Source organism: Artibeus jamaicensis, unplaced genomic scaffold (assembly GCF_021234435.1).
Source record: "Artibeus jamaicensis isolate MK-2021 breed Jamaican fruit bat unplaced genomic scaffold, CSHL_Jam_final scaffold_660, whole genome shotgun sequence".
In the NCBI taxonomy this organism is placed as follows: domain Eukaryota; kingdom Metazoa; phylum Chordata; class Mammalia; order Chiroptera; family Phyllostomidae; genus Artibeus; species Artibeus jamaicensis.
This window is the reverse complement of record NW_026522052.1, coordinates 8331359-8403447: the sequence shown is the minus strand read 5'-3', so window position 1 is coordinate 8403447 and position 72089 is coordinate 8331359.

The following is a 72089-nucleotide window of genomic DNA, read 5'->3' as shown; positions in this document are numbered from 1 at the left end:
CGCCTTATTCACCTCTATCAACCATCAGTTTGTTCCGCGTATCCATGAATCTGTTTCCATTTTGCTTTGCTTGTTAATTTGTGTTGTCCTTCAGATTCCACATATAAGTAAAATCATATGGTGTTTGTCTTTCTCTGTCTGACTCATTTCACTCAGCACGATACCCTCTAGGACAATCCAGGTTGTCACAAATGGCAAAATTTTACAACTGCACAATATTCAGTTTATCTGCATGTATATATATATACATATATTAGCTAATTCTTCTTTATTTATTCATCTGTTGGTTGACACTTAGGTTGCTTCCATATCTTAGCTATTATGAATAATTCTGCAATAAACATGAGGGTGCATATATTTATTGATAAAATGCTTTTTATTTCTTCGTAAAAATGCCCAGAAGTGGAATTGCTAAGCCACATCACAGTTCTATTTTTAATTTTTTGAGGACTTTCCACGCTATTTTCCATAGTGATAGTGCACAAAATTCACTTTCACCACATCCTGGACAACTCCTGTTATTTGTCGTGTTTTTGATAATAGCCATTCTGATGGATGTGGGTTTGATTCTCATTGTGATTTGAGTTGCTTTACCCTGATGATGGGTAATATTGAGCATCTTTTCATTGGTCTGCTAGTCATTTGTTTGTCTCCTTTCCAAAACTGTCTATTGATAAACTCTGCCCATTTTTCAATCAGATTATTTGGTATTTTGATGTTGAGTTTTATTTATTTATGTACTTTGCATACTAACCCCATATTAGTTATATCATTTGCAAATATCTTTTTCCATTTAGTAAATTGCCTTTTTGTTTTGTTAATGACTTTTTTCACTGTGCAAAAACTTTTTAGTTAGTTTAATATAGTCCTACTTGTTTATTTTTTTCTGTAGCCCTTGACTGAGAAGCTATAAACAAAAAGCACGGCTAAAACCAATGTCAAAGACTTTACTGCCTATATTTATTCTAGGTGTTTGATGGTTTTAGGATTAAAGTCATTAATCCATTTGAGTTTATTTATGTGTTTATTTGTTTATTTATTAATACATTTATTTAAAAGACTGTTTTTCACCATTGCAGATTCCTGCCATTTTTGTTGTAGATTAATTGACCATATAAGCATGAGTTAATTTTTGGATTTTGCATTTAGTTCCACTGATTTATGTGTCTGCTTTTTTGTACCAGCACCATATTTTTTTATTATTATAGTTTTGTAGTATAGTTTGAAATCAGGAAGTGTGGCACCTATAAATCTGTTCTATTTTCTCAAGATTGTTTTGGCCATTCAAGGTCTTTGTTGTTGCAAAAAATTTTTAGGGAGCGTTTCTAGTTTTGTAAAAAGTGCCAGTGGCTTTTGCAAATAATTGCATTATTTATAGATTGCTTTGGTATTATGAACATTTTAACAATATCAATTCTTCCAGTCCGTATAATGGTATATCTTTCCATTCATTTTTATAATTCTTAATTTCTTTCATCAGTAATCTTTCAGAATATAGGACTTTCACCTCCTTGGTTAAATTTTTCCTTGGTATTTTGTTTGATGCAATTGCAAATGGGATTGTTTTCTTATTTTTTCTGATAGTTTAATATTAGTGTATAGAAACTCGATGGGTTGTAGAATATTAATTTAATATCCTGCAACTTTATGGATTTATTTATTAGTTGTGATAGTTTATTGTGGAGCCTTTGGGTTTTCTATATACAATATTATGTCAAATACAAATAATGACAGTTTTATCTCTTTCTTTCCAATATAAATGCCTTTTATTTATTTTTCTTGGCTTATTGCCTTGGCTGTTTTCCAACACAATATTAAATAAAACTTATTACAATGAACATCTTTGTCTTGTTCTTGATCTTAGAATAAAAGCTTTTATCTTTTCATCATTGAGTATGATGTGACTTGTGGGTTTGTCTTCTATGGTTCTTATTATGTTGTGCTATACCCTCTTTATTGAGAGTTTGTGTCATAAATGATGTTGAATTATGTCAAATGCTTCTTCTACATCTATTCAGATGATCATATAATTTTTATCTTTTGTTTTGTTAATTTGGTATATCATGTTAACTGAATTGCAGGCATTCAACATCCTTTTATCCTTAGAATAACTTTTCTAGGTTCCTCTAATTTAAATAAAGTCAGGGGTAATACTATTTAATATATAGATCTAGATCTTATATAACTCCTCATATCTATGCTATAGGCTAAATATGTACAATGGCACTATGAAATAATGGAACAAGTACTGAATTTTGAGCAGGAATTTCTGGGTTCTCTGCAGCTTTCATTTATATTAAACTATAGTATCTCAAAGATGAAAATGAGGCAACTAATACATATTCCAAAAATCTTCTGTGGTGAAATAAGATAAATTAAGGAGTTGATAAAGTAAGGATAATTATAGAATCATTTTATGAATAATTTCCAGAAAATATTAGAACATTTTATAAAACCTAATTTGTTCTCCTGTTGTTAAATGTATAGTGAGGCTGGCAGAAATTTTTGTGTGAAGTCAAATGATATTTTTCATGACATTTTTGTTAGTTATCCCTATGCATCCATCAATCATATAAAACTAAGATACTTCTAACTGGACATTCCTGACTCATTCATACACTTGGGATCCAAATACATGTTTGGTTACATCATGGATTCTTATGAGGATTTTGAAGCCATTGCAAAAAAAAATTTATCACGGGGAAATGAGTCAGGCAACACAGGTCATTCAGAAGCCAGATAGGAGAATAAGAAGGTGACATATTTAAAGTAATAATACGGTAGATTTGGGTAAGTTTCACCACCCTCAGCTACCCTCACATTCTCTGTGTGCATTGGGGAATGAAAAGCTGTTTATGTAAACAGTGTAGGTAGGTATCAGAGCTCAAGCAAACTTACTGAGGAGCCCCTCTAGGAAGGCAAAGTTGTTTCCACACTTGACAAAGAAATGTGAGCAATGCTGGACTGAAACGGCAGCCACAGTGAGTGACAAGGAGAGACTCAGAGCACTCTGGGTAGTAGCCACCAAACAGCCATAGTGAGGGCAGAGGCTCACTGGATCAGCCCATTCCTACAGTGTTCCTAGAGCCTCACAGGAGCTGACCCTACAGCAACAGCCTGGGCAATGTTGGGGCTGGGATGAACAGCAGGCCACGGAGAGATCAACAGTCCAGAGGTCAGTGGCAGCAATGACCAGCAGTAGCTTATGAGAAATAGACAACTGTTGTACTAGACTGTCATAGGCAACAGGAGCAGCTTCACCAGTGGCCAATACAATGTCCACAGAATCGCTCTGAGCAGAGTGACAAAAGGCACAGCAACTCAAGGCAAGATTTACAATAAAAAAACTGGAGCAGGGCAGGATACTGGGTCTCATCCTAGAGAGAAATAATTTGAGAGAATAATGAGACATCTTAGAAGACTATCAGAAATATCATCAGGACAGAGCCTCTAAAAACAAGGATTCATGGGTTCAGGTGATGTAATATCACATGCAAATAAAATTAGCCTGACCAACATATATTGAGAACCTCTTATGTATAGTCACTGTGTAAATGAATTCAGGTAAAGAAAATTCCTTTAGAAAGTCATGTGAAATGTTTATTATCTATCCTCTCATAGAATGAGAGCTCCCTGAGTTCTGTGACTTTATCTGTCTTCTGTACTGCTTTATCCCAGTGCCTGGAACCGTACCCAGTACAGAATGAGTACTCAATATATACTTCCAAAATTAATGACTGAGATATGGACAAAATCGCAAAGTAATATGGTTTAAAACACAGGCAGAGGAAATAAAAAGAATAATACTTATTGAGAAAATGGAGGGTGTGAAAGAGGCTTTCCAAAGGAGATAATAAATCAATTAAAAAATAGTCAGGAGATTAAAAATTGGAGAATTTTATGCTGAGGGAATAATATTTACTGAGGTATGTATTTAAGGGGTTACTGGAGCAATCATCTAAAATCTTCCTGGTTGAAGAACTAGTAGTAATTGCTTTTATAACCCATGACATAATGACAACCAACAGAAGTTCTTGAGTAACTGTGCATTTGGTGACAATTTGCTGGATGAGGAAAGCCCACTAAGTCTATTGGTGGAATTGATTTGTTGATCCAGAGTATTGGTTCCAATTCTTCCCATTTCCTGGAAGAATCCATGTGCATAGAAAGAAAAATGCTTTTTACCGGATCACTGAAAATTGGTTGTTGGCTTGGAAGGAATACTAAGCTCTCTAGTCTTCTGTTCTTGAGTCTTCAGGCTTCAGTTAAACACTCTTGTGCATCATACTACGTGTATGCTTTTCCAAATTCTAGATGAAATTATGCCAAACTGTCCTTCCAAGAAGGCTTGTCTCCTTTTAAAGTATTTGAGGACATTCATCAATGTCTCTTATAAGATACCATGATTGATGTGGAACATCCTTTTTCATCTTTTTTGATGGAACACAGGCTTATTTGTTCTAAGAAGCAAGTTAATACAGACCAGATCTCATGTCAGAACATAGAGGTTAACACCAACCAAAGGAAAAGCTCACTATTAACTAATTTAATTGCCAGATTTATACTATTACTGGGGAATTTGACATGAGTTTATTTGATTTAAGAGGTAGTTGGACCCCAGAGAGATCCTAAGGTAAAATTTTGGAATTAGGTTGTTAGTATGGCTTCTCTAGTTTATCCTTTTCCTTGTGTTATTTATAGACCTTATCTTTAGATCTTAGATTTAGCTTTACTGTCTCTCAACTTCCAGATTTGTAAATTGGGAATAGACAAGCCTTTGTTATAACCAATCCTGAGAAAATGACACCGGAGCCAAGACTTGTTACTAAAAGTTGAATTGTGAAGATAACACCTAATATTTTTCAGGTTCGTTTTCATATTAATGGAAGTTATTCATGATTAATGGAAGTAAGAGAAGACAGAGATTCTGAATTTACTGCTTTAAAACTGGGGGTAGAACTATGCATACAGCAGTGCTGTGGATCAGAACATGACCCAATTTGGGCGCTTGCTGAGACCGAAGGCTGGGACTGTGTGTGTCACGTAGGTGATGGTCTGTAATCCTCCTTTTCCTGTTTCCCAGATATAGACAGTGACATCTGTCCGTGGAATTGTTACTCATAGCGATACCACACAATGTGAGAAGATTAACTAGAATTGTCTCAGGCAGCAGTGGCTCATGGGTACATGAGGATACCCACCAACAAGAATTAAAATTTCCTATCATCATCTACAGAAGACCACAGTCTCTTCAGTCCATGGTCCCCAGCACAAGAAAGGCTTTTCTTAGTATTACTTGGAGGCTTTCTGGGTATTTCTGACCTCCTCACAGAGAGCCCTCTGGCGTTTTTCCACTCGGGTCTTCTCAGCGGCATATTGATTTAGGTGGTTCCTCTGGCACCAGAATAATGTTTAAGAAGATTAGGCCCACCCATGTATGTGTGTTTTAAGGGGTCAGATCAGATAAATTAGAAACTGATGATGAAGAGCTTATAATTGTGTTTCTGTATCTGTGGGAGAATTCACTTATATTTTATATCTATAGGATGTGCTATTAAGTACTTTACGGTAGTACTAGCTATCTCTCCCTGGTAAGGTTACATAGAGTGTCAGAAAGATGAACTTTTGCCAATTGCAAGGAGGGCAATCATGGGTAGGAACTATGTCAGACAGGTGTATATTTTTTATTTGAAGGTGAGAGCCTAAGGAAAGCCTGTTTGACCTAGAATCTAGGTCCTAGATGCTGCTGCTCCTGGTTCTCTGCGCACTCATGGGCACATGCGAAGCCCACGCAGAGACCTGCAGGAGAACACTGTGCCAGGCAAGTCACAAGAAAGTTTTCCGCCCCAGAAAGAAACCCTGTCTCATTACTTCACAGGTTGTCCTTGTTGAATGCAATCCTCTGTGACCTATCCCACTCTTTTCATTTTCATTCCCTCCAGTATCTAGATCTCTAGCCTATTCCTCCCCCTCGAGGGGTTAAATAGCCTTCTGAAAGCCCCTAAGATGGAAAAAAGTCTTCAGTGGCAAAGGTGAGAACCTTGCTCCATAAACTTTTATGAGGACTCACATCCCAGGAGTCCAGGCTGACAAACAAGCTGTAAAACAGGAAAGGCACCTGCGTCCAGCTGGGCCTCCCCGCCCTGCCCTACGTCACCTCCCCGGCCCTGCTGCAGATTTCCAATCAGGCCCCAACCACAGAGAATGCTCCTTGGGTCTCCAAGAAGAAAATGAAAGTGTTACACAGAGGTTAAAAGAGCAGGAATGAAAGAGCTGCGAGGTATTTAGTGGTGGAGCCAGTATGTGTGCACCCTAAGGGGAGGGAGGAGGCAGGGGTACTGAGTGGGGGTAATAATGAAGTCTGCTGGGTTCATTTATCTCTGTCCTGATTATCTCTGAAGTATCTCTAATTTATCCCTGTCACATTATTCTGATGAAAACTCAAATCACTGCCACCACTTTCCCTGAACCCAAAATCAAATCCAAAGAGAACAAGTGAATGATTGGCATTCCTGTTTTTCTTGTTTGAATTATTTTAATATAACCCACACTAATTTTGCCATTAACAGTTATTATTGCTAGTAGATTTTAAAATACCTTACTAAATTCTTATTGTCCATTTAAGGGGGGAAATGGCAATATGCCTCTTTCTAAGACGAGGAGCAAGCCTCCAGCAAGAGCTGCTTAAACCTAATTTATACTTTTGCAGGGCAACTGAGGTTCCAAGCCTTCTTCAAGCCATCACAGAAAAGAGACTCTTACCTATACAAGTTGGAAGATGATCTTTGTGCTCTTACAACTTTATTTCGTGGAAGCGTTGGCTTTTACAAGACACCCTCTACTTTGCACTCTGTCTTCTATTTCTCAGCTCCATTCCTCCTTTTCCCAGGGCTCACGTCTACTTCTCCCCCACATGCCAGTGTGAAGGTACACTAGGAAAGACTATAACCCAGATAATAACCGTGGGCTGCATAGTATTCAATTATGACTTCTCTTATTTCTCTATGGATTACTTAGGACTCTGTCTTGGCTGCTGTTTGGTTCTTCGGGCAATCATTACAGGCAAGAGGGCAAAATGGCAATGCATTAAAATTTTTTAATAAAAATAGAAATGAAAGATAATCCCTGTAGCTTCATTTCCAAAAGAGGGTAGAGGGGTGAAGTTTTAATAGCCAATAAAAGCTCAATAGTCAGGAAACTAATGGCTTGATTGTAGGTGATGGCATGATCCACATCCCTGGAAAGTAATCGAGTAGCTTCTACATTGGTAAGGACTCCCAGCAATGAAAAAAGAAGGTATGATTCCCCTAACGATCCATTAAAAACTTTTTTCCCCTAAATTAGTGAAGCCCTTTCCACATTCCTGACAGGAAACAGGAGGGTGAAATGACACCAGGAAAATTAAATTATAATAAGCGAGAGAAAATGTCTGCAAAATTAGAAATTTGTATTCTTTATCTCTTTTAGTCGTGTTCCTATTGTGTGGCCTGGGAAAAATTAGACTCTTCCTATTTAGCATTGACACTGTTAGGAAGGTATGGTAAGACACTAGAAAATGTTTAATTATTCTCTTCACTATCACTCTCCTTTCTATACTCTATTTACTTATGGACTCTCATTCTTCTTGCTACTGCTTTGCTTTTCTTTATCCTGAGTTGTCTTCCTCTGCAGACTAGGAAATCAAAGATGCCCTTCCTTCCACTACCTCCCACTGCTGGTAGAAAAATTCACCTTATGGACTGCATGGGAAGGTCAGGTTGATAAAGATTGAATCAAACTAAGAAAAAAATAGTTAAGGCCAACACTCTAAATAAATATCCATAAATGTGAAGTCTTATGTACAGGTCACAAATTAATTACACCAGTAAAAAAAAACAGAAAAAAAAAATGGCTCATTAGCAAGAGGTGAAATGGATGGGGCAATGTTATTTGGTGTTAAATATAAATGACTCATCAGTATGATGTGTCTTACATGAGGTTGAATTGGACCTAGAATAAGGGGGACAGAAATCTCACTTTGCTCCATGCCCGAGGACTTGCTACACATTGTGGACATCACACCCCAGGGAGACTGGCAGAGAGGAGGTCTCATAGAAGGGAGAGTAGAATGGATACCTTAAAATAGGTATTCTTACCTGACAATGAAAACACATAAGTTGGGGAAGGTGAGAAACAGCCAGAAACTATATAAGTCCTCTTTTAGGTTCCTATTAGTTCTTGGGTTGTAAAATGACAAAAATGTTACTACTCTAAAAGTAGAACTAAAGCTATGAATGGACAATTCTTAATTATTTTATTTTACTTTTTAATTTAATTTAATTTAATTTAATTTAATTTAATTTAATTTAATTTAATTTTATTTTATTTTATTTTATTTTATTTTATTTTATTTTATTTTATTTTATTTTCATTCCTCACCTGAGGACATGTCACTGACTTTGAGAGAGAGAGAACAACATTAATTGAGAAACATCGATCTGTTGCCTCCCATATGCTCCCTGACCGGGGATCAAACCCACACAAATTCTTAATTTTAAAATACTATCTTTTAAACCACTGCAATCCTCAAAAATCTGTAAGTATAAGAAGTAAGATTTTGCCCATTTTTTCCCTCTGTGTCCTGAGGGAGATGGGTTCACATCTTTAAAACTCGGTTTTTTCCATTGTGGAAGGGAGACTCAATAGCCAATCTTTTTTGTTTTTTGGATATCCTGCTTTGTGAAATATTTTTAAATGAGCAAAATGGCATGTATATGCTGGGAATCAATTATCACTGGCCTCTGCCCTGTAGTGGTCACTGCAGAAAACAGTGGAAGGCCCCGACTCATTGATTGCTCCACAGCAGAGGCTGGGAAGGTGGGAAGTAATAAGAAGGTGCCCCACGCTCTTCAGGCACAGTGGTGCTTTTCAATTATTTATGCAGTTTAATCCCATTGAAAAAGCACATTCTCCAAAGAACACCCCCAGGTCCACTGCAAGCTGGAGCTGGAGAAAGTAATATGAGGGAAATGAGAGCCAGGGCTGTGCTTCAGAGAGCCTGTCTGACCTTCCCAGAGACCCTTGGTATTAAAACAGGCAGTTTGCTTAGTTAATAATAACTATGCTGTGGACTTGTCATCTTCAAAGAACTTTAATTAATCCTTATAACACCCTAGTGGGCTGAAGAAGGTAAGTGTTATTATCTCTACTTCGTATGAAGCAAATGCAAGCAAAAACAGAGGAGGGAAATGGTCTGCCCGAGATAGCAAGTGTAAAGTTAAATTTAGCGCTAAGCAATACCTTAGGCCACAAGCCTTCTTACAGCGAAGTCCCCTTGGTATTGTATTTGGGGCAGAACACATGGGGGCTGATGTTAAGAGCTACTGAGGGGCCAGGCACAGAGTGCAGTCTGACCAAAATGTCTTACCTAAGACATAAGGAGGAAAGGATGAAGCGTGAAATTGGAGAGAAATTGATCTGGGACAGAGAATATGGTAGAAAAGGAAAAGAAAGGGAGAAAATGAGACCCTCCTGTTTTCCTCTGAGCACACAAAGTTATTAACCCCTGATTCAGTGAGATCCTAGACTAAAATAAAACAAATAAAATAAAATCCTATTATAACTTCCAAGCCTTAAGTGCTATATAAACAGACTCAGGAAGAAATTGAGGCATTGGGCTATATGAAAACATGGCCGTTATGATGTCTCTGAATGGCAGATGAGGGGCTGGGGACCAATGTGGGCTGATTTTTATTTTGCCTTCTAACTCACAAAATTCTTCTATTATCTACCTAACAATGTCTGCCTCTGTGATTTCAGCCAATGGAGTTTATAATATTCATTATATGTAGCTTTGCAAACTATATTTTATTTCCTCTTTCTTTTTAAATTGAATTTATTGGCATAATATTGGTTAATAAAATGATATGTTTTGGGTATATAACTTTATAATGTGTCATCTGCATATTCCATTGTGTGTTCACCATCCAAACCTTAGTCCCCTTCTGTCAGCATGTATTTGACCCCTTTGCCCTCTTTATTCTCCCCCTTCCCTGTTCCCTCTCTGCTAAGCACATATTATTGCTTATCTATTTCATTATGTTTTCTTTATTTGTTGCTTTTTGGTTTTTTATCTCCCTTATGAGTAAAATCAAATGTTTCTTGTCCTATCCCATCTGACTTGTCTTGTTTAGCATGATACTTTCAAGAGTCATTCATGTTGTTGCAAGTGGTAATATTTCTTTTCTTTTTTCTTTATGGCTAAGTAGTATTTCATTGTATAAATGTACCACATCTTCTTTGTTCAATCATTGGTCAAGGGACACTTAGGTCATTTCCATGTCTTGACATTATGAATAATGCTGTGATAAACATAGGACTATATATACATCTTTATGAATAAGTATTTTCAAAATGTTTAGGTAAATACCCAGAAGAGAGATTGCTGGGTCTTATGGTAATTTTATTGCTAATTTTTTAGGAGGCTTCATCCTGTTTCCCATCAAAGATTCACAGATTGACATTTCCACTAGAAATGTATGAGGATTCCCTTTTCTCCACATTCTCTCCTGCACTTGTCATTTCTTGCCTTATTGATAATAACCATTGTAACGTGGTATGAGGTGGAACCTCACTGTGATTTTGATTTGCATTTCCCTTATAGCTAGTGAAGTTGTTCATCTTTTCATGTCTGTTGAGCATGTGTATGTCTTCTTGGGAAGACTATCTATTCAGGTCTTCTGCCCATTTTTTAATTGGGTTGTTTGTTGTTGTTGAGTTGTATGAGTTCTGTATATATTTTAGAGATTAGCCCCTCATTGGAGGTGTTATTAGCAAGTATCTTCTCCCATTTGATTGGGAGAAGATGCCATTTTGCTTTGTTTTGTTTTGTTTTGATGGTTTCTTTTGCTATGCAGAATCTGTTTAGTTTGACAATCAATAAAGAAATACCAGGCTTAAATGATACATTAGATCAAATGGACATAATATTTAGAGTTTTCCATCCCCAAATGACCAAATGTACCTTTTTCTCAAGTGCACATGGAGAATTTTCAAGAATAGACCATATGTGGAGGCACAAAACTATTATCAATAAATTTAAGAAGATGAAAATCACATCACAATAAGCATATTTTCTGATCACAATGCTATAAAACTGATAATTAACTATAAGAAGAAAGCTAAAAAAACCCCTCATAAATATGTGGAGATTAAGCAACATGCTACTGAACAAACCATTGGACCAAAGAAGAAATAAGAGAAGAGAAGGCACATAGAGACAAATGAAAATGACAATAAAATATATCAAAATTTTGGAATGCAGCAAAAGCAGTACTAAGAGGAAGTTTATAGCAGTACAGGCCTACCTCAAAAAACAAGAAAAATCTCAAACAATCTAACAATAAACTCTTAAAAACTAGGAATTAAAGAACAAACCAAGCCAAAAGTCAGTAGAAAGAATAAAATAATAAAAGTTAGAGAAAATTAAATGCAATGGAGAAGAAAAAAACAATAAAGAAAAATTTATGAAACAAAGAACTGGTTTTTTAAGAAGAAATAAAATTGACAAACCTCTGGCTAGACTCACTAAGTAAAAAAGAAAAAAAATGTTCAAATAAATAAAATCAGAAAAGAAAGAGAAGTTACAAATAGATACCACAAAAATGCAAAGTATTATATAAGAATACTATGAAGGCAATATGCCACCATAGTCATTAACCTAAAAGAAACAGATAAATTCTTAGAAATACATAAATTTTTAGACTGAAACATGAATGATTAGAAAACCTAAATAGACTAATGAATTGTGAGAGAAACAATAATGAAAAGCCTTTCCCCAAATAAAAGTCCACTTGGTTACTAGATGGCTTCACTGATGAATTCTACCGAACACTAGAAGATTTAATACCTCTCTTTTTCAAACTTGTTCAAAACAGTTGAGAGAGAGGAACTACTGCCTAATTCATTGTCCAAGGCTGACATTACCATAATACCAAACCAAGCAAGGACAACACACAAAAAAGAAAACTACAAGCCGATATCTCTGAGAACATACATAGAATAATCCTAAACAAAATACTAGCAAACTGGATAACATAATACATTGAAAAGATAATACATCATAATCAAGTGGATTATGGATCAAGTGGATTAGGATTTATTCTAGGAAGATGAGGATGGTTCTGCATATTCAAATCAAGTCATGTGACTTACCATAACAACAACATAAAAGGTAAAACCATATGATTATATCAGTGGATGCAGAAAAGTTATTTGACAAGATATAATATCCACTTATGATTAAAAACTTCAGTGATATAGGTATAGAAGGAAAGTACCTCAACATAATAAAGGCTGTATATAAAAACTCTCAACTAATATCAAACTCAATGGTGAAAAACTGAAGCTTTTCTTCTAAGATCAAGGACAAGACAAGGATGCTCACTTTCACCACTGTTAGTTTGCTTTTTCTTAGAAGGACTAAGTTAAAGACTCATTTAGCTGGCTTGCTGATAGTGAACATCACTCACAAGATTCTATAGTCATAAGGTTAGAGCTTAGAGGACCCTAAAAAACATCTCATCTAAAATCCTTTTTTCTAGCTGAGAACATAGAAGGCCAGAAAGGAGATATGACCCTTTCAAAGTCACCAAAGCACTAAGTAAATACAGAAAAACTGGAAACCAAGTATTTTGTCTTCTGTGATCACTCTTACTAAGGAATATTCTTATGTATGTACTCATAATATTTCCATTAAGAATCTGTACAGTGGAAATCTTTGAAGGAGCTACTAAACATGTCAAACACATAAAATTGATGGCGGACCATAAGGGAAAGAGAGACAGAGAGATGACTGAAACTCACCCTTTCCCTGTAGTTCAGTGGTTCTGCTTGAAAGAGCTTCAGTTGACAAAGCTAAGGCTTGCTTTCTGGGTTGGTTAACACAGTGAAAAAGGAGAAAGGAGCGTGTACATTCTTTGGCATTGTGTTTAAGCTTCCAAAAGTATCTAATTCAATAAGGTCAACAAGTGTTCCATTGAAAGCTGAGAAAGTAGAGCTGTGGGTATATTTCCCTAGCCATTTCTCTAAAACAGAATAATGCATGTTGGAAGAATCAAGTAATCATCTTGTTCCTTTTGCATTTCTAAAAATAATACATTTAAAATGCAAAATAAAAGTATCGGGGAGCACCAATAATATACCAAAGAAGAAATTGAAAACAGGCCCTGAAATGAGACTCGGGATACACCCAGAGGCTCCATACACTGACATAAAATGTCCCTGGCTTATCAGAGATAATTCGATATGTGTGTGTTGGAAAGGAAGGCATAAGGAGAGCGTGAGGGGAAAATGGTGATAAGTTTATATTAGGACATGTCTCATAAGTTTATATTATAAAATACAATTTTAGATTAGGATGAGACAGGCTTATTTATTATAAATGCTGAGAAGAATAGCAACAGAGGCAGAAAAGAAGAAAGTAAAGACTGTAGTCACCATGAGAAATGGAGATAGGAGCAGAATTTGAAAGGATGTGTGTGTGTTGTGTTTTGTATTTGAGTTAATGGCTTTTTGTTAGTTTGGGGAAAAAAGGGAGCTGGAAGAAGGATTTTGTCTGAATTAGCTGGTGGTTTCTCACATGTTTGCTTTCAAATGAGTCATCAGCCACTGCCTCTGCAAATGAGCACACTAAGTGGAAATCATTTCTCTTCTTTTCAACCATCATATGAAATGGACACCTTCAAAGGCAGGTCATGTCTCAGGAGCAATAAACATCGGAAGACAACAGAATCAGTTCCTTCCCCTCCAACTGAGTAGCCCATGGGAGAGTAATATGGCCCTTCTGTTGTAATGCAAAATGTTTGTAGATAACATAGGGGATTTTTGCCCATGTAATCCTCATCAGAATCCTTTTTCCTTTCAAACACAGTATGTTTCCTGTAGTTGATAAGTCCAATGAAAGAAAGATAGTGATGAAGGCTTTGATAATTCCCCAGACATATGTCCTCTCTGTGCTCTAGACTCATCATCTCATAAACACCTCTTTAGGAAGCTGCAGATTTCTAAGACAAAATCGATATTGCTACCTTCCCCAAACACACATTCCTTTCTGTAAAAAAAAAATTATAGTGAATCATACATTTTTTAAGTCAATAAGTTTGGACTGAATGAAAGAAAAGAATATTTCTCCTAGGGTTTGGCTTCTTATTTTATATTTGCTGTGGCAGAATGCTTCATTTTGGACTGAGCATTTATTCATTTCCTCATGTTCACTGTGTTAGGAAAGCCATTGTCCAACAGCCATCCCACCTCCTGTGCACACCCACACTCCCAATAGTTGAAACAATTCAATTTACCCTTCAAATGTTAGCCCTCCTTAATGCCCCTAACAGATTGAATTGCTTCCATTTCTGCTTCCTACAATAATTTGTTGATAAAAGTGCCATTAATGTCAATTAAGTAAGGAAATAAATGGATGAATGAGCATAACTCTCAGGCTCTGCTGTGAGAGTGATGACTTTGGAATAAAAAAAAAATCTTAGAGTTAAGCCCTGCCTTCCCCACATGGTAGATCTTGGATCCTTGGAGTCTGAGATCCCTCATCTGTTCAATGGGAATAACAGTACTGACCCTACAGGATAGTTGTGAGATGTAGGTACCACGTGTAGAATGTGCTCAGCACAGTACACTGGAAAGGGCTCAATAAATGTTACCTATTATTAGCTTACTGTATTATAGTTAATTGTGCATGCAATTTTATCTTATAGGCAATGAGGAGCCATTAAAGCTTAATAAGAAGGGAAGTGACATTAAAAAGGTATTTTAGAATCTGGACTAGAAAATGAGGAGGGAAATGAAGAGCTGAAAGGTGATGTAGAGGAGAAATAAGACAATCAAACCATACACTTGGATACATCAAGACCAGATGTCACCCTGGTGGACTGAGTGAAAACACACAGCAATAGACATAGGCCGTTCTGGAATCCTTGACCCCTCCCTATAAGTCTCCTTGCCTAGTGACTGCCCCTTGTGGTGCATGTATTTTCTATTCCACTTCCTATATCTGAGCACAGGGCTTAATATCATTGCCTACATTACACTAAGATCGCTCCATTCTCTTAGGTCTCACAAAAGCAGTGAACCTAGTAACAAAGTAACCTGCTCCTCACATTTCTCCTGAATTTTACTTCAGTACTTGTAGCACTCACAAGCACATACAAAATACAAGAATGAGGTTCTCTGGGTATACACTCTATGGTACTGTCCTTTTTGATCAAATTCTTTTCATAGGGACAAAGAGAATAGATGTGAATAGGGATTGCTGTTATGAAATGGAAAGCTGAATAGCAGAAATTAAAATAAAGAGGAATTACAGTTGGTTTATGGGGCATGCCCTGAATTTCAGGATGGACATGTAATGGGGGAAGTTATACAGAACAGTTCTTAGAATCTTCTTCCCTGATATGTGAAAAATAGGAGAGACAGTGTCTCACAGGTAACTTGGAGCAGTGTTAGGTAACTAGGTTTCACATTACTAGAACATTTTGAAGGGCCCTTGGCATTCCTGGTCTCCTGTGCCTTCCAATGTGTGCCTAAAAATAGAAGCTACACTTCTAGTGGGAAAGAAAAGCCTATCCAGCACCCCTCTAGTCCCAGCAAGGACTCTCAGAATCCAGGGAGATAGCAGGACTTGCAGGTTTTTCATCACTGATGGTGTGCTGATGCTACTTCAATAACATCAGCACCCCCAAGACTCCATTACTCCGCTTCCAGGATCTCTGTGACCTTAGTTGGCAACAGGATGTAGATCGCAGGGAGCTGAAGTAACCCAATAAAAGAGGCATCATAGCCATTTCAGGAGAGTAAAAACCATTTAACCCCCAATGCAATGCCTGCAACATCTGTTTGAGAAAGAAAGAAATTGGTTTTAACTTATGTTGCCTGGGCCTCAGAGAGAAATAAAAAGGCAAAGTGGAAAGGCAAAATTGTTGAGCCTTTCTTGGGTCTACCTTTTAGCAGTTTGGGACTCCAGACACAAGAAGCACTGGCGCGGTGTAAATCTAATCACACTTAGACACACCCCTGTAGTAAATAGAAAGAAGAAAGACATTACAGGGTTATAAGCTTCCTGGAGATGAAAGCAGGGAAGAAGAAACCAGTGAAGAGTTACGAAGTTAGCTGACCTGCTGGTAAACAGAGAAGAGTCACAGAGGTGAGTGTGGCCTCGACAAGCCCATTGTGTAGCTGGTATTAACAGGAGCTTCTCTGACAAAGTCTGTAAGGCTGGAGGTGGCTTGTGGGGCTGCCAGAGCTTAGCAGAGAGTACTAGGCTTAATCTGCCTTTTCTTGCCACCTGCAAATGACTATAAAGAAGTCACTAGAGATGGCTGTCAGGACCTGCCCTACTCCTTGTCCCCATGAAGTTCATTTCTGTCCTGTTACAGCCATTTGATCTCCATAGGCAGGGTGCAATGTCATCCTGACATCTTAGACTAACCCTGTTCTTAGTGAAGGGTGCAGGAGCTCAGGACTCTGCTTCCAGGTGGTCTGACTGCTGAGTGACTCTGACCTTGTACTGCGGGTCTAGAAGTCTGATCCCAGTGTAGTTCTGGAAAAAGGAAAGGATCAGAGTATTGAATTATATTATAGAACAGAATAATTATATTATCATTCTCAGAATAGCCTATTATGATAATATATAATATATTGTACATATATGATACATTTAGAACATGATATACATATAAAATTATAAGCACAACTAATCTGAGAACTAGACTAGGATACAAACACACACACTCAAGTAGAAGTTTATGTCTTACTCAAATAAATTTCAAAACAAGTAACTCGTTCACCCGGTGGTTTCCAGGATCCAGAATCTATCTATTTTAAGGCTCCACCACCTACTATATGGTTCCCCAAGTCTCCATGTTCACCTGTATTAATTCAGCAGAAGGTAGACAAGCATAGAGAATTGTTGGGGGGGGGGGAGGTTTATGGGCCAGGCCCAGGTGAGCCTTCTTAGCCTAAACTTGAGGCCCTCTGTCCTTCAGTGTCTCTGCCCAGCTTTAGGTGGCTGCTGTACCCAGTCCCACATGCAATTTTTATTCCTTTGCTAACCACATTTGAAAGATATTTTTGGATTAGAACCTGAGCCAGATGAGAGAGGCCTTGACAGATTGCCATAACTCCCCGTCCTGTGGAATGTTCTGCCATGGTAAATAGCAAGCATTGTAACACAAATGTTCTCAGTTTAAGTAACAGCTGGGAGGCCCCTCTCTCTGCATGGAGTTAAAAAGAAAGTTTCCTCATCCTTAATTTTCTGATGCATTCAAAACTCCTCTGATTGTACAAAGACAAGAAGCAATGCTTCCAAATAAAATTCCAAATAGGCCAAGCTTTTAATTACATGTATTAAAACTATTACTACTGATGTTACTTGTATAACATATTTTCTTTGCAAAGCACTCTTTAAACACTTGTGCCTAAATAAAAGAATGAATTAGCAACCACTAATTACAAAGTCAAGGAGTGGAAATTAGTTGAACTGGGACTTCAGCCTGAGGTTAGAAGACCCAATATTTGGGGGGTGTTTTTCCCTAACATTGACACTGTCTCTTCGGGTTTTGTAATCCCCTTACCTGAAAACAGAGGGCTGTAAAAACTCAGCGAATACGGAAAGGATCAGATTTTGTTTGAACATTAAGAATAGTTCACATTAAGGGCCTGTTACATATTCATAGTTGCAAAGTGTACAGATAAAAAATATGACTTTTGAAATTTTATTCTGTGATCATTTCTGAATCCATATGTACTCATTAAATGCCATTGAATACATTTTTAATAATGAGAAGGAATTTGACAAACGACCTGTCTTGGCTGAACAAAGAGATTTAATGCAGCAGACCTCACACAGCAGGGAAAATACCTGGAGAGTGTTAAAATCCCATTTGCTAAAGTATATTGTATTATGTTCAACCTGTCCATTTTAAGACTGGTTGCTTATAATAGTCATTGTGATGGCACTGTACAGTTCTATCTTAGTAACCAAAAGGGCAATTTATCTCAAGTCTGCAAAATAAATAGGTTTAATGCTAGTTTTGAGTGCACACATGTCCTAATAATGCCCTTGCAGGAAGCAAAAACCATCCTTACAGTCACTGTAAGCTCAGCCATAGAGCAAGAGTTCAACATTTTTTTCCTTGTCTTTGTAATCTCTTTATTCTCCAAAGACTGAGATCAATAGAGAAGGTAAGAAATAACCTTCATATAAATTAGTTAAAGAGAGAGAGAAAAAGGAACCTCTATTAATGATCCAGAAAACAAAGAAGAAAATCATTATTTATTGAGTTGTCTCACACCAGGCACCGTGCTAGGACGTTTATATCAGGTCATTTAAATTTGGGGATGGTCAAACAGAGTTAAGCTTATGTAGGCGACTCATTGGGTTCATTTTTGAATTATTATTTTTGAAAATCTTTGCCAGGTCTATCACCTTCCATTAGTCATTAGCTCAAGTCCAGAACTCTTCATGCCTATGCTTTCTAGCTAATGATTACCTAAGGAAGAGGGGGCTTGATCTCCTGTTTGGAAGGTTTGGGAACTGCTAAATATTTCAGAGTGCCTCACTGTCACCCAGACAACTGCAGCACACCCATCTCCTTTGCAAGCCCTGTAAGTTGATACTGCCTACCTGGGAAACCAACTAGTTTCCAGGCCAGGAGAGGCTTAAAAGTGATGACAAAATGGATGTCTCAGAGCCCATGCAGGCTTCTTGCCAGAGTAAAGCACAGATGCTATATGCTCTTATCTCTAGGATTTAGGACGACCATTTCTGTGCAATGGGTATGAAAGCTGATTGGCAAAGTTTCTGATTTTGGATGGCTGACTGGATTGTTTTTGCTGTGCTGACAAAATGGCTCTGTATTACCTGGACCCCTGACCATTGATTTCTCAGAACGAAGGGAGAGAGTCTTCACAGCCCACACCCCCAAAGTGTGCAAAATAAATAAAGTCACAATGTGGTTCAAATTCCAAAACAACCACCTGTTTCAATTGTTTGATGTTCCAATTATCATCACTGATGCTGAGCTCCATTCATGTGACTAACCATGATTTATCTGCACAGATCTCTGTATTTCCACCTATTTTTTCTTTTCCAAAGCAGATGAAAACACATGTTTTTCGGAAATTTAAAGTTTATTTTTAGTAAATAGCATAATTGAAAATTGGTAAAACACTGAAGACACTGTGATAAAGACGATGAATATAAAAAAATAGGATCCTAATCATAGTCAAATGCTTAGAGATTATGTAGTTAGTGCAGTTTACAGTATAAGTTAAAAATTCATAGCAAGATATGTTAGGTGACTTTTCTGAAGTCGCACAGCAGAGGATACCAGACTTGGGCATTCTTAATTTTCTAACAGAAACCTGAGGATATTTCTGTGCCACCTCTCAAAAAGAGATTACATATTTCCAAATGTCCCTGTCCCCACTTCTTTCTGCAACAAAACAAAACAAGTCCTATATGTTAGTGGCTTCTATGCCTTTCTGGTTACTTTCTCTTTCTGTCTTATTTTACTATAACCCTGGAGGCTTTTTTCTTTCTCCTCAGAACACAACACCTGTAATTGCTCTATAATATAATTCAGGACTCTGATCCTTTTTCCAGTACTCGTGTACACTCTTTTTCAGCCATCAAATCCCTGCTATCTGATGTTCCACCTTAGAAACTTCTATACCAAGTGTTCCTTTCTCTGACCTTCTCCTCTTTTTAACTCAGTTACTCTAAAGCTTACTTTACTATAGTTCACATCACATCTGATCTTCAATTCACTAACACTACCAGCTTTTCACCAACTCCAAACTTCCTCCTCTCTTCACTTTCCCCTTTGCCCATCTTAGATTTCATGGTCCGTCATTACATACAGTCCTGACACACAAACACCATCTAACATACCCCAGTGACAAAACTGCTTAGAACCAACAACTCTCCCTTTTCTGTGCAGCCAAATGTAGCAAGAGAAGTGATATGATCAGGGCAACTAGGTTAAATTTAAAGTAATAATCACAAAGCTATAATGGGCACTAAACGTGCCCTAGACACCCTACTTATGTAGATATTTTAATTGCTTATTCTCTAAAACATGCTCTCTTTTGGCCTCCCTCTTATCCCACAGTGCACACATTCTATCAGTTGCTAACCTTACCTAATATTTCACTGAACTAAGGGAGACCAGCAAATAAGGAAATCCTTTATCTTTCTTCCACCAAACCGTCAATCAACCATTCTGTCCTCTCTTTTGTTACAAGAGAGGAATTTCTTACCTCTTATTAAAGGCAAATTTCTCCCAAATGCCCATCACTTTTCACCACTTCAAGTTTTCTTTTTCCTCAGTGATCCTTTTCTTTATTCATTTACTCACCCAACAAGTCTATATATTAGTTTACATGAAATAGAAAAATGTCTTTGGTTTCACGAACATCGTTAAAAGGAATCTGTATTTTATTTCAAATGTGAATTTGAATAGGATCGTGGCATAATGTGATTAACATTTTAAAAGATAGTGAGGCCATTGTCGAACTGTAGGGAGAGTCAGGGGATAATGGCCCTTGATACCTGTTGCAGCAGAGTAGGAAAGAGGAGAATGGAGGCTGGGACTATAATGTCAATAGTTGATGTGGTAGAAATGGGTCAAATGCGAGATATACATTTTAAACTAAAACTAGAATGACTTGCTGACCATGTGAATGTAGGGCTATGAGGGAGAGAAAGAACTATGAAGGATACCTGGTTCTGGGCCAGAGAAACTGGGTGGATAATGGCACTTTGGTCACAGAGATGAGATGATAGGGAAGGAACAGGTTTTTGTTGAGAGCAAGAATAAGGAATCAAAAACCTGTTTTTGTCTACGTTAAGTTTGGGGTGTCACTTGGATAACTATGTGGGATGTAGAGACCAGATGTAGAATGTGGAGGTGCGAGTACCTGTGTCTCCACTTGTGGGGATGGTTAGAGTCGGAAACAGAACTGTCAGATGTCTCGGTGTTCGGATGATAGTCGAAGTTAGAGGTCTGGAGGGGACCAGTCAGGGTAAAAACTCTCTAATCACATGGTCTCAGCCAATTTTCTGAACTTCCTCAACTATTGTTCATTTTAAATGAATAGTGAAATATTTCAAATGTACAGAAAATAATAAAATAGCTTTCAAATAACCACTATCAAGATTTAAATAAGGATCTTAACATATTTGCCATATTTATTCAGATGTCTTTATTTTTGTTTTAGGAATTAAAGTATTACGGAAATAGCTAAAGGTCTGAACTGCTATTTCTTCTCCCCTTTCATCTCTACAGGTAACCATTTTCCTGAAACTGTTATCCTTCCCATGAAAAATTTTAAAATTAGGTTTTCTGTATCCATATAGATCCACAAATTTGTAAAGACTTTACCATGTTTAAAAATTTAGATAGCCAGTCTAATACCTTGTATTATTTGACAATTCTCATTTCACACAAAGTTTTTTAATTTATTCATGTTAATGTAGATTAATTATATTTTACTCACTATATATTGTTGTAGACCTCTCTGCCTAGTTTCAAGAATTGTAACTACCCCCCATGGCTAGGGATGAGTGAGCCACAAGAGACAAAGCTTGTCTCTGGTAGCAAATGCTGCCTCAGTTTCCTCCCTGCCCCCAAAGCATGGTCGGAAGCAAGAATAGGTAAGACCCCTGAGAGGAGGGGCAACCTAAGCCAGACTCAATCACTTGGGAGGCCATTATGGAAGGACTCGGGGGGCTGCAACAAAGAGCAAGCAATAAACCCTTGCCCCCCAGCTATGTGATATAGCCTGAGTCCCCATGTCCTCTGGGAGAAGTGCTTCCTGGCTCTAATTCACTTTAGCCTCAAAACCTGATGGGGAGGGGTGCAGCTCCTTGCCTTGCTAGAGAAGATCCCAGGGGAAAATCTGGTCACAAAGAATTCCTAAAAATCCTGTGACACCTGCTCTACTAAGAGTGTTTTCATTCCTATGTTAAGGGTCTGAGCAGGAAACCCAAAAGTTTCTCCAAAATGGCCTTCCTGACAGACACTGACTCAGACTAAGCCCTCAGATATCTTTAAAATGTTATCTACTGTTTTATCCTTGCTTCCTTGTATTCCTGTGTATTACAACCCAATAAAAGCCCCTAAAAAAGGGGGCTCAAGGCCTTTTTCCTCTGAGAAACTGGCCACCTCTCCTTGCAAAGCAGATCGTGTCTTAGTAGTGTTTATTTTCATCAGTAGCAGACTGGGGGACTTGAAGGAAAAGTTGCCCCCATTATTATGTATTATAATACATAATACAGCATTGCTTAAATATATTCATCTCACCCATTCCCCAGGAATGGAAACTTAGACTCTCTCCCCCGAATCTCTCTTTCGAGGGGCTTCCGTGAACTCCCTTACAGATGTCATCTGTGTATGCAGACACATTTCTCCAGGGTTATTCTAAGAAATAAAGTAGCTGAGTCATAAAGATAGGCATCATCTCTCTTTTTTTTTTAAGTATTGCCAAATTGATTCTTGTGGGGGCAAATTTTCCTGCAAGTCCCCCCCCCCCCGTCCACCACAGATGAAAGTAAACACTACCAAGACATGATCTGCTTGGAGAGGAGAGGTGTTGGATCCCTCAAAAGGGAAGGGCCTCGAGCCCCTTCCTCCAGGGGCTTTTATTGAGTTGTAATACACAGGAATACAGGGAAGCAAGGATAAAACGGTAGATAACATTTTAAAGATATCTGAGGGCTTAGTCTGAGTCAGAGTCTGTCAGGAAGGGGGTTTTGCAGAAACTTTAGTGTTTCCTGCTTGGACCCTTAACATATGAATGAAAACACTCTTAGAAAGCAGGTTTCGCAGGTTTTTGAGGAATTCTTTGTGACCAGATTTTTTCCCAGGTCTGCTCTAGCAAGGCAAGGAGCTGCACCACTCCCCATCAGGTTTTCAGGCTTAAGTGGATTAGAGCCAGGAAGCACTTCTCCCAGAGGACATGGGGACTCAGGCTATGTCACATAGCTGGGGGGCACAGGTCTATGGCTCGCTCTTTGTTGCAGGCCCCCGAGTCCTTCCATGATGGCCTCCCAAGTGACCAAGTCTAGCTTAGGTTGCCCCTCCTCTCAGGGGTCTTACCCATCTCTGACTTCCGACCATGCTTTGGGGGCAGGGAGGAAACTGAGGCAGCATTTGCTACCAGAGACAAACTTTGTCTCCTGTGGCTCACATTACAGAGGTCGTTCATTCATCCTTAGCCTTGGGGGGTAGAGTTACAATTCCTGAAAGCAGGCAGAGCAGTCCACAACAGATTCTAAAGAGGTTTTTCTAATTTACAGAGTCACCTTAAATGTATGGGCATTCCTACCTCCTCACATCTCCAGTAGTGCTGGTGTTTTTGGTTTGTTTAGTTGTTTCCAATCTGTTACACGTGAGAAGGTAATTCAGCGTTGTCCTTTTCCCCGTTCTCAGTGTACTCTAGTTTTCAATCTTGTCACTCCATTAAATGTGCTGCTTCTATTCATCAAGGATCTCCACACTGTGGCATCGAATAGATATCCTTTGTCTTCATCTGACTCTGCAACAGCACACTCGGTCCATCATCCCCTGTTTGAAGCATTGTCCGCTCAAGCATCTTGACAGCTCACATTTGCCCTACTTTCCTGACAGCTACTTTTTAGTCTCTTTTTCTACTATTTTCCAGAGAACTGTTCCTTAAGACTCAGCTTTAGCCTCTAATAATTTTTTGTCATTTCTTTCTAGATAATATATTATTTTCCATGACTTTAAATACCAATTTTATGATGGTGCCTACCAATTATATTGCTCTACATCTCTGTGCTTCTAACTTCTCACTTGATATTTCTACTTTTTAATTTACATATTTATTTATTTCAATTAAATTTATTCATTTCAATTACATTTATTGGGGTAACACTGATTGATAATATTATATGAGTTTCAGGTCTACACTTTTATAATACATCATCTGTGCATATTGCATTGTTTGCTTACCCTCAATAAACCTCAACCTCTGTTAAAATGGCTATTATCAATAAACTAAAAAATAACAACTATTGGATAATATGTAGAGAAAAGAACCCTTGTGCACTGCTGGTGGGAATGGAAATTAGTACATTCACTATGGAAAACAGTATGGCATTTCTCAAAAGTTACTACTACAGCTACCACGAGACCCTCTTCTGGGTATCTGCCCCCAAAATTTGCGAACACTCATTTATAAAGATACATGGACCCCTTTGCTCATTGTGGCATTATTCAAAATAAAAAAGGCATGGAAACAGTCTGAGTGTCCTTTGACTGGTAACTGGTTAAAGCAGTCGTACATGTATGTGTACAACGGAACACTGCTCAGCCATAGAATGATGAAATATTACCATCTGCAACAACATGGATGGATCTTGAGAGCATCATGCTAAGTGAAATAGTCAGATGGAAAAAGACAAGAAGTATTTGCCTTCACTCATATATGGGATATAAAACAAAAAGTGACAAATGAACAAATTAAAAATAAGCGAACTCATTGACACAGACACCAGTATGGTGGTTACCAGAGGAGGTAGAGGAGGATCAAGGGAATATTTCTACTTCTATGTATCAAAAGCACCTCCAGCTCAACATTTGAAAGTGGAATCCTTTATTTCTATCACCCAGATTTCCCCCCGAATGCCCCTCTTTCAGTAAATAGCCCATCATCACCAATACATTACTAATTCTAAAGCCTATGCATCAAGTTCCAAACTTCTTCTCTCAACCTTCCCATCTAATTTAGAACTTGGATATTCCGTGTTTTCCTCTGGAATGTATTTTGGATTTCTCCACTTCTCTCTTTGGTCCCTGCCACCACTCTAATCAATTTTACCACAATCTTTAAAATTATATTCTGAAATGATTTCCTCTATTCAGCTCAGTAGCAGGCAAAGTGAGGTTGTAAGACTGAAACCGATTTATGACTCTTTCCTCCTTATATTTGCCCATTGACTTCCTCTTTCATCTACTGCACTGGGACTAAATCTAAAACCATTACTGTGGCCTGGATTCCTCTTCCAGCTTCTCCACGTGGCTCCCAGCACTTTCCCTCTTTCTCCCTGTGTTTCTCTCAGGCTGCTCTTCCAGGGGCTCCTCAAAGATGCCCTTTTCTGCCAAGAACCCACGACTATTAGTCTTCTCTTCAACCAAGATATTACTCACACAACTTCTCGTTTTTCAGAACTCAGTTTCCATGCAACTTCCTCAAAGAGACCTAGCTGGATCATGGCATCTAGGGAACACTTCTTGTTATTATTAAGCATACTACCTTAGTCTTTGAAAGCTGTGTTGAATAACGTGTTAATGTTTTATTTGGGAAGTGCCAGACCAAGGCTATGAGAGTAAACGGAAATGTGAAGCAGGGAAGGATGGGGAGCTGGCACAGGGGTATATGTTGTGGACCAGCCATGGCTTCCCAGCTCTGAACAGAGAGATACAGCTACAATGCCAGCCTGCCTGAACACACAGGCATCTTTGAACTGGTTGATCATCAAAACCGTGCATCAGAATGGAAAAAAGCAGAAGGAATGTCTGCTCTGTCTCCCACCCTGCCCTCTGACAGGGGAGTTAATCTGCATTTCTAGCCTATGCCATGGAGCTCCTTGGCATCAGGTCAGGAAGCAAGGCCTAGTATAGAAAGTAATCAGGATTTTATATAAGTAAATTTTCATACATCTATATGTGTAAACTTTTACAATTTATCGTGAAGTATATCATACATAAAATATTGATATGTTTGCATGTATACATATATACATACACACATACATGTATATAAACATGCTGTTTAAGAAAAGAAATAAAATATACATTTCTGTACTCACAATACAGTTTAAAAAATAAAACATGACTTGTGAAGCAAGTCTTCTCTTCCTCACTACATGTCTTTTGATATTTATAATGCACATCTTTTTATATTTAAATATTTAATCCATCTGCAAGTAATTTTTCTATATGATGTGAGGAAGGGAGGAATATTTTGCTCTTTGAGAATATACAAGAGTTTCTTTTTCCTAAGAATATGCAACAGTTATACAATAAGCAGTTTCCTCAGACATAAATAGACATTCCTTTCTCATTTATGTGCAACCCCAACTCCCTCCATAGCAGAACTCCATATGTGTGTGGCTCTTCTAGGCCCTTCACTCTGTTCTGCTAGTTCCCTTGTCTAAGCTTTTATTAATCTTTCACTATCTTAATTTCAATAGTTTTCAAATAAGTCTTGATATCTCTTGGGAAAAGTTTCTGGCTTGGTTCTTGTGTTTCAGAAATGCCTTAGCAATTCTAGACTCTACTTCTGTCTATACTAATTTTACATTCAGCTTGTCCAATTTCATGAAAATAATTTTGTTGGGATTTTTGAAATTGGAATTGTATGTTGAGGAAATCAGATATTACTATCTTCTACTGTAAACAATATATGTCTCTCCAATTATTTAAGTCTTTTTAAATGTCTTTCAATTTTATACTTGTGTAAGAATTTCCACAGAAATCTTATACATCTATTGAAAAAAATTTCTCTAAGAAATCCTATTTTATGTTTCCATTGGCAATAGCCTCCCTTTTTTACCCACGAACATTCCATGTTCTAACTTTTGACTTTCAATCATTGATCTTACATTAGCCAACACTGATAAACTTTGTAATAACTTAAATAAATCTACCTACAGATTATTTTCACTCTTCTGATTAGATTGTCGTATCATTTAAGAGAAAAAAATGATAGTTCTGTTTCTTCCATTTTGATGATTTATGCTTCTTTTTACTTTGTACCGACCAGACTCTCTGTTATAATGTTCTTCGGATATACTGATTGTTATTTTTTATTTTTGAAGAGATTACTGTTCTCTTACCAATTTTTAATATTTAGATTTACATTCTGAATTCCCCAAAGTGATTGATGTCCTTAGTTAAGAATGAAAAGCAGAGCCAAAGAGGCGCTGCCTTTGCCCTGTGGTGGAGGTACAGCTTTGCCATTTGGACTTCACCCCACCTTGCTCCTACCACCTCACTCTCATTTACTGAAGCTACCGCTGAGTTTGAAGCCTGTACAGCTTCTGTTATGAGAACAATTATCTCAGCTTCAGCCCTGTACCCTGTCATTTCCAGCCAAACAAACTGTGAAAGTAAGGGGTGGAGAGGGTGTTTGGGGGAAGGCCAGTTCCCTTATCCACCCACAAATTGAGAAGAAGAAGGGTTAAATTCTTTCAAGCAGTACAATTGTCTCTAGAATAAGGAATACTTATTGAAAGGAAAGCAGACATTCAAAGGAGGAAAGGAGGCAGGGAAAAAGAAATGAAAACTCAGGAAGCAATTATTTACTAAATCATTTGTTTTTATAACTGTTTACTTTCAATCACAATTATTTTAAAATTCCATTTAGAAAATATATACACTTTCGTTTTTTCCCACACCTCCTTCCATATACCTATTTCTATTCATCTCCACTCACACAACATAGGAAGACCCGGCTATACTCCACCGTAGAACCAGAGGAATTGCCATCTGCCAGGCCAAGAGCAATCAAGGGCACTCCCAGAACCCACCTTGGCCCTGAGAATAAATAACCCCACATAAATCAAGGACTTTTTTCAGCCTTTTCAATGATTAAATGTTCTCTCTATGTAAATTTTCAAGTAACTAAAGCTTAAGGCTTAATAATTTAAATATACCATCTATATCATCACTTTTGATGGAAATGTTTCTAAAATGTATTGCAACCTTATTTTTCTTACTAAACAGAATATTGTAGACAAAAGTTAATCTTTTTTGATGACTCAAGGCCATTGGCACAGCTCAAAAATAGCGATGCCCTCAGGGGGGTGGAAGTACTAAGGGTGGTATGGCCAACACTTACTGTCCACAGGCTGCTAGGCATTTCCATTTAGTGTCTGTTCTGTCTCCTGTCTTTCTGGCACCTGTCACTTTCCAGTGCGCTGGCTTCTAACAGCCCCCTGCTCTGCGGCTTCTAATTTGTTACCCGCTGCAGCCTTGGAAGAACTGGCGGTTGCCATGGGAAACTAGGCGACTGAGGTTATAAAATCAGTAACCTGAATATCCCTGGCTCTGGCCTAAAGAGGGTTTTATGTTTTGCCTCCAGAACAGGAAAGAGTATAAGCATTGGACAACTCTCTTCCTTGAGGCTGAGAGGCTTGGTTAGGGTACTTAGGGCATTGTTCTCTTGAAAGTATAGCAAAAGGAAGGAAACTCTATCAGAAAATCTTGTCTATCTTTGACCCACTTGTTCGGGAGAATAAATAGGGATTCTTTCTTGTATGAAGTGTTGATGAAGGTTTCACATATCTTTTACACAGAGATTGTCCTATGGTCAGGGCCCATATTAAGTATAATCAGGAAAACAGGACCATACTCTATCAGGGTTCTAAAAACCAGTCTAGTTGACTCCAGGGCCTGGTCAGAAACCTTCTGCCAGAAAAAGCCATTCTCTTATAGTTGTCTGTGGGTCACCCACCTTGAAGAAAATAACTGATTCTTTTCACAGTTATTTGCTCTTGTTGTAGATACTTGGAAGCATTAAGATAAAGCTAAGAATTGAACTTCTTAAAAATTGTGGAGGGCATTTCAGCAGATTTTGGGGATGGCAAATAATCTCAAAGATACCATTCTTTGATTAATTTTTATAAATATCTATATGCTGCCTATAACCTTTCCATGTTAGTGTAAGAATTGTTCTTAAATTAATTTGAAGGTCTGCAAAATATGAACTCTAAAAGACTGGCAAAAGAATCCAAATATTATATAATACATAGTATTTGATCATTGGATTATTTTTTTCTTTCTCATTCTTTTGACCTCTTTCTGCCTTTGCCTCTTTCTCTCTTCTTTACTTGGGCACAGAATAATAACAGGAACCCAGTTATCACAATCTATATGCTAGAGCAGAAAAAGACAGAAACCTAATTAATTAGGCATTCCTTGACCTTAAGTACAAAATATGGAGAAAAATGACAGCCAGATGACTCAATCTGTGTTAATGCTAAGATGATGCAAATCTCTTCAACTAAGGTGTAACTAGACCTTGAGAAAAGGAGCAGCATGAGACTGAGGTAAACATCAAGTGGCGTTTCTCCAGCAGAAATAAATGTGCCCCATAGGTGATGGGAACCAAGTGAGTGTAGCATAATCCTCATTACTGGCTGCTACTTCTACTGCTGGTTAAAATGGAAAGCCGATTCTGAGGTGCCCTTTATTGAAGACTGAGGACGTTTAGGGTACTCACCAGAGAGAATTATCATCCAGAGAAACACTGAGCAGTACGGTTCTTGGATTTTTCCTAAGGGTTTCCTCCACCACCTGATTTAGGGGCGGCAGTTCAATCTCCAAGACCCACCTTCTAATGTCTATAAAATTTGACAACCTTGGTTACCATCTTCCATTTTTCCTTTAATTTCAGGTGACACCCTTTTTCACCATCCTGCTCTGTAACCTCGTTGGCTCACTTTTATGGACCTTATCAATAGAATTCCTTTCCCTTTGGCTTCTTGGTGATTTTAGCTAATTTCAGAGACTCCCAGGAAATGAAAAGGTGAGAGGAGAATGAAATCAGGGTATTTGTTTACTCTTTTCCCTTCATTCTGTTCCACCCCAAATTGTCTCTTGCCTTTGGCTGGAAGTCTTCTCTGTATGGCTGGTTCCCCTCAGGGGTCAGGACCTGTTCCTCTTCTGGCCTATTTGGCCACTGTGGTAGGAGCTCTTAGCTAATGCCCACTCTGGGAGATTCACCTTACTCCTCTGATTTCCCACATTCCTTTCCCCACCATTGTAAAGAGTCTCTTATTAAAACTATTTTATCTCCTCTTTGAGTATGTCATTTATTTCTGTTAAGACACTTGAACATCTGGCAAAGGTGGAAGAATAAAAAGGGCAGATTCATAAGGGGAAGAAGATGGAGTCCAGGGATATATACTCATGGAAATCTCTCTGGTACAAAAAATCCTAATTACCCCACCACGAAAAATATGATGTAGGACTATCCCTTTGCAAAAATAGAAACAAAAGTTGTAATGTCTCCAATAAAGGATAGCACAATGAAAAGGATATTTGAACTAAAGTCAGAAGATCTAGAACCAAGCCAAAACTTCCTTTTTACTGCTGCATATATTTTGGAAAGGCACTTAAGGTCCTTGAGCTATTCTCCCCTATGACATTGTTTGGTCTGAGGATCAATCAAATGAGATAATAATAAGGAAGCACTTTATAAACTGAGGCACTGTATAAGTAATAGTTGTTATTATTGTTATTCCTTTTGATTCCCCACTTGCTCACATTCTTTTTATAGCACTTCATAAATTATATTATTCAGTTCCTACTTTTGATAGTTTTTTAAAAGGTCTTAAATCTATATGAATTTGAGAAATACTAAATATTATAGTCCACATAAAAAGTCATAATACATCCTAATATGCTAAAGACTCTGATAATCATGATATTAAGAAACCTTGTTTTACTTAGTTTAATTTATCAATTCCCCAAATGATGTGCCAAGAAGCCCTTATTACCTGCAACTTATATGATCATTTTGGAAGAACTAGTATTTCATGGAACGTGCCTGGTAAATGCAAGGATTTCTCTATACACCCAGGATTCTTGGTGCCTTGCTACTCCAGACTGACCTCTATAGGAGCACATGTGAAATACATTCAATCCCTCAAAGCTAAAGGCATCAATTAATCCAATGAGACACAACAATTTTTTTAAAGAACAAAATATATTTTAAAAATCACATAGATGTTGTAGACACACGAACTTAATTGATTTAACAAGATAGTGGTGATTTTTTTCTCCAAAACTTCAAAAGGAAGTTAAGGACCTCCACAACTCTTTATAATCATAAGTAACCAGAATGCAGCTTGAAGGGTGGATAAGGATGTCATGTGGCATATGTAAAACTGGTTGGAGCATGTACAATTTCCAGGGCATTATGCAGAGTGCAAACTTCAACACAATTTTTTTTTCTAGCAAAGAAGTGCAAATGAGTGGGTGTAATATCAACATAGATTTAATGTTGATCCACTTTTCATTCATTTTCAAAGGAAGTGTGCATAAACTCCAGTACTTTAGGATAACAAACTGTTAGCTATATATCTCTCATTTCATTTCAATAAACACCACTGAGGAAAATTAAACAGTTGCCATTAGGATTCTTCTGGGTGGTAAGGATGAGGCTGTGATTCACACACTAGTGACTAGTTAATAGAAATATAAGTCTAGAAATAGAAATGGAAGTGTAATGAATAGAAATATACATATAATATAAAATATACTTTCTCCAAAAGGTCTTGGGTATAAAGAGGGAGATTGGAAACCGCCGGTGAATGTCTGCCTTGTATCACCAAGAGGCTCATTTGTTCAAAGCGAGGACTGTCATTCTCAGTGACTTTTTTTCACTCAGTAGGTTTCTATTTCAGTTGTTTCCACTGTTCCCTCTTTTCTCAGAAGCTTCTTGGCATTGTGGTTAACACAGAGATCTAAGCTTTGAGGAATAAATGAGAGTAAAACCAAGAAGCTATTTAAGTGTGAAAGGTAAATGTCATCATGTCTCCATCCTTCCATACAGCTCTCTTTATCTGTGTGGCTGTTAAACAGCAGGAAGACCTGCAGGGACAGACACCTGGTGGACTTAGCTCTGCAACGGGCAGACAGCGACCTCACTTTCTGAGTGTTGCCAAAGATTTTCCCAGGAACAACATCAAACTGAACTGCATGGTATCCAGGCTCATGCCATTGTGTAAGTGTTGTGTCTACTTCCCATATGCCTAAATGAGTGGTAAATTGGGTTCTAGGGACTTTCCAAATGAAAGACTTCGTGTGGAATGTCTTGAAGGAAGGTTGTGTTACTATGATCCTTGATTTGTCTTTCCCTCAATCTTACCTCCATGTAGTTTAGGATCTACATAAGAATGTGGATTTTCCAAAAGACCACACCCCTTATTTGACTCCATTCTTGCACTGTTCTGTTCTGACAGTGACTTTTCAAGGCTCAGATGTAGTTCATAGGATTCTAGGTGTTCCCAAGTTCACTATGTGTGATTATCTACAGAAGGAGCCTTTGAGAGACAGCCTTGACACATTCTTCAGCCCAGAGTTTGGGTGCAGTGTTTAAGAAGTAATAAGAGGTCACCCATGTCAGAGCAAAAGGATCTGTGGGTTCTCTGGTGAGGTAATAAACAGAAAGAGGGCCACTGACTTGCCATTTATTATGGGAAGTGGCAAGATGGGTTTATCAACAAGTAGGCAGGAGAGGCCTTATGAAGTCAAAAGAAAATAAAATACTTGCTTGTCTTAGAAATGTCAATATCCCTTTAAGTGGAAACTTGGTCCCTAGCAGGTCTGGTGGAAAAGATTAGATTAGTTTTCTATTTGTTCCAGCTGGCAAAATAAAATACTGAGTATGAATCCAGAGGTGTAGGATATGGGCATAATTTTACACAGTTGATGAATTGTTCTTGCCTCCATTAGTGACTCCCCTTTTCATTACAATGCCACTTACGTTTAAAGCGTCAACAGCTTGTTTCCAGTAACTTTCTGACTTTTGGATTTAAAGTTTAGAGGTTACACCCTTTCAGGAAGTAGTTTTGTTTTTCCTCATTACAAAAGACTGCTGCATTAAAACACACATGTGTTCTGTTTATCTCATAATTACACAGAAAGCAAGCCTGTGATGAAGACTTTCACTTAAGTGATCACTGTTCAAATCATAACTATCATAACTAAATTATTCTTAAGGGATTCATATATTCATATAATATATTCACCTATATTCATATAATAGTGGCAATATAAGAGTTGACTTCATTCAACTAGCACAATTAAAATACTGCCAAGGCAAAGTGTATTAAACACCTCTCCGTTCTCTTTTTACATCTCTCTATATATTACTATATCAATATATATTTCTAAAGAGATATGGTTATATATATATGTGTGTGTATATATATACACATATACATATGAGAATGGAGAGAATATATAAGAGAGAGAATATGTATTTGATAAGCATTAGCTTTTACTAGTATGAAAAACAGAGACCTGCTAAATAAGTTAGAAATTTTTAAAAACTAGGGATATCTTATGATGTCCACTTCTTTGTTAATTAAAAAAACCCTTTATTATGTTAATGACAGATGATGAGAAATCATAAATAGAATTAAAAATAAAAGGACTGTCTTTTTGTGTGTCCAGTTATTTAAAATATTGGGGATATGACAGAAATAAATGCAAAACAGGCAGAAAAGTTTACTAAAATTCAGCCATCTGAGGTCACTTGGCTTTTGGTTCACAAACTGGACCCTGCACACGGAGTCCAAGAGAGACCAAAGAAAGAAGCAAGCCCTCCAGCCTGGAGGCCGCAGGGTAATAGACAAGGGAACTAATTCATGCCCATGTGCAGGGCTCGCCCTTTGGGCATTCACAAGGTGAGCAGATCTCTGCATCTGCCCATCAGGGTCACAGAAGTTTATGTAGAAGCCCTAACTGGGTTCAGGCACAAGAACCATCCAGCCGGTCTCAGCAGTACTTCACTATCTCCAGGATGTGTCCACTGTGGGAATGAGGGGCAGAGCTCACATTCCTGGGACAGAGGAGGGGGTGAGCAGCCTCTGAGGGTCTCTGTGTAGCAGGAGGGTCAACAGGCAGCCCTGTCCTCTCAGTTCCCGCCTCCAACACCCAGCCTTCCATGGCTGGCTCTTATGACCTTAACTTCCCACTCTGTTCTGTCCTGTGTCCTGAGCAGTCAGGAGGGGCTTTCACTAGCACAGGTATTCTTGCCTAACAGCTAGCTGGCTGCATTAGAGGCAGATACCGCAGCAGTTATAACACAGATTAAGACGATTCCCAAAACAACCTTTTCCATCAAGGGCCCCATGACCCTAACTACTGAGCTACCATGTGCCCAGGCTGGAGGCCAGATCTGGGGTAGGTGAATGCTTGAAAGAAATAAGTGGGGAGTGGGATAAAATACTGTTACCTCTCCCTACCTCTTTTGGTTTTGCTTCATCTTATGGTCTGTGGGTTCCCTTGTCCTTTCCAAGCCTTTGGTAGAGGATCCAAAAAAAAAAAAATCATAATGAGAAGTGTCGATACCCTAGACTTAATCCCTTAGGTATGACACCTTCCACTGCTCAACATTTGAAAAAAAGAGATGTCTGCGTCCATCTTCCTGTCTTCCTGCCAGCTTTCTCTCAATACAGACTTTTTTTGTCTTTGAGCTTCAGTGTTTTACATTGCCTAAGGATAAGCCTGGAACTTTTTATCATCCATGATCCAATTAGCAGAGAAACTAGCAGCTCAGCTTGCAACAACACACAGGCTCAAGTATGATACCCACAGAGAAAAAGAAACATATAAGACACTCTTTATGCACAGCTGGCTATCTATTCTCCCTGTGATCTCATAGCAAAGGCCCAGGCAACTTTGTTAGCTGCCTAAGGTTACCATTCAAGTCTGGAGTGTCTGAAAAAGGAATCATGTAAGATGGTACAAGTTCACTAAATACCTTCCACAATCTAGACCTTTCTGACAGCTATTTACTGTGCTTTTATTTTATTTGAGACAGGGCAATAGGAAAAAATATTTTATTTGAGGATAAAACTCCCTGAAAAGAGTATATCTCCATGGTGAACTAAGAGGCACCAGTATGCATAAATTTTTTTAATCCTGAAACTTAGGAAATTCTGCTTCCTATGTATGAGTTGCCTATGGGTTAAAGGGGAGAAGACCGTGGTCCTCTTTTTGGAGTAGATCAGAATTAAGAATGACATTGATTCAACTTTCTAAGAGTTAGTGCTTATGTAACAGTCAGTATTGGTTCAGGACTGGAGAAGAAGCAAAGAAACACAGAATGTTTTTCTGCCTTGCAGGGCTACTTGTTTAGATGAGATTCTTATGCACACATTGTCAATTTGCAATCAGTCTAGTGGTTCTCAAGCAAGAAAAGTACCCCCACCCACCAGAAACTTTCTGCTTATGTGTATTTCGCTTTGTTTCTCTACTAACTAGAGTGTTATAATTTGGTGTGGGAGGTGTGTTGATATAGGAATCACCTTAGAGATCAAAGATGCTAAACCTCTTGCAGTGATCATTAAAAGACAAAGAAATGTTTAATACTAGATGTCAAACAAAGCAATCTTCTTACTCATAATTAGGAAACACTGTGTAGGCTCTCATATAGCAGCCCCATGCTGTGTGCCTCAGTCCATCCTCTTTGCCCATCCTTCAGGACACAGAGGCAGAACTCCTATGGCCCATGCTCCATCAGCCAACTTAGGTTAAGCTATGCTGCAGTCACAAACAACCCAACAATGTCAAAAGCTTGTAACAATAAGGGTTGTTCCTAACTAATGTTCCACATCCACATGGGGCTTTCTTAGGGCTCTCATCTATGCAATCTTATATCAGGTATCAAGGCTAAAGGAGGGGACCTCTCTGGGGTGTTGTCATCTGAAATTCTACAGAGGGTATGGTAAAATCGTGAGGTGGCTCTGAAACTTATGCTAGAAAAGTGGTACTCATCATTTCCACTCACATTTCATTGACCAAAAATCATACAACCAAACCTAGTATCAGTGATGCACAAATGTATAAATTCCTTTTCAGGGAGATATAGTAAATATTTTGAACAACAATACAATCCACTTTAGGAGAAGTAGAATGGAGGAAAAAGGCTATTATAGCAAAGCTTCTTAAAATTGGCTCCGGAAAGAAAATCTACAACTGATCACTAACCTAGAACAAGTTCAGAAAAAGAAAATGAAAACCCAATATCCAAGGTTCATTCTCTAATCACTCAAACCTGTGAATATGTTATTTCTAAGATAAATAAGGCTTTGGAGATGTGACTAAGTAAGGACCTTAGATGGGAAGAATATCCTGGGTTCTGGTAGGCTCAATCTAATCACAGAGGTCCTCAAATGCAGAAAACCTTTTCCACTAGAGTCACACGCAGAGGCAACCACGTAAGAATGGTCTCAAATGCTGTCTTTGAAGAAGGAAAAGGGACATAAACCTAGACATGTGGGCAGCCTCAAGCTAAAAAAGCAAGGAAATTGTTTCTTCCATTGAGCCTCCAAGAAGGAATGTAGTCCTCCTGGCACCTTCAGTATAGCCCAGAACTATAAGATAGTTGTTGTTTTAAGAGAATAAATTATTGGGCAATTTGTTATAGAAACAACAGAAACTAATACATATGATGACTTGTATTCAAAATACACAAAAAATAATTTAAAGTGAACCTTAATGTATATAAATTGTGAAATACCCAGGTAAAATGTGGGCAGATGATCTGCACAGACACCTTACCAGACAAGATATTCAAAAGCCAGATAAGCAAATAAAAGGATGCACACATTATTTGCCATTTGGAAAATGCAAATTAAAATCACAGTGAGCCCTGGCTGGTGTGGCTCAGTGGATTGAGTGCCAACCTACAAACCAAAAGGTTGCATGTTTAATTCCCAGTCAGGGCGCAAGCCTGTGTTGCATGCCATGCCCAGTAGGGTATGTGAGAGGTAGCCAACTGATGTATCTTTCACACACTGATCTTCCTTTCCCTCTCTTTCTCCCTCTCTTCCCCTCTCTCTAAGAAATAAATAAATAATTTTTAAAAAATCACCATGAGATATTATACACAGAATAACTAAAATACATGAAATTACTGGCAAGAATGCAGAGCAGTATAAATTTCCAACACTGCTGGTAACAAAAAAAATGGTTTGGAAAATGGTGCTTCTTACAAAACTAAACAGTTCTACTATACCATCTAATAATAACATTCCCAGGTATTTACCACATGGATTTCAAAACTTATGTGAACAAAAAAATCTTACATATGAATGTTTATAATAGTTTTATTTACAACCTCCAAAGCTAAAAACAAGTAAGATGTTCTTCAATAGATGAATGGAGACACAAGTTAGTAATCTATACAGTGGAATATTATCCAGAGATTGAAAGAAATGAACTATCAAGTCATGTGAAAATGTGGATGAATCTTAAATGCATTTTATTAAGTAAAAGAAGCCAGTCTGGCCCTGGCTGGTGTAGCTCAGTGGATTAAGCACAGGCCTGAGAATCAAAGGGTTGCTGGTTTGATTCCCAGCCAGGGCACATGCTTGGGTTGCAGGCCAGGTCCCCAGAAGGGGATGCATGAGAGGCAACCACACACTGATGTTTCTCTCCCTCCAGTTCTCCCTTCCTTCCCTTCCCTCTAAAAATAAATAAATAAAATCTTTAAAAAATGTTTTTAAAGAAACCAGTCTGAAAAGGCTACCTACTATATAATTTTATTTATATGGCATTCCATAGAAGGCAAAACTACAGAATTGATAAACAGATTGGTGATTGCCAAGGGCTTAGCGAGATGGGGTGGGTCAATTACTAAATCACAAGGGAATTTTTAGGGTAGTTAAGTTATTCTGTATGGCCTTATAATGGAGGATATATAACACTGTACATTTTTCAACATTCACAGAACTTTATAAAACAGTGTACCTTAATATATATATTATAAAATATCATTTAAAACTTTGCAGAATCCCAAGATGAGTCCCAAGATGATCTAAGGGTATTATACCCTCACTGAAGTGGGTGGGTGGGGAAAGAAGCTAAACTAAGTAACACACTGGAAAAGAGCAGGGTCTTTTAGACCAGTGGACAAAGGAACTCTTTACATACACTGTAGTCCAATTGATAGCTACCTTCTTCTGCAGTATGGATTAACAATTCTGAAAATACTTCACATGTATATTAAAATTGAACAATTAGGAAAACAGAAGGTAGAAGGGGAGACCAAAGTTTCTCTCTATTGGAGTGAGATGTTAGAGGTACGCAAAGAAACAAGTTAGAATGATTCATGTGATAATGTGTAGTGGTACATAGTCAATACACACACATGCGAGTTAGCATATACACATATATATTCTTGCTCCATCATCTGAGAGGGTCTACAGGTAAGAGCATCCTAGTAGCCAAAAGTACACTGAGAATTAGAATCTTGATTTTTTAATACTATTGTACAAGAAGTAAAATAGGGCTCTTTGGAAACACAATGATTCTAAGATTGGGGTGGGGAATATATGAGATGAGTCTGAAACATCATATAGTGCCAGGAAGTGAAGAAATGTTGCAAACACATGACACACACACATACACATGATAAGGGAAGCAGGACAGGATAATGACAAGCACTGCCTCAGTTCAGTAATCAAGGTCAACAGAAGCAGTGTGTCATGGAGACAGTATGAACTGTTGATATGATGTGGTGAAAATCTTTCCTCGGAAGTCTCCCTAACCCAAACTCATAACCCCAGTCTAAGCATGGGAGAAGCAAATTCCAACCTGGGAGCCTTCAACAAAAAGCCCACCTAGTCCTCCTCAGAGCTGTGAGGGTGATCCAAATACAGTCCACAAAACTGGCACAGTCCAGGGGAGCCTAAGAAGGGATGGTGGCTAACTGTCAGATGATATTCTGGATGAGATCCTGAGGCAGAAGAAGGACATCATGTAAAAACTAAGGAAAGCTAGATAAACTACAGACTTCAGTTAATAATACTCTATCAATAATGGTACATTAATTATGACAAATGTAAGATGTTGATAAGAGAGGAAATTGGGTGTAAGGAGTCAACCCCAAGAAAGAAGATACCAACCAAGAAGAGCTCCTTGTAGCTAACTCGGCTCAAATTTTAAAACAAAACTTTTAGCAGTGTTTTCTAAACAGGGGCCACTCATGCAAACAGCACTTCAGAGATGTCTGCCCTATGCTTCCTGCCTCAGTCTCTGCACTACCTGCCTCCCTCACTCAGCTGCTTACTGCCTGCCTGCACTGTGCTCCTGCCATCTGAGCCACCCCTTATAAAAGAGTTCTTGGAATCCTTATCTCTACCAATAGGACTGCTGTATCCCCATTAACACCTTCATTGACCAGTCAGAGCAGCTCCATTTTGACTAATCAAGACAGTGCTTCTTGGACCAATTCAACTGCAAGAATTTGGAGTCCTCATTTGCATGAGGATGGACCAATCAGGGCCAGGAGTGGAGAGATGTCTCTCTGTACAAGTCAGCACCCCCTCTGGCTCAAGAAGTGCACTTTTTCTTTCCATCAAAAGCAGAAGATTACATATTCCTAGCTGGAGCTGAAACACCGAAGACATCTCACTGAACCAGGGGGGGAGCGGACCAGAGCAGAGCAATCTAGCCAGAGATGGGCCTCACAGTGAAGACACTTCACGGCTGTGCTGTTCCTTAGCTGTGCTGTGTTTCCATTGAGCTGTTTACCCTGAGAAAAGTTTCTTCCTTCACTGCACCCTGAACTGAGGATCTTGTTAATCTTGAACTGATGCCAACGATCATTGGTTGATAGGAGAATATGGAAATTCTTTATTGTCTTTTCAATTGTTTAAAAACCTTAAACTACTTTAAAATGAAAAGTTTACCCTTAAAAAAGCACAGATAGTCTGCAGACCCAGTAAACAATGCAGTCCGTGCCCCCACAAAACAGAGGTAATTAAGCAAACTGAATTGGACTTTGAAATAAAACTCTTAAAATCCTCAAAGAAGATAATATGAAGAAACGGTATTCGAGAAAAATAATGGAAAGTTCTACAACATGTTCAGATAGATGAGGAAAGGAGCCAAGATCTATCATTTAGAAAGACATGGTCTCAGTCAGTTAGTTTGACTGAACTAAAGAAAATTCTCAGTCACCCTCAGGTCTCCCTTGATTTACTTGCTCTGCTCCAGAGTGAAGACATAACCTTGATTGAATTCAGCCGGGCAGTGTTAAGGAGTTTAAGCAGATGAGTGTCGTGTGCCATTCAGGATTCAGTTGAATTAGGGAAAGCTGAAAGCTGGGGAATTGGATAAAGGTTTTTCTAATACTTCAAGTGCAAAAATATTACATATAACAAGTGCTGAGGTAATGAGAAGGAGAAAAGGAGGATATAGATTTTAGGCATATTGAGGAGATGGAGTCAGCCGATGTTGGTAAGTCATTGTGTGTGCAGGTCTATTCAGGAAGAGGCAGTCTGTATTAAGTGTGACTGTGTCAACACTAAATCTATTAACTGAAACAAGGTGTGCACATCCATTCATTCCTTGCAGAGACCTTCATTAAGCGCCTATTATTTACCATGCACAGTGTTAGGTCCTTATGATAAAACACTGGAAGGAGACAGACATGGCTCTTGCTCTTAAGGTGTTCAAAGACTATTTGGGAAAAATACACTAAACAAATCATTACATAAACATTATTTAATGTGAAATATGCTATAAACGCTGCTTTTAGAGAATGAACAAGGTGATCAACTGTGAAGGTTAGGGGAGCTTTGCTAAGCATTTATGAAGTAAGAAAGGAAAAGAATGTAAGGACAGGTGCCTGATGATTCTTATTTAGGACAATGCATGTTTGTAGAGCATCTGTTTGTACAGATAAGTTTGCTGTAAACTTATACTGGATAAGTAAAAGATGCTTTCATCTTCAGCATTTTCCAGCCGGGTGAGGAACACTGAAAATAATTCATACCACAGGCTGCTAACGTCAGCCCTAATCCATGTGGATCACACTTATCACACACACACAAAGAAAAAATCATGGACCATCAGAAGAAGCATTGGGAAGGGTAAACAATTGGATGGGGAGTCATGCTGGCCATAACACTGCAGTTGACTTTGTTTGTTTTTGTTTCTGTTTTAGAGAGACACTTCTCATTGTTTTTGAGATGTGTGAGGCAAGAACCCTCCCAGAAGCAGGTGCACTGAAAATCTCTAAAGAGCATCTTTCAGCATCAGAAAAATAGGCCTCTACTTCCTTCAATCCTCTGTCTTTCAAACAGTGCCTTCTCTCCTTCACATAAAACTTTTCCCAATTTTTTAGCTCATATTTCATCCCAGAGTCCTGGTTTTAAAGCTACCATTCTAGAGAATATGTCACTAAGAAATGATAAAACAGAAAATAGAAAAAATTCTGAGCATGGAGAGAAATTATTTGCTGTAATTCTAACTCCAGCTGTTAGCACTGGTTCTAAAAGGAAGATAATAAGCTATTGCACAGGGTTGTTTGAGGATTATGTGAAATAGTACATTCAGAGTGGTTAGCAGAATAAGGACTCAAATGTTAGCTATTAGTAGAACTATTAGTATTATTATTGTTATGCAACCATTATTTTTCATCATGGCCTTAGAAAGTTATCTTTCTTTCCTGCTTCTCCTCCTGCATGTTCTCCCTGCTACTTTCTCACTTCCAGGTACATTTAAATCTTAACACAATTCCAAATGTTTTTTTGTCTGTGTGTGAATTATTTATACAGCTTTCAAATTTTTTACTTGGGCTGCCTAATTTTAGAAAATACAGGGATAAGGAAAAAATTAATACCTCTAAGTCTGTCCACAAGCAGAAATTAAAATGTATACGACAGACCAACTTCAAGTGAAATCTTTTTCTGCGGATGCATTGTGAGTATTTACAGCCTGTCGTGAGCCGAGAGAGCAGAGCCTCAGGGAGGGGTATTGTGTCGTCTACCTCCAAAGTCACGAGCAACCTGGGAGGCCTGAGTTTTGCATAGAAGCCACAGAAAACCACCTAGATGAGTCCAACTTTCATCACCACCCGTGGCCCTCAGGGGACAGAGGTACCTTTCTACTCCTGGGAGATCCAGCAGGAAGCCGAAGGGATTAAATTTTGTGTGTGAGGTGGGGAGGGGTAGGAATGTGTCATTATTCCTGGAACAGCTGCCACGCAGGAGGTAAATAGGGTGAGACTTGTGACGCTGCAGCTGGGCTGTTGGCTCCCTGTTGCCCCCGCTGGGTTGGTGGGAGTTCATGAGGTTCTCAGGGGCGTTTGATTGGAGTAATTACCTGGGAGCCATCTGACTAATCTGCACACCTAACATACAGGGTTGGAGACATTATTTCTACTGAGTGATGAATGGCAACTACTTAATTGTTTGGAGAAAAGGTGGTATAGTTTCAGTTTGGCCTGGTTCCCAGTCTGGATAACCATGAATGACTTCCAAAACAGCCTTAATAATAACATTCTGTAGACAGCCAGACCTCCTGCCTTTCATATTTCTTAGAGGCAGTATTTCTTATGTATATTCTCCGGGGAGGGCTAGCATAGTATTCCTAATCTATTTTTCCCATTAGGGAAAATGAGATACATAAAGAGTATGGCAAATGCTCGAAGTTATATGTTGGATATCAATACCAGAGGCAATAATGAAACACAGATGACCAGTCCCTTAGCAAACTAGATTGTGTGAAAATGGATGGTGTAGGATATTGTATTTGAAGACATTTTCTTTTTCCCCCCAAAATGGGAGTGAAGAAGGATGTTGGATATTTACAAAATCCTAGCCCAATCCCTCATACCAAATGTTAAGTGAATGAATGCTCATTCCCTTCCCCCTTTTCTCTTCTTTCCCTTTCTTCTTTGTAGTAATTACCTGGGAAACTTCTGCCTAATTTGCACACCTAACACAGAGGTTTGGAGACTTTATTTCTAGGGAGTGATAAATGGCAACTCTTTAATTGTTTGCAGAAAAGTTGGTACAGTTTCAATTTCATCTCTGCCAAAAATTAATTCAAGCTCAGCTGAATCCTCCAGTAAATCTATCTATACAGGAATTAAACAAACTATTTCCCCTCCCTTTTCTGCTCCCTTCTCCCTTCTAACTCCATCTTCTACACATATTTAAGGCACGGAGATGGTATCTGGGGAGGAGTTAATCAATCAAAGTCAACAAATGGTGGCTTAACACAACAGATCCTAGAGAAAGGAGAGCCTTCCTCTCCCCTTTGGCCCATGGACACTTGAGAAGGGAGGGAGGATCACTCTTGTGAAATAGTGTGTGATTTTTCACAACTGCAGGTTCCTCAGACTCATTCTTGCCCAGCCCCACTACCTGCTGGTGCCTGACCTGACAGAGTTCAGGTCAGCCTGAGAGGAAGCGCTGAAGGGATGTGGAGAGAGAATGTTGGTGGTAGAACACGCTGTGTTCACAGGCAGAGTTTTCTCACAGACCTATCCGAATAAGAATCTGGGGCCATCCCGAGTGAATTATATTGCAGCTTTTGCCACAGTGAAATGAAAGGAGGTGCTGTATGCCCCTGCTGGAGCCAGACTTCTCCTGGGACCATGGCAAATGCACCTGGCCCAGTGGCCCAGCACAAAGCAGAGCCATCTGCTCCATCCAGATGTGTGGCAAGCTTCATGGAAGCCTCAGTACACGCCATGTGGCAACTGCCTATAAGTTGGCCTAATGCTCACTTCCCCAAAGGCCTGTCTGCTTGGAATTCTTCTTCAGTGATCAGTTATCTGTACTTGTCTTCATGATGTCTGAAAGGCATTTCTGACGAATGGTGGGAAACCATACTCCAGCCAGTGGGGTCAAGTGTGAAGCTGTCTTTATTTTCACTTGTCTTCTTTAAAGGAGGACACTTTCTCAGGTACAATTTCAGTACATTGAGGAATACCAAATAAAAAATTTTCAATGTCAGTGGCATCTTACACTTCTGGTCTGTGCTTACCTTTATGACCATATTCCACACCAGTGACTATGTCCTTCCTTCTTTTTGTCTTTCTGCATACACATGCACACTCAAACACACCTTCCTGTTTGCCATCGGGGGGAGACTGCTATGCTAGCCACAGTTGGGGGCTTTCCATGGTATAGTTTGGAACAAGGGGGCACCCCTTTTGAATTCAAGTTGTGTTTATGGCCAGGATTCGGATGTCGGTGAGCGGGCTGACTGAAGCAGAACTCAACAGAAAGAAGGAAATGGCGGGTGTATAACCTTGGTCCATTGACAATACCTCAGACATCCAAGAAGAGCTAAGAGAGTCTTAGCAGGATTTATTATCTCTTACTAAGATTTGTCCAACTGATTTAAGTTTCACAAATTTAGAATGAAGAAAAGAAACAGCTATAAGTAAGAAACTGTACAAACTAATTAACTTAACTCCATGTGAGAATTAAGTAGACAGGCTTGTAGAGCTTTGATATCTATTTAATAGAATAAGGCGCAGAAGAAAGAAACAGGTTCCCTTTCGTCAGGGGCCTCAGCTTTGAGGCAGCTGACCCTGCTGCTCCTGACCTTCCCTCCACCCACAGCGCATCAGTAATCATGGCTCTGAAGGCAGGAGAGCAGAGCAGAAAGTGTGCCTGTGAGACTTCTGGGGGTGAGAACCCTTGGACAGCCCTGGGTCCATGTGCAAGGAGTCTCTTTGAGGTGAGCCTTCACAGACACAGAAGCAAGGATGACAAGACACCCTCAAAAAGCCATACCAGCAACAAAGCCCCCACCACGAGACTGGAGAGTGATATGCAGGAACTTGTGAAATAGACTGGGAATTCCAGAAGGCTTTGTTTCAGCAGAAGGCGGGGGCCCAGCCCTAGAAACATGGAAGACTCCTTCCTTTCTTATTCCCAGGGAGCTATATCCTGAAGAAACAATAGTAGGCATGGAATAGTGAGATGCTGTGGCTTACACGCACCTGAGCTAGTTCAAGGGCAATGCGGTGAGCTGTTGCAGGTCACATGACCTGTGAGGGGTATCTCTTTGAGTGCGAACAGTTATTGCTTCTTAATGAGTGAATCTTTCTCATTGCACTGGTGCAGGATTTGTTGAACTTTTTAGCATATGGCCACCTTTGAGTGGTAAGGTAGAGCAGGGTGTGTGAGCATGGTTTCCAGGTAGCTGACCACCAGGGTGTGAATCCTTGCTCCGCCTCTTACTAGTTGTATCAGCGATTTTCAACCTTTTCATCTCATGGCACCCATAAACTTATTATTAAAATTCTGCAACACACCAAAAAGTAGATTATATTTTGCCTATCTTACAAAAAATAATAGGTATAATTTTGATTCATTCACACCAGATGGTTATTGTAGTGTTGGCTGTTGTCATTTTTCTTTTAATTTGATGGTCTAAGGGAAAAGAGGCCAGTGTCCCTGACTAGATAGTCAGGCACTGCATAGTTTATATATCCTTACAGCACCCCAGTTGATAATTGCTAAGCTATACTAATTTACTAGCTTTGTGCAAGTTTTTTATCCTCTTTGTGCAAGTCTTTTTCCTAGGGATAGCAGAACAGCATCAAGGGTTTTCATGAGAATAACTTCTTGGGAGTAATTCCTTTAGACAAAAGCTTATATAAATAAATCTCCTAAATGAGATGATAGAATAGTTTTTTTACTCGAAATCATCTAAGAAGCAATTAAACAGCCATAACAATTCTAACTCAATGGATGAAAAAACAGGGAAATAGAGTTTGAGTGAGCTGGAAGTAAATACTACAAACACATGACATGCACACACAATTAAAGGGGCCAGGTAAGCCCTGGCCTGTGCGGCTCAGTTGCCTGAAGCATGGTCCTGTAACCAAAGTGTTGTGGGTTCGATTCCCAGTCAGGGCACGTACCTGGGTTTCAGGTTCCATCCCTAGTCCAGGCGTGTGCAGGAAGCAACCGATCCATGTTTCTCTCTCACATCACCGTTGCCCTTTCTCCCTTCCTGTCCCTCTAAAAGCGATGAGAAAATGTCCTTGACTGAAGGTAAAAAATAAATAAAAATTAAAGGTTCCAGTTAAGTGCCAAATATCAATATATCACCTAAGAAATAGTTCAAAATAAATCAGAGCTGTATATAACCCACTGTTGATTTTATTTAATAATATGCCAAAAAGGATGAAATAGACTTCTAGGAAGTCATCAAGAGTTCCTATCCTTGTCTTAAATATTTCAAAATGTAATTTATGGAGGAGTGGAGACTCACAATTGTTGAATTGTTGGGTGCCCAGGCAAACTTTTAGAAAATATTGTTTTAATTAACTGTGAGCCTCCATATCTATTGTTTTCATGATTTAAATCAACTCAGAAGGACTGGCAATCACTGCTCCTCATCACGAAGTGCCCATGGAACGTCAGTCATACAGCAGGGTGGTGCCAAGTACACTCGATTCTCCTGAACCTCTCGTTTATTTATTCACCTGCAACATTGGTATTGAACTTCTGCTGTTGGCTAACAACGCGCATGAGAGCTGGGGACGGGGGGGCGCTGCCGAGCGAGTGCGCAGCACTGAGAAAGCGGGGATGCTTCTGGAAATGCTGCACAGCTGTACCAACGCTCGCTTAGAAGGACACGTGAGCTAACGAGGCAGGCTGGTGCCTCGTGGGTGAGAGACTGTTTCAAGGAAAAGAAAAAGCTTATATTGGGCCATAAAGCCAGGTCTGGGGTCTTATGGGTGAGTGGGACTTAGCCAAGCATAGAAGGTGAAACGACATGCCACACAAGAAAAGCTATGTGGATTCCGGATGGCAAGCGTGGGCATGAATCCTTTGGGTAACTCCATGCCACTCAGTCTGACTGGATGCTGGGTAAGGAGGAGGTGATGAGAGCTAAGACTGCACAGGTAGGTGGGGAACGGCGGGAGGTCATGAGAAACCTTGCATGTCAACCTAAGTGATTTGGACCTTACTCAGTGGAACCTAGCTCAAGGAAGTAAAAAATACTGGAAACGGTCATAGTCCAAGCAGAAGTTTTAGGTGCTCAACTGAGACCAAGGTTCTCACCAGAGCGATGTAGAATGTGTAGCAGAGCAGGGCACAGCCAGACTGCTTAGTATTAGCCAGGCCCTCTGCCTAGCAACTCGGTGACCCTGGGCAAGCTACCTAAGCTCTTTGTGCTGCCGTTTCTGCATCTGTAAATACCACTAAGGCAAGGGGGCTGCTTGAGGACTGAATGAGTCTGTATGGCATTAAGACCAAGGCATGGCATGTATGAAGTTCGCAGTAAATGCAAGCGACCACTGTTAGTACTGAGCTCTGATGGGAGACTGTGGGATTCCATTTGAGCAAACTTTGAGCTTTAGCAAAAGCTGTGGGCAAAGGTCAATTCTGTCCTTTCAAAATGAGAAAGAAAGAAACATCAGTAACAGAAGCTTCAGCAACAGCCACAAATAAACATCCAGGGAACACTTGTTACTCTAAGCAAAGGACTAAGTTTGATGGAGGAATTTTGACTGTCATTTTGCTGTGAGGATATTTCCTGAAACAAAATAAAGAAATCGGCTATTTCAGATTTCTTTAGATATCTGTACAACTTTTTAAAAACAGAAAATGTAGGTTTTTGATGCAAAATTCAAAACGTGTGAATGGTTATAAAGTTAAAAAACACTCCCTATTTTCTCTGGCCTCTTGGAGGTATCCTTTCTCCTGCGAGGGAATTAGTTTTTATCTTATTTTCTTTGGTTTGTTTTTGCTTTTACCTTCTGGTACTTGTCATGATGCAAATGATGTACCATTTCACATATACAAACAAAACACATGAACACGAACACAGATTGATAATTATAGAGGTATGCTTTATATAAATGATATATGACATAATTATTTAAAAAAATAAAACACTATATCTAGGAGCTCTTTCAGTAGCAATATACACATAACCATGTCATATTTTAGAATTACATGTTGATTTCTTAGAAATATATATATAACAATTTATTAACTATTTTTTATTAATGAGAATTTGATTCTTTAAATAATTTACTGCATATACAATCCTGTATAAATATGATTCTACATAATTTTACATAAGATAAATAGTACCTACAGGTGGTATTTCTGAGTTGAAAGTATTTGAATTTTTAATAAGCATTGTAAAATTATAAAGAAAATTTGGTCTTATTTTATTTCAAAGATTCCAAGAAGTAAAACAAAATGAATGTCAAGTATGTGATTAATCTATTTTATGTTAGATTTAGCTTAAATGTAAGACATAACACAGCTCTATTTTGTGTGTGCTTTATGTACTTTTATCAGCTCTTTTGTGCATAAAATATATATGCCCATTTTAAAAATTACAGTATACTTTTACCATTTCAAATGAGTATAGGCCTTATAGTTGTCTCTTTCCTTTTGTTATATAAGTTGGTCATTAATGATTCATATGATGCTGAATCCTTGTTCTGAAATGTAGCCTCAAATCTCAGCACTACATTTCTAAAACTCAAATTTGATCATGTCAATTTAGTTCCTAAAGCCCTTTAGTGGTTTTTCACAGCCTCCAAAACGTACTTGGTTGAGAACCCTGGGCAGGCTCTCTACAATGTCAAGCCACTCCATTAACACTGTATTTTCTGTGGCCAGAGAGGACAGTCACGCTCAGCACAGTGGGATGATGCCTTTGAAATTAGGCAGCAGCAAACCTCTGCCAGTGAAAACTCAGACAGTCTCTGCTCTAAAAGGTCTGGTGCTCCTTTTTAAGGGAGAATTTTCACAAGCATTACTTTGGGAAAGAAAGCACATGACCATTGTTTTTTATTTATTGAATTTACTGGGATGACATTGGTGAATGAACTCATATAGGTGTCAGATATACAGTTCTGTGACACAGCATCTGTATATTGTATTGTGTGTTCACCACCCCAAGTCTAGTCACCTTCCATCACCATTTATCCTTCCTCTACCCTCTTCTACCTCCCCAGCCCCTCTTTTCCTGTAGTGATCGGCAAGCTGTTATCTGTGTCTGTGAGAGTTTTGGGATTTTTTTTTGCTTAATCTCTTCACCTTTTTCACCCAGTCCCCAAACTCTCCCCTCCCTTCTGACAGCTGTCAGTCTGTTCTCTATGAGTCTGTGTCTATTTTGTTCATTGTTTTGTTTATTAGATTCCACATTTGAGTAAAATCATATGGTGCTTGTGTTTCTCTGACTAGTTTATTTCACTTAGCATAATGGTCTCTGGGCCCATCCATGTTATTGCAAAGAGCTAAGCAGTATTTCATTGTGTAAATGTACCAAAGCTTTTTTTATCTAGTCGTCTTCTGGTGGACAAGGGCTCTTTCAAAATCTTGGCTATTGTAAATAATGTCGTAATGAATATAAGGGTGCATATATTTCTTTGAAGTAGTGTTTTAGGATTCCCAGAAATGGAATCACTGAGTCATAAAGTAGTTCCATTTTTCACTTTTTGAGGTAACTTCATACTGTTTTCCACAGTGGTGTTTGTGGATAGGAGGAATTAACATCATTAAAATGCCCATACTACCCAAAGTAATCTATAGGTTTAATGCAATTCCTGTCAAGATATCAATGGCATATTTCACAGAAGTAGAATATTCTAAAAAATTTGTATGAAACCACGAAAGACCTTGAATAGCCAAAGCAATCTTGAGAAAGAATAATGAAGTATCACTCTGTCTGATATCAAACTATACTACAAGGCCATAGTAATCAAAACAGCATGGTACTGCCATAAACACACACACATATAATATATCTATATCTATCTATATGTATATTGATATATATCTATATATCTATATATCTATATATAGATATAGATATAGATATAGATATAGATATAGATATAGATATAGATATAGATATAGATATAGATATACGTATAGATATGGAACAGACTAGAGAGCCCAGAAATAAACCCACACCTTTATGGTTAATTAATATTTGACAAAGGAGGTAAAAATATATAATGCAATAAAGATAGTCTGTTCAATAAATGGTGTTGAGGAAATTAGACAGATATATGCAGAAAAAATGAAATGGACACCCTCTTACACCATGCACAAAAATAAACTCTAAATGAATTAAAGAATTAAATGTTAGACTCAAAACTATAAAAATCCCAGAAGAAAATATGAGCAGTAAAATCTTGAACAGTTTTTATAGCAAAAAGCTTTTCTGATATAGCTTCTCAGGCAAGGGAAACAAAAGAAATAATAAACAAATGAGACTACATCAAACTAAAAAGTGTGTGCACAGCAAAGAAAACCATCAACAAAATGAAGAGACAATCCACTGAATGGGAGAACATATTTGTTAGTGATGCATCTGATAAGGGGTTAATATCCAAAATTTATAAACAACTTACAAAACTCAACACCATCACAAACAAATACTCCAATTAAGAAATGGACACAGGAACTGAACAGATGCTTCTCTAAGGAGGGCACACAGATGGCCAATAGACGTGTGAAAAGACGCTCAATGTCAGTGATCATCAGAGATGCAAATTAAAGCTGCAATGAGATATCGCCTCACACCTATCTTCAGTGAATCAACAAACAACAAGTGTTGGTGAGGGTGTAAAGGAAAGGGAAGCACATGAACTTTTAAATCAAACAGACTTGTACTTGACTCTCTACTCTGCATTCAAAATATCATTTAACTCTCTTTTCCATTTGTATAAAATGGTGAAAATAATATAGTTTATAACACTGAGAGATTTTGTAATGAGATATCAGGTAACCTATAAATACATGTTTTGTAATTATTGTTTTGTTCACTTTTCAGATTTTCCACTAACAAGACATACACTTTAATGTCAGAAATTGACTTCATAGTTTCATAGCTTAGATGTGAAATCTGCAATCTATGTATACCCTGTAGAGCAAATACTGCCCACTGCCTATTTCAAGATGACAGATTTTAATAGGTTCATATTTTAAATGTTTTTAAAAGTCAAAATAAAAATAATATTTTATGGTATGTGAAATTATATGAAGTTCAGATTTGATTGTTTATCAATAAAGTACTTGAACACACTCGGGTTCTTGTCCTCATGCACCAGTCAGAAACTCACTAACTTTTATACCTCATTGAGTGAACTATTTTGTGCCTCCTGGGTAATGGATATTTGCTTCATAGATGTCTATGTGTATGATAGAATTTGGTCTAAAGTTTCACTTTGCTACAAATTGGCGGTGAGTTATAGATGAGTTGCTAACCCTCACTCACTTATAACTGCAGGCGGACAGACCTCGGGTTGTGGAATAGTTCCAGGTCACCACAGTAAGGGGGATTTTGTAATAAAGCGAGTCACACAAACACTTCGGTTTTCTTGTACATAAAAATGGTATGGTTACATTATACTGCAGCCTATTAAATGTGCAATAGCATTATGTATAAAGTAATTATTATTCAGCTTAATTTAAAAATATTTGATTGCTTTTAAAAAAGGCTACCCATTATCTGAGGCTTCAGCTAGTCAAATCTTTTTCTAGTGGAGGTTCCTGCTTCCATGTTGAAGGCCGGTGACAGATCAGGGTGGTGGTTACTGAAGGCCGGTGTGGTTGTGGAAATTCCTTTGTTTTTTAGTTAGTTTGTTTATTTATTTATATAGAGAGGAGAAGGCAGAGAGAAAGAGAGGAAGAGAAACCTTGATGCAAGAGAGAAACATCAGTCGGTTGCCTCTCATGCTGTAGGTTCTACATCAGCACTTTCTGCTTCACCTTGTACTTCAATATTATGGACATGGCTCCTTTCTTTATACCTCATGACCCAAACTGTCCTAGCTTCAAATGTTTCTTCTGCATCTTCCTCACCTCTCTCAGCCTTCATGGAATTAATGGAAGAGAGTTAGGACCTTACTCTGGATTAGGCTTTGGCAAAAAGTAATGCTGTGGGTGATGTGATCTTTTATTTAGACTGCTAAAACTTTTCTCTACATCAGCAATAAAGCTGTTTCACTTTCTTCTTGTTTGTGTCTTCACTGCAATAGCACTTTCAATTTTCTTCAAAAACCTTTTCTTTGCATTTACAACTTGATTAGCTCTTTGCAACAAGAGGCCTAGTTTTTCACCCATCTCAGTTTTCAACATGAGTTCCTCATTCAGCTTAGTTATTTCCAGCTTTTGCCTAGACAGGAGAGACACACAACTCTTTTTCTCACTTGAGCACTAGGAGGCCCATGTAGGGTCATTAATTGGCTTAATGTCAGTATTGTTTTAGGGAACAAGGAGGACCAAGATACACGGGGGATGGGGAATGGTCGGTCATTCAGTAGAGCAGTTGGGGCAAAACATTCATTGATTAAGTTCACTGCCTTATAGGAGCATGGTTTGTGGCACCCAAAACAATTACAATAGTGACATCAGAGGTCACTGATCACAGATCATCATAACAAATAGGATAGGATAATAATTAAAAAGTTTGAAATACAGAGAAAAAATCTAAATGTAATACAGAGACACAAAAGCAAGTACATGCTGTTGGAAAAATGACACCAACAAACTTGCTCACCTCAAATTGCCACAGACCTTCAATTTGTCAAAAAAAATGTAATATATACAAAGAGCAACAAAATGAGCAGTGCCCATATTATCAGTTCAAGAAAGAATCAGAGAGTTGTACATAATCAAATCTACTGGGAAAACCAGAAAGGTTGTAAATCCACTTGATATTTTGTTGACAGACATGTTTCACACTTAACTAGTAAACCATAAAATAATTATTGAGTATTTGTGTAATCTTTTTGAAAAAGATTCTTCAACAGAGCTTTCTCATTTAAAAAAATCTCAAATGTCATACAACTATATATATTTTTTTCTGGATTCCAAATATAGAGAGGACTGGAAAACACACATTTAGTGGAAGGGTTGTCAATAGGAATTTTGAATGATTGAAAGCAGCACAGGAAAAGCAGCAAGAGACAGCTTCTGTGGGCATGAGCTCCTTAGAGAGGAGAAACCGAGTTGGCTGACCAGCCCAGTACTCCATTGCGTGTCCCTCTCATTGTGTTTACAAGAGGCATATGAATAGCTGTTTTGTTGGTCTTTCAATGTGGAAAACATTCTCTTTTTAGCATGGTGAGCTGAAATATGGATGTTGTGTGTAAATTTGTTTGATTAAACTATTTGGATCCTAAAATTAGCTCAATTGTGTGTATTCTTTCACTCAACCAACAGGCATTTATTTGCTGTCCACAGGGTTCTGGGAAACTTGCTAAAAAATGAAAAACACTCCAAAATTTTACATTTTAATAAGGCTTTACAGCTTACAGAGTTATGTCATAGTATACAACCTCTATTAAAGCTATGTCTCTGTATAGTCCAAATTCCCCAGGCTCCCTTCAGCCTATGTGTGAGAACATTAGTAGAAATAACTCAAATCTATGGCTCATTTTCCCACCTACGTGGTTAAGTATATCAAGATTCCCCCTCACCTTCTCTACTAATCATTTCTGGGGGTATCCAAAGGTGTCATATATGTAATGGTTAAAAAAAACAAAAAACCTGGGGCCATTTAAATCCCCTCATTTTCACTAGCATTCAATGTCCATATAGACAGGGGAGAGTAGTGAATTGCCCTCTCGCTGCTCCTTGCACCTTGGCTCAAGATGCATGTTCTCCGGATACACTCTCCTGACTCTTCTTTCCACAACAGCCTAAGTGGTACTTCAGAATCCCTGTCCTTCCCTCCATCCTGATTACACTGGAGCCATGCGGTATTTTCCTTGCAAAAAAAGTGGCATGGCTCCTGTGTCTCTCCCCCTCTCCTCCTTCTTCACCAGGACACTAGGTCCTGGCCTGCATCTTCCAGCACCTTCTCTCAGCTATGCCTGCAGTACCTTCTTCCCCCAGGAGAGCTGTCAGTCTTCATGGTGGAAAAGCAAATGTGAGAGGAGATTCCATCCTATCTTCTCCATACCCCACTCCTTCCAGTTTAACCCCCTCTTAGGTGCTTAGACATGAACTCCCTTTTTCTCCCTGGTAAACTAAAGTGGACAAATGGAACCCTGGGTTCTGGTGGAGCATAAATTTCTTTCACAGTCACCTTGACAGGTAGACAAAGGAAGCACATTCACACTGCACAGAGACCTGGGTGACTAACACACCTCTGATCCCACAATTAGGAAGCAGCGAAGCAGGAATTTGGGTCCAACTCTTCTACCTCTGAACCCTTTCTTTCTCTGACCCTAAATTGTAAAGCAGTTACAAGTAAAAGCCTTTGGTGGTCTGGCTTTTTATCTCTTAGTCAAATTTGAAAAGAAGAGGATAAATGTGTGTCCTTCTCTGCTTGTTCTTTTTTTTTCCTCCAGAAGAGAGATTCTAAAGGCTGCCTCACGCTGCATATAAATCAAAAATGGAAAAAAAAAAACCCTCTGGTTTGATCATGAGCTAAAATCACATCCTTTTATCCTGTAATCCTTATAGACAATGACTGTGGAAGCACATAATTGGGAAGAAAGGGTATTTAGCTCTGGTCTGCCACCTGAGGCTTGAAGAAAAATAAAAGCTTCTTTCTCTGGAAGGGATTTAGCAAGGTCAAAAAGACCAATCGACTGGATTCTGTATTAATGGATGGATATTACTTATCTGATGTTGTGTTGGGGCTTCCTGAAATATTCCAATATTCAGAACAGCTCTTCCCTTGAATCCTAACTATAAATACTTCCTTATACATACGTTTAAAAAAACTGTAGTTTAAAGTCCAAAAACGTTCAGACTTTATCACCAGTTTTGGTTTACAAGACTCAGCAGGGAAAGTGTTTCCCAAGCCAGACATACGAGTCGTTCCCACAAGATGTAAAGGTAGAGGAGGTACAATGTATTTACACAAAGCCTGTTTAAACGTTCCCATGTTCACAACCCCATCAACCCTCACACTGAGAGAGAGAACAACCCTTATAGTCGCTCAGTCTCTTTCAATCATTTGTACTCCCCACCAGGGCTCCCAATGAATCTTGGTACCACAGTTCACGGGGCTCCCATATCAAGGAGCCTAGAAACTTCTCTACCCCCTGACCATGGCCATTCCCCTGCAAAGGCTGTGGCTCCCCAGTGGCGGGTCGTGTCAAGACACCCTGGCCCTTTGGTCAGTGATCTTCATTTTGATTCATACATACTGCAGGTTAGGTATCCCATTATATATAATCTTTGAATCTTGGCTTTCAAAATGTCTCCAAACCAGGTAAATAAAGCAGACCTATTTGAGGCTTTGTAATCCTGGGAGGGATAGAGGTCAATAGGGGCTCCTTTTGGTCACACCACCTGGGGTACTATATTAAAACCTTTGTTTGAACCCCATCAATGCCATCAAGGTTGTGGGTATTCATGTGCTGGGCCAGGGCTGCTGTGATGGAGTTGCAGCATTAGCTCCTGCTCTGGGGGGCTCAGGGGCGTGGATTCTGGGCAGCTCCATCAGCGGGGATTAGCGCAGGCAGACACTGGAGGGAGTCCTTGGCTGGTTGCATCCTTGGTGGTGAGAGCTGCTGGCAATTCCTCTCCTTTTCCTCCACAGGGGTGGTCACAGCTGAGGGGATCTCTTTTGGTGGCAAGCTATGCAGGGCTCAGGAGGGAGTGATATAGGTAAGTAAGTGTGACCTGTGCTTTTCAAGGTGTCCGTTTCCAATCTGCGAGCTCCACTGGATAGTGCAGCTTCTCCATGACAGTCCAGAGCATGCTCAGAACTCTTTTCAGCAGGAATAACTGTTTTTCTTTCTAAGAGGTGCTGGAACCTCTTAGTCCGTCGATCTAGGGGATGTCACGTTCCCACATGTTTGAGGTTTTTTTGTTGTTGTTTTTAAGAAATAATGATGGTCCAAGGGTAACAGGAATGTTTACATGGTATTGACTTTAGTTGGGGGGATTTCATAGAGCTAAACTCCCTTGGGACAAGCAAGGACCCCCCACCCCCCAAAAAAAGAACCAGGTGGTTTCTGGTTTCTCTGAAGGCACCGATGCCCATCCTTAATACTGACGTTTGGCTGAGGAGACTCAGAGAACAGGAATTCAAGGCAATGATAAAAGTTAGAAGGATTTCTTTCTTCTTATCAAGAGATCTGTTTAGACTGGACTGGATCCATTAAAGGGTGTTTGGAAATGTCTCTCAGTTTGGCAAGATTTGGGTTCTAGGCCTTTCTGAAGCACCGTGGATGTGTCAGCCACCACGCTGGAGATCAGGGCCAGCCACAGCCCCACAGCCCCACAAGGAGGGCCCTTCTGGAGGAAGTGCACTGACTAATCTAAATGGCTAGAGTGCTCATCCCAGGGCAGGACATGTAGTTAAATAAACTGATCTGTGTCATAAGGAATGGAGGCCCAACCAGGAGTCGAGTCCCCCAGATACATCAGCTGGAGATCAGAAGGCTGAGGACCCCAGGGTGCATCCATACAGAGGCATCAGCCCCTGCAGGCCGCTCAGTGCCTGAAGCCTAAAGTGGGGTATGGTTATAGGCATCGGAAATGCGGGGGCTCCTGGGATGAGGGTTTGTGGAAGTTACAGGTAAAGGGGTCTCCTCCTCCTTCACCGAAATGATCTAGTTGGTCCTTCTAGCCCCAGACGTGGCTGAGTTTGTAGCTGCTGCTTCCTCCTTTTGATGTGCTGGTTCTTGAACCACGTCTTTATTACCAACTCGTAAAGATGAGTAGCTGAATTGAGTGCCGCCGCGGTAACTTTTTGTGGGAACGTGGTCTTTGTCAATGTATCTCAGTGTTTGGAGCTGCTCTGGACTAAGCAAACGTTGGGCATGCCAGCGAGCAGACCTTGGTTTTTCCACCTTACTATCTGTTAGAAGTAGCATGATTCACACAGCTGTGTGGGTTTCTGAGCTCTTGAACTCATCCATATTCCCTTATGCATTTAAACACCAAGCGTACTTTCAAAAAGAAAGAGGTTTATGTGTGCATGTGTGTGTGTGTGTAATCAGCTCAGGAGGAAAAGAATATAGCACATAGTAACTAGGGGCATTCTGTTTTGCAAGCATAGTTGCAGCAAAATAAAATATCACCATGGAACCTACAAGGCCCAGGTGAGCAGAAAAGCAAACCAAATCAACTTTTGTTTGTTTGCTTTGGTTAAAGGTACAATGCACCAGGGTTAGCAAGCTTCTTTTCTGCCATGAACAGCCTCAGAAATCTGATAGCACACAAGTCTCTTCTTAGAATGTTTTTCATTAAACACAGCAACATGCATAAAATTATGAAGTAAACGATATCTAAATGTAGCTATCAAACTATTACTACATGAGTCATGTAGTTATACATATGCTTTTTATTCATACTTTGAATCAGAAAATCAGAGTGACAAAGCAGTAATATGGAAATACCCCTAACAAAGTCACAAGTACTGCTCATACCACTATACTTTGTTGCCTTCACTAATAACAAAAAGAAATGTTTGATTCTAGTTGTGATACAGGGTGCAGCCGGGCCCCCCCCAAAAAAAAGATTAGGAATAGTGTCCAGAATTCAAAGTGTGTAGGAATATTGGAGAGACATATAAGATGTCCTCACCACCACCCCCCAGGGGGAAGAAACGAATGGAGCAGGGCCATTGAGAGCTGTTTTGCATAGCAATAGTTTTGCAGCTAACCTCTAGAATGATTATTTAACACATCTATAACCTTTAACTGGTTTCATAGATATGTTAAATAGCTGTGGCCAAGTTTGAAGCCAAGGAGAAGGGAGTGACTGGGACCCAGGATGTAACGAGGGGCTGCACTCCTGAGTGAGTAGGCCTGTGTGAGAGCTTGGAAAAGATGGGCTCCAGGACATGAGGCGATAACTGCCCAGGTGAAAGGAAAAATCATGCAGCTTTGCCAGAATGGGAGGTCCCTGCAGCCAGGTGAAGAAGAAAGCCACATGCTTTTGGTGGAGTGCGAACCCCTGCAGCTTTGGTGGAAGAGGCCCATGCGGCTTTGGGGTGCCCTGTTTGGCCACGTGGCCTGGAAAGCAAGAGAGACTTTGACTGGAACTGGGTACAAAGAACTCTTGCCAGTGAACAATGAGAGGGTACCACAGTACTTTGGATTAACTCGAGATCCTGCACAGTGACACAGCTGACGGTGCCAGCGGCCTGCAACACAGACATGTGCTCTCTTCCTGATTTACGGTACCCGGAGTTGGGACAGTGGGAGAAGGGAGAGCTGTGCGGGTGTAGGGGTATACCCAAAAGGCCTTTGATATTTTAGTGGAGGCATTAGGCCCGAATAGCATTAAATAAACATTTTGTTTCTTTTTCACAAATCTCTGGCATTGAGAGACGTCTTTCCAATTGGCGGCGGACAGAAGAGCCCAGTAGATATTAGTATTTTGTTTTGGGGAGGGGCCCCTGTTGTATCGCAGTTTTGGGCATCCCTAGGTGGGCCAAATATTGTATTGCCCCTCCCTCGGACCTCTTGTTCGGTAACAGTTGGAATTTGGGAAAAATAAAGATTCCACTTTTTCTCAAGCCAAGCTCTGGGAGCCCCTGCTTCTGTCCTTATACGTTCTGGGGAGTTCACGGACTCTCAGTGAAATACAGCGACAGTGGGCAGGTTGTAGGTTGAAGAGAGCGCCTTGCACTGGGTGTTTCTCTGCTTTTCTGCCTGGAGAAAGTCCACACGGTGAAGCGTTCCACGGGGGTCCTTCTTCCCTCTCAGAGGCCCTGATTGGCTTTGCTGCTTCCCCATGGGGATTCTAGTCATCATCATTTTCTGTGTCTCTTTGGTTCTGATGTTTAAAACCCACTCCTTATATAAAAGGCCGTCCTCTGGCTTACCGGAGACACGATGGCTTCTTCAAAAACCACAGCAGTGGTCCACATCCGGGTTAGGGCCCTTAAAGAGAGTGGCCATATCCCTTAGCTACTTCTTTGTAAACCTGAACCAGCACTTGTTATATTCTCTGCAGATGGCCTCCGGAAAAACAAGATGCCTACACGCACGAGTGGCGCAGATGGGTTACAGAGACGCAGGAATTCCACACCAGGCCAGGGATCAGAGTAGAGAGGGGAGCAGGGGTGCCCAACCCACTCAGCAGGGAAGGAGGGTGCAGCCACAGTGGTAGGAGAAAACTACCACTGCCAGGGGCAAACTGATTGCAGATTTCTCAGATTAAGAATAAGCGAGGAGCCAGCCAGCCCCTCCAAGAGAGGAGATGGAAAGATTAGATCTTTGGTGTTAAAAGTTTCAAAAGCTTGTGAGACATCATTAGGGTGCTTGCCAGTTTCTTCAATGTCATTCTGGAGCTTTATTTCACAGCCCACTGCCCCCCACCCCCACCCCGGCCCAGTATTTAATTTTCTAGGAGAGAGCAGCTCGGTTTGGCTTTACTGTTAATGAAGTGCCCAGACTCTACAAAGTTAAGTGTTAACTTGTGGGGTTTTATCTCATAGAGATGCAAATGATTTAGGTCCCATAAAAAAACGTAAATCCCCAAAGTACGGTTTTCTGCGCTCAAGGGCATTCATTATACAGTTTTGTTTCTAATTTTACCCTAATATCCCTCTTTTATTTTAATCACCTATAAATATCCAGTTGCTCAGCTTACGCATCTTACTAGTTTCCTCATCAATGAATGAGTTAGATAAAATTGTTGACATTTGCCCTGGCCAGGTGCCTCAGATGGTTTGGAGCATTGCCCCATATACCAAAAGGTTGTGAGTTCAGTTCCCTGTCAGGGGTCATACCTAGGTCAGGGCACAGGCAGGAGGCAACCAATCAGGGTTTCTCTCTCTCTCTCTCTCTCTCTCTCTCTCTCAATCAATAAAAAAAATATTCTGGGGTGAGGATTGAAAAAAATGTCAACATGCACCAGTTATATATTTGAGCCATGATTTGAACTTTTGGAAACTATACTTTGGTAGTTACTTGAACTAATTCTTCCTAAAGCCACAGTCAAGATCCTCCCCAATGTCTACCAGTCATGAAAGCCTTCATTCCCAGACAGGAGGGAGCGGCCAGCAGCAGGTGTCCGCTCTCCGAGTCGCCCACGAGGTGCAGGACCTCTGCCCGCTGCTCAGCCCGAAGGAGTTAGGAGGACCGATCTCTTCCGGCACAGATGACTCCAGGGCTCTCAGCCTCCAGAGTGAGGGTATCACAACCACCTCCTGGGCTTGTTAAAACACAGGTCTCGCCCTACCCCAGAGATTCAGAGGCAGCAGGGCTGGAGCACAGCCTGAGAATCTGCATTCCTCACACGTTCTCAGGTGTGCCTGATTCTGCTCCTGTGCTAGAGAACTTTGGCAGAGCGAGGAGACAGATTCAGGGAGCCTCGGGCCTTCATTTCTGAGTTCTGCTCTAACCCGCTAGGCAGGAAAATGCTTTAAGTAGCCTCTTTGAAACTAATTTTTTTCTCCTGTGAACTTCATCGGTTTTAGGTAGGTGCTGGGCATATTTCTTTGCTTTGTATTCTGCCTTTCCTTATGCTTTTCTTTTTCCCTCTGAACAAGGTGAAAGTGCAAGTGCAGCTTTGAGCTCTCCCAGGACCCGGCCCTCTGCCCGCATCTGGGGTGCACAGATTTGCAGCGTTGCTACCGGTGACGGCTGAGCGATGGGGGTGCCCTGGCAACTGTACCCATTTGCCCGATGGATCGGCGCTGTCGGGGCTGTGGGCTGTCCCCCCTTTGGCAGCACGCAGAGAGATGGAAAGTTGCTCCTGAACATGCACGTCTCTCCATCATACTCGTGCCATTTGCATTTCCACCAGCCAGGGTCACGCTGCAGGGAGTAAAATCTGTGAAAAGGAGCCTTTTCTTTCTTTCCCTTAAGAGACGCGTAATTTCTCCCTACCACTTCTGTGCCTGTCTATATGTTCTCTTTTACTCACATTTTCATTAAGCTCACCAATTAAATATCATTGATTAAGCAATGTTCTGAACAAGCCTCAGTATTAGGCTCCTAGGGATACTAAAAAACAAATAAATAACACGGTCAGGTGTGAACCTTGCCTTTCAGGGGCTTGTAATCTCTCTTCTTTTTCTTTTCTTTCCTTTTTTGAGACATTAAACTACCCCACACCAGAGCCAACCTCAAACTAGCCCTGAACCTCATGCCAGGTTGCTGATTTGGCTGCTTTGTCTGCTCCTGTCTCCGGGACCCAGAACGTTTTATTTCCCCCTCCTCCTCCTCTCTGTCCTCTGTGGCTGGGCTGCGATGCACTGCATGGGAGAGACCTGCTGCTGCCTGACTCCCTTCTGGGAGCTTTTGTCTTAGAGTCTGAAGATTTTTTCTACTTCTCATCTTGCTTTCCGGAGCAAAATTCCCAAAACAAGCCTGTTCAGTGTCAGACCTACTTGTTAGATTTGCTGGAAGCCTCCAAAGTTATAAAACCAACACGCTGTGTTCCTCTTGGACTGTGTCTGCTCACTGTCCGTCCGTCTGCCCCTTGCTTGAGGGCTATGTCCCCTCTGTCCCCTTTTAACTCCAGCAAGCCCAGATTTCTTCCAAATTCAGTCTTTCACAGGCTCCCCAGCTGGCTGAGCCCAAGGTCAGCACACGCGTGGTGTGTTCTAACCCTACCTGAGTCCCTCTGTCTCCCTTTGTTTCCCAATCTCCTTCCCCAGTAAGGAAAGAAAAAAGTAATTACACCGAGTCACTAAATTTCATTGTTTCCTTTACCTATTCTTCTCAGATTAAAGTGCATGGGAGGGGCTGTAAAATGAGCATTTTTATGAAAGAGGTGGTTTTACCTTGGTGTTCTTTTCTGGTTGACAGTTGAAAGAGCAGGTTTCACTGAGAAAGCATTTGTCTCTGTCAGTAAGAGGCCCTGATGAAATCAATAGAACCTCTTTATCTGCACGCATCTCCCAGCTGCAAAATGTTACATTTTCTGCTGACCCATTAGGGAATTTATTCATTCCGATTTCCATTCCCACAGCCTCCTCTGCTGAGCCACTCTTATCACCCCGCCTCTAAAGGGATCATTTTGCCCCTGAACATTGTCTAGGTCACTCATTCTTTATTTAGAAACTCTTGCTTTCTCATTTTCCTTCTTAGTGTGCCCAATTGTCTCATCTAGATTTTAAAGCATCCTGAGAACAGGATTTAGCAACTTCTCTGGAGCCGAACTGGCCTGAGCTTTAATTCTAGCTCTACTTAAACAATTAATGTCTGACCTGGGAGAAATTACTTTATTTCCAAGTTTTCATGTGTGTGATGGGACTACAGATACCTATTCTGGGAGGGTGCTGAGGGCATAAACTCAGCAATAAGCCATGTAGTGCGTTGTATGCCCAACAAATTGATATTCTTTATCTGATAGGTACTACTACTGTTGTTGTTGCTTCTGTTGCATTATTATTATTAATATCATTATGTTTACTTATCAAGTTGATTCACAGAGACTAGGCAAACAGTATCAGCGAGTTTCTATGGCAAACAGTGAACTACCGTTAATGAGAAGATACAATGTTTGTATTTGTCAGCTTTCATGAGACCCAGTCTATTTTGGTGACCTGCACAGACTGTAAATAGATGATAGACACCTGGATGGTGACCTTCCCTGGTGGCTTGAGAAAGTGTGGAGCAGGTGGATACAGTTACCCCATTGCTATTGTGGATTTTTATTTCTGCTCTGTTTCCTGCCTCTCGATATCCAGGTTATGTTTAAACAGTTGACGACAAAAGCACTCACTGTTTTGCAGGTTTTGATTTCCAAAAATGTTTACCACTTCAGTTCAGCCAGAGACAAAAATCCTTTTCAATTTCCCCAGTCTCCAATTATTCATGAAAAATATCAAACTGAGAAACAAAGGCTTTTCTTTAGGAAAAAAAAATGAACGAGTATTTTTCAACCTCAGCAACATCAAACAGTTTTTCACATTGAATAGCGAGCGACAGCTTCCGGAGAAAAGCCTGTGATTCCATCGTGATGCTTGGGAAACCCTTCTTTTTCTGGTGTACTCTTGTGTTAATAATTTAAATATCAGCGATTTCCCAACCAAATTCTTTTTTTGCTTACAAGTGTTGCCACCAGCTATCTCTATGTTAGATGCTGCCCCAAATCCTGAAGCTAAAATGTGACATGAATGAATGGATATACACATTGTTATGGGAGTCAAAAATAAAACATTTAAAGAGTGATGCAGTGGACCTTCCCTTTGACATTGGTGTTTTGCCTATGTTGTTCAGTGAAAACTAAGGTACTGTCATTTTTGAAAAGATGTATTTTGCTCCAAAATAAAAGTATTACGAAACAAAAATTTTGCCAACACTTAATCACCTCCTATTGAGTGTTCCAACAAAGGTATACACATTTCAAGAGACACAACGACATGTATATTACAGCAATATCAAGAGTACTTTAGTGTTGAGGGTAAGTATATTAGACAGTTGCATTGGTGAACATCTGTCTACTCAACTAGTTAGATGCATACTAATGAACAACAGGAGATTTAGTCAAGACTGGGGCTACAGAGCACCAGCTCCGCCCATACTAAGTTCTCTGGGGACGGCAGGTACAAGACATACTTCACCTTCCTGGGCAGGGGAGGTTAGGTTTAAGTGGGGAGGCAAGAGGCAGGCATACAGCAGAATAAAAGGGTGCAAGACAAAAAGCTTCCATGTGGCAGAATGTACTCAAACACAAGTCAGCTCCTGGGTGGCACCGTGGGCCTGATGAAGGTGGAGGTCCCCGTGGGGCCCCTCCCAGGAGGCAGTGGGAACTGAAGCCACAGTGTCCCTCACTTCACTGAAGTTAGAGGAGGAGCTACATCGGGCTCCGGAAAATGGGTTCTGTTTATCACAAAGTAGTATTTATTTTTTTAAATACACTTTAGATTTAAATTTAGTCTAAAAAGAATTCTCATTACCTAGCTACAATGCCTGGAAAAAATAGATATCTTTAAAAATATTAGCACTGATTCACAAATACCAAAAAAGAATTTGTGGAATTTCAATTCATTGAACTCGGAAAGAACTTGAGTATAAATAACTTCAGATTTTCCTTTCACAGGCCAGCAGTGGGGCTCAAAGGTTTGGAGGGATTCAAAGACCAAAGGGCGCATGGCTCACTGGTGGCACAGGAGAGCTGGAACCCAGGGGTTCTGTGGCCAAACTGAACTCACTACCTGTTGTAGCACATCACCTCTCTCCCTTTGGTTCTGCAAAGCAGGATTTAAACACAGAAGTGCACAGCACTGAAAACCTAAAGGCAGATCATCAGCTCGTCCGGGTTGGAGCCAATGGTTAAGAAAAGTCATCATTTTCCAGGGAGCAGCGGTGAACAGTCCTCAAGAATGCATGTCCTCAGGGTTTTGTCCCTCTTGTCTCTTCTGTTTTTAACAACAAGGACAATAAGTGAAGCTCAAATAGAAAAGAAGCACTTTTTCAGTTGCCAAGAGAATGAGGTATTAAGTTTGGAGTTAGAAGACCTGGGTTGGGCCTCATTTTGGTCCCTTACTAACAGAGCACCCCAAACATTGAGTTACTCATCTATAAATTATACTACCTAACTCAAGGAACACATGTGTTGGTACGTGTAGAACTTCTTTCTATACAAAACAGGTCTCCACAGAAGTAGTTTAACATCTTCACATTGGACAAAGCTGAGAAAACCAAAGACGCATTTCATGGAAAGCTAGTAACGGAATTTTTTTGCATAAATAACAGAGAAGTAAAGATTTTTTTAATCCTCACCCAAGGATACATTTATTGATTTTAGAGAAGGGGGAAGGGAAAGAGAGAGAGAAAGAGACAGACATTTGTGTGAGAGGGAAACATCAATCAAGAATTGAATCTGACCTAGAATTGAATCCGCAACTCATTAGGTGCACCAGACAGCACTCCAAGCCACTGAACCATGCAGTGAGGGCACAAATGTTATTCTTTACAACTAAAAGAAGAGTGTGTATGCTCGCACCAGAGAGACATTTACCTGTAACTTAAAAAAGTGTAACTAGTTTTGAAGAAGGGTGTTTGAGATTCAGCCATTTCTGCTGGAGCCCCGTTATACCTCCTGTGACGTAAACTGGTGTCTTTCATATGCAGTTGGTGCTTAATAAAGCATGCTGCATGAATGATGAAATAAATCATTAAAAATAGTCTGCTAACTTAGTATCTCCTGATACTAAAAGAGAAATGTGAAATGCTCCTTTTCTATACTGTAAATAAACTCAAAAGAAACTTTTCTCAGACCCTCAAATATGTATGCTCACCTCACTTCATATTTAACTTCTTTCTAAAAGAATCCCTTCTGTGGCTGATGCCCACAGGTCAGCAAATGTTTTCTGTGGAGGGACAGAGAGTAAATATTTCCAGCTCTGCGAGCTATGTGGTCTTTGTAACCAGCATGAAAGCAGCTGTACTTATGAATGGGCACAGCTGGATCCCAATAAATAGACACTGGAATTTGAATTTCACCTAATAAGTCATGAAATATTATTCTGATTCTTTTTAAACATTTCAAGTTATAATGCTCATCTTAGCGCAAAAACAGGTGACCCTCTGTACTTGGCCCCGGGGTGGAGTGTTTAGAGTCTTAGCCTATCTGGATGACAGGAAGGGTTTTTTCTGCTTCGGGCTGCGGTGCTGTCTCTCTGACACTCTTCAGAGTCACCCACAGAGCCCATCTGAGAACATATTTAGGAAAATGTCTAACTGATGCTACCCTCTGTGGACAGGGTCTGGCCCACCTTGTCCAGACGAATTAGCCTCTTCTCCTTGTGTTGGTGGTAACTCAGCGAAGTGAAGAGGTATTGCTGTTCTTGTGTCCTAAGGTCCCGCCTTCTTCTGTCCTTCCCTGTCAACCTTGGGTTCACAAAGGCATTCAGGCTGTTGACAGACTCTCCCTAACTCTCCAGAGAATTTCCAGGCACAGAGAGAAGACACAATTAATGCAACTCTGTTCCCCTAGGTTAATAGGACACGGCCCCAGCCCCTTCTAGCTTCAAAGCTGAGAATGGCAACCCAGACTCCTTTGGCGGTCCTCAGTGCCATCACATAATAGCAACTCAAGGCCATCAGAAGGTAATCTAATTGATGCTAAAAAATTTATTCCTGACTGAATTTGGTTAGTGGTGTATGGGAGGGATTTAAATGGGGAATGAGGGAACAAGATCTCCGGTGGCTTTTGCCATGGGTACCCTGCTTTCTTGGAGTGGCTCGGTTGTGAGCCATCTGAAATAGAAACAGTGACTGACTCCAAGCAAGTTCATTGCACTAAGCGAACTTGAATGCCACTTCAGTGCTGACATCTTATGATTCCGATAGTCTGCTGATGTATTATTTTAGAAATATGCATCACCTGAAAAACGTTTCTACTTATTCTGTTCTTTCTATGGTATTATTAAGCATTTTCAAAAGATGATAATAAACCAAATACACCAATTAAAGAGGGTATATCACTAAAATTGCAGGGACGATTTTCAGGGAAATTGTTATCAATTCTGAAGGATAAAGTTACACTTAAATTGTAGGAAAAAATGTTTGGCTTTTAACAGCAAAAATTATGTTATATTTTGTATTTCTTTGGCATATGAATCTTACAAATGTTGGGTTTCTAAAGCCCAATGTTGGGACAAGGTGTCTGCTTCATTAGTTTTACCTCCCCCCTAAGCTACTTCTCTCCCACCCTGCCCCCCGATTCCTGTGATCCAAACATCTGTAAGAACTTCTAATCTAATGACCACATGCCTATCGGAAAACACGTCTCTTCATTATTTTCATACCAAACACCCACAGACACTCACAGACACACATATTTTTCAAATGCACTTGCATCTGCTCCGTACCGTAGAAATAAATGATTTATTTTCGTGTAAATGCTGACCTGAAGATCCCAGCTGTCGGTGTTTCATGAAATGCGGTAACTAAGGTAGCAGCGTAACTCCCCCTCACCCAGCGCAAACATCGCCCAGATGTTCGTCAGACACAGCTGATGGCTGTTTTCAGACGCAGCGTTTCCTGATTCCACAGCGTGTTTCCTTTTGTGCGGCTCTTCCTGAGCCAGGGCAGTGAACTCAAATCCAATAATCACTGGGCCTTGTTATTGCAGCTGCTCTCTCTCAAGGATAATAGAAGCCCCTCTATGAAAATCAGGGCTTCGAAAGAAGAATTAATTTTGTAATTTTTCTCAATGAAAATAGATGTGAGATTTCTAGAAAGAATTGTATCTTGGGAGACAGACATCCCCTTTTTGGGTTCCGTCTCCCCACGAAAACTTCACCATGGCAGATCATGAGAATGGCAGGATGAAAAAAAAATTCATGACATGACACATAGTGATTAAAATAATGGGCTCTGGAGTTGGACAGTTCAGGGGTCTACTCCTGATACAGCTACTTACCATCAGTTACATGGTGTTAGACAATTCAGTTCAGCTTTTTGTTCTTTGCTTTCCTCATCATTAAAATAGGGGTGGTTGCAGTACCAATTTATTATTCCTTTAGAGGCAAGAAATAAAAAATTCTACTTAGCTGGCTTCAACAATAAATATGTGGATTGGCTTGTGTATCTCGAAAAATAGAGCTGAAATAGTTGTCAGGGTTTGTTTAATTCAGTGGCTCAGGGACGTCATCAAGAATCCAATTCCATTTCTTCTTTCTACTGTCTCCCACTGTGGCACTTCACTCCACGTTTGGCTTTCTTTACGGTGGCTAAATGACTATAGCAGTTTCAGTGTCTACATACCCAAACTGTCCTCTGGAAGAAGACAGAATCTCTGTTCAACATTCTAAATAAGATTACATGACAACCTCGATCGAAGGACTAAGCCCATGAGACTAGAATGTTATCATTGGTTTAGGTCAACAGGGACCCGCCCCTTGGCTTGGAATTGCATTTAGAATGTGTCGTAGTCAAGAGAGGTGGAGCCCTGCTACAGTAGTAAGATTTGGTGACATTTTAGGGGCTTAACATAATGGAAGCTAATTTCTGACTTAAGTCATATGAGTCTCCTGGTAGTCAAGCAACTCTCCTTTAAGCTGTAGCTCAAAACCCAACTCTCTCAGTTTTGCATCTCCTCTGTCTTCCAGCTTTCAAGGCTCTCCCTAAATCATCTAATATATGCGAACAAGGGTCAGGTAAGAATCAGACACTACCATCATTTCCATGCACTTTCCATTTGCCAGAACAAGTCAAATGCCAGATCCAAAAAATAAGGATGGGAGTCTGAAAAAAGTCGAGTATGTAGAAATTCATGAGCACCGAGAGTTTTGAGCTGGTCTTTGAAAATTCCTTTCCATTCTTCTACCCACATGTAGAACACACTCACCCTTCAGGAAACATGCCCGAGATGTCATTTTCTGCATCCATCCCAAAATCCAAATGATACATGGGCTTCTCCATTAGACCCAATGTGTCCCCTTCCTGACAATCGACCTGTAAACTAAAAGGCAGAACGATCTCTTTCCCACATATTCATTTGGTACATAATAAACCTGGACAGGATGAGCACACCACGTATTCCCATTTAGAATAGGGGAGAACGAGAAATGTAATAGAAACCGACTATGAAGTGGATTCTGAAATCCTGAGATTCTAGAAATGCGACGTTTCACGTTCAGGAGGCATGTGAAGTTTTTTTAATTCTTCACTCTCCTCTGGGGGACATTCCCCTCTCTCTGTTCGCCAGAGCTGTTGGCTCCACCCTGTTCTGCATTCTGCCATCTGCCAATGTCTGGCCTCCGTAACTGGTCTCTACTGGATTTTTAAAACACATCCTCTTTCAAGATTCCATAATCTTCAAATCCTGACTTTTAGTCCTGAAGAATTTGAGGAGCTCACGGTTTCTTTATAACTTCAGCATCGGTGCCTCTTTTGTCCACACTCTGATGTTTGTTGGTTTGTTTCTTTTGTTTTCATAATATAATTTTCTCAAAAAATGTATTGAGGGTTGGATTTATTTGCTTCTATTCAGTAATCACAAGCCAAGTTATTTTTCAGATGGAATTCTAGAATGTGATTGGCTTTATTTCCTATACTCCGCTTCCCTATCCCTTTTCAATTCACAAGGTGCTCCCCTGAGACTATCTGCTGCGGTCTCAGGGGCGACCGCATTCTTAACCTGATCTTTGCTTTGAGTATTTTTCACTGAGAAGTTGCAGCTTGAATTACTTTAACTGAAAAGCTCCACTGGCCTTTGGTTTCTCAATGTGTTTTTAAATCCCAAGTCTTTTGGGGACAAGGAGCAGTAAGATTTTCAACCATCCAAGGTTCAGAATTTGCGGGCTTTATTTATTTACTTTATTTCTGCTCGCAAATCACCCAGTTATTTCCGAATCTCATCCTGTTCCATAATACCTTTCTAAACATAGCCAAAAGTAGTTAGCATGCACTCTTAACACCCTTTTTTCCCTTATCTTCCCCTAAAGTTATAAGCTTGATAGGCTTTTCCTTCTAGTTGCATAAGTCTCTTTTACAAAATTATTAACCTTTGCAAAACATGGATCTTCAGCTTTCCAAGTGAAGGCATCAGGTTTCTTAGCCAGTGGTCTTGACTCATAACTCAGTGTTCCACGGTTTGGGATTTTTGTTTTGTTGTTATGACAGCCTACCATCCCTCATATCAATTTTTCTATTAGTAAGGATAGAATAAGCTATGCCACAGTAACCAGTTAACTGTTCTTCCTCACATGCCACTCAAATGATTATTTTTACAGAACTCATACATAACTCCTCTAAATATTTCCAGACATTATTTTACACATTTCCATGAGTACTAAATAAACATCACTCTCATTAGAGTTAGAAACACTGAAGCTCAGAGAAGTTACATGATGTACACTTCCGGGTCAAAGGGGAGAACACCACAGTTCCAGTTATTAATGGTCTTTAACAACGCTATTCTACATCTTTGCGGCCTCAGCATCTGCTTAAATTTTCTGCCACAAATCTCATTTTGGAGTCCAGTTCCCTAGAGGCCTGGCCATTTATGTTTCCCAGAGAGCTTACCTCCCAGAAATCCCAATGCAAAAATAGAACCATCTTGCTTTTGTGAGAGCAGCATGCCCCGGGTGGGCACAGATAATGCTGAAATCCTGTTTTTTGGGTTGCTTTATTTCTCTGTATTTAATGCTTCCACAAACTCATTAAAAATATTTGAATTCATTGTGTGTCATCTATTGTTCACAACTTGAGGTGCTTTGGCAGAGTATAATTTTAAAATTCTGAAGAAGTGAATTCAATGGAAACATATTTCAGGAAAGGAGTTCTAGAGGTCACGTACTCTTGTCTCCTACCTGCAGGCAGAATTATCCCCAAGCCCCTATTTAGAAGTTGTTTATTATCTCACTGGTACAGAGTGACCCCAAGAAGCAGATTGCTTAGGGGAAACAAAACACAAAACGAAGAAATCTCACTTTAAAAATAAATACTTGAATACCTACATGGTGATACCACCCACAAACCATCCAGGGTATAGAGAAGTAGTTTCTATAAGGCACCCTCATCAGCACAAACTCACAATGCCCAGTCATTTTCTGTTACTTAGATTTAATGAAATAGATGCTCGAAAATCTATGTCACCGATTTGAAAGTCCCATGTGATTTTAGTTGTATGGGTGATAACATGTATTTGTTGGTTTATATATTTGTTCACTAAACAGACTTGCTTAATGTTTACTACCCACAAAGTACTGTGGTAGACATTGGGAAAAATAAGTAAGCAAACTCTTTTCTCTATAACAAGGACTTTTCAACTTTTAGCTCGTGATGCAGAGTAAGAAATGCATTTTATGTTGAGACTTAAATATAAATACCCATGAAACAGAAACAGAAATCCATGAAATAATACCCTAACAGCACTTCTTCTTGTGTGTCTTTTCTTTTTCGTTCTCCTTTGTGTCTCTATTCTTCTCCCTCACTTAAAAAAAAACGATCATTAGCAGCTGTGGAAAGACATTTTACTACCCGATTATGGGTAGTAACCCCAGGTTTGTAATTACTGCTCTAGAACCAAGGTATTTGAAGAACACTGTGGGGGCAATGACAAGCATGGCCCCCTTCCGGGAGCTCACAGAACTGCAGAGTTTCAGCCTGCCCCTGTGTCCAGATGTAAGGAATTAGAGTCTGCCCTGGAACAAGACTCCTTACGTACTTCTTATGCATTTAAGTTTGCGAAGCAATACTCTACTTTTCTCAGTGCGGGAGAATTTCTATGTCCTAGAAGAATTTTGAGGATATATTTAAATCTTTACACATTTTTTAAATGATGCATACTATTTGTTTTAAAGTATAGAAAATGTACATTTTAAGTATTGTTACTTTAAATGAAAACATTTTCATATCTGATGGAATTTGATACAATAATCATTTTAAACCCATGATTTTCCATTTATGAAGATACATAAACCCTTCTTTAAGTCAAAATGTGCATCCTTTCTTTTTATTCCAAAAATTATAATTTTAATCATCTCCAATAAATTTTCCCCTAAGATAATAGTTTCATACTTGAAAATCTATCACTGTGTCAAATTTTTTTTGCTTTAAAAATATTTATACACACATCTAGTTGTCAAAACTTTCTTCTAGACCATGTTACATTGCAATTGATCAAGAACAATCAATCTCTTACAAAATTTGATAGGTAATTATTAAATACACAAAGTTCTTTTTTCCGGCAGTTTATCTCCTAATGAAAGAGATGGGAGCATATGAAGAACTGAGTAGAGAAAGGTTCAGTCAAAATAGCATTTCAAATTATACCCTGCTTAGCCCAAGATAGAGTGAAATCTTCATTTTCTTAACTTTGAGTGAGTAGAGCAATGATGAAAGAGATCCCGATTTAAGAAATAGACCAGCATAAGTATGATTGAGTTCAGAGGAAATTTAATTGTAAAAGGAGTACATATGAAAGTTGAGAATGTGAAAATTGGTGTCCTAAACACTATTCATTCCCATGTACCCTTTAGAAAGTCTTTTCTTGTCCCAGCTCTAAGGGAACTGCAGTTCGAGACCCACTGCCCTGGAGAGAGCCTAACACACACATATATGACTAATGACAGTGCCTATGCATAGAGCCATGAAATGCCTTGCCTCGGCCCGCGAGGCAGTCAACGGGGTCCGCCGATATACCTGTAACGGATGAAGGGGGATGGGACAGGAGGCGCGAAGAATGGCAGCAAGACAAAGGATTCTGATCAAGCTGCAAATTTTATTTCAAAATGGAGGGAGTTATATAGAGGAGGGCAGTGGGGGAAGTGCAGTGGATAGGGGGCTTCAAGGCGTGCTCTAGCCCACGATTGGGCGGGGGGCGCATGGTGGGCGCATGACCAAGGCACTGATTGGTGTGCTACCTACATGTCCAGGAGGGGAGGTTTTTATGGCTCCTGACTGCAACATCCTGACATTCAAGGCTTATCTCTCAGGCCTAATTGTACCAGCCTGTGTCAGGCTTATCCCAGCCCCCAACAATGCCTACTATGTGCTGTACAGCACCCATGAGCAAGTGACAGCCTGGTGGAAGAGCCATGCCACCAGAGGGAGGGATAGTCAATTCCTGAATGGTGTCAAAGAAATCAGCATAGAAATGCAGAATTAATAACAAAAGATGAGACCAAATTTCAAGGTGTTTCTAG